Source organism: Lampetra planeri, chromosome 68, assembly GCF_965212315.1.
Source record: "Lampetra planeri chromosome 68, kcLamPlan1.2.h2, whole genome shotgun sequence".
Taxonomy (NCBI): Eukaryota; Metazoa; Chordata; class Hyperoartia; order Petromyzontiformes; family Petromyzontidae; genus Lampetra; species Lampetra planeri.
Genome location: NC_136173.1, coordinates 184,250 through 245,197, shown reverse-complemented (window position 1 = coordinate 245,197; position 60,948 = coordinate 184,250). Strand labels below are relative to the sequence as shown.

The following is a 60,948-nucleotide window of genomic DNA, read 5'->3' as shown; positions in this document are numbered from 1 at the left end:
CGGCCCCACCCGAAGGCTCCCCGCTTGAAGGCCCGCCACGTGGTTGTCCCGGCATCATCGCTGGCGCAACCAGGGTGACTAAATCCAGCAGAACGACCCGCAGTGAATCAAGCTGGACTGCCACGTGTCGCCAGCCGTCCTCGGCGCCCGTCGACGCAGACGGCCCAGCCGCCACGACGACATCTTGCACTCCTGTCGTGTCGCTCGCCGCCACTTCGCCCACGCCCTCCATGGTCGGGACCGCCACCGCCGGAGGAAGGTCCTCTTCGTCTTCTGAAGATGGTGCAGGTATATTATTTTTTTTTAGATGTTTTGACATCACGAAGCACTTCTGACCCCAGTGTAATAAAAGACTCCGTCAGGCACTGCTGGTCTCCGCTTGTCTTTTATTTAGGTTTTTCTCCGCACCCCGCTGATCTCCTCCTCGGACCAGCGTCATCTCCTTCCGCGTGCCGCGCACGCTCCCTCTTGCGTGCCACGCACGCGGATCTCTCTCACCACCCAACGTGGCTCAGACTCTTAACTTCCCCGACTGCCCCAATCTCTTCCGAGCTCCCACTTATATCCATTCCCCCCACGTGACCCTGACTCCTCCCCTTCCGGATCGTTAGATCCGGCCTTCCCATACTACCCCGCTGGCTCCGCCCCCATTCACCTCGCCTCCCATTGGAGCCGAGGTGAACGGTGGCCCCTCCCACACGCCCCGCAGACCAGGCTCCGCCCCCCAATACCCTGGGCCGTGTGATTGGACCAGAGCCCAGCAACAACCCCATTTACGCTCGCATTACAGAGGTAAGAGAGGGGGGAAGAGCCAGGGAGGAGAGACAAAGAGGGTGGGGGTAGGGGGAGTGGAGCGCTGCAAGCTCCGACACGATCTCGACAAAATGCCGCGGCTGGGAAGTGAGCGGGCCTGGGGGTAGGAGGCTGAAGAAACTGGAGATGCGGAAAATTAAGGCAACACCATGAAGCAGTTAAGGTTTTACCTGGTGAATAACATCCTTCCAATGATTGCTCAATCTGAATACATCTTCCCGGTTGAAGTTACGTCTGTGTTTATATATCTGGATGGCTTCATGAACAAACCTTTGAAAGTAGCCCAAAGGTTTGCAGAGCACCTTGGTCGGAGTGCTGCAAGTTTGAGCTTGTAGCACTCCACTCCCCCTACCCCCACCCTCTTTGTCTCTGCTCCCTGGCTCCTCCCCCCTCTCTTACTTATATAGCCTCTTGTTATACTGGTAAGAACCTCCTGGTTACACCAGCCCACAGGGGATTATTGTGGCCGTCCGTCCGTCGTGCAAGGAGGGGCTGTGTGGGGAGGAAGGGGATGCGTGGGAAGGGGCTGGTCACCCCGTGGTGCCCTTATAAAACTCAACGTTTAACCTACTCACGCCGGCTTGTGCCCGCCCTCACAGTCGGGCATATTTGCGGAATACACCACGACGCTGTTGACCCTGGCCATTGACCGAGCAACCCAACAACGTTCCTACCAGCTCCCTCCGCAGCAAGAATGTGTTTACTAGCAGCCCTTTCGCCCACTTCAGCAATTGTTTCTTGCTGTGGTTGTCCCACCTGATGACGGACGCTTGTGTTGCGCCCGAAACGTCGTGATTTAATTTAGTTTATTTTCTACCCACGTGACTTTACGAAAAGAACCAAAGAGTACGGATCCCTGCAGTCACGGAAACTTCAAATCTAGATTGAGTTTACGTGTCGTTGTGGCTGATGGGCGGGTTGTTAAAGGTGTCGATGTTGAGGTTTGTGATGTGGTTGATGGTGTGGATGTTGATGAGAGGGGTGTTGTCGTGGTTGTTGTTGATGCTGATGAGGGTGTTGGCGAGGGTGGCTCTCGTGATGATGCCACGGTCAGTTGTGCACTCGCATGAAGCAACGCTGACGGTGGTTGTGATGATGATGGTTGGTGATGATGATGTTGGTGATGGTGACGACGACGTTGATGATGAGTGGGATGATGATGTTGATGATGTTGATGATAATGGTTCGGATGACGATGTTGATGATGATGGTTGTGATGACGATGTTGATGATGATGGTTGGGGTGATGATGTTGATGATGAAGATGGTTGTGATGACGATGATGATGATAGTTTGGATGATGACGAAGTTGAAGATGACGATGTTGATGATGATGATGATGATTGAGATGACGACGTTGATGATGACGATGTTGATGATGATCGTTGGGATGATGTTGATGATGATGATGGTTCGGATGACGATGTTGATGATGATGGTTGTGATGACGATGTTGATGATGATGATCGTTGGGATGATGTTGATGATGATGTTGTTGATGACGGTTGGGATGACGATATTGATGATGATTGGGATGACGAAGTTGATGATGATGATGTTGATGATGATCGTTGGGATGATGTTGATGATGATGATGGTTCGGATGACGATGTTGATGCTGATGGTTGGGATGACGATGTTGATGATGTTGATGATGATGCTTGGGATGATGATGGTTGTGATGACGATGTTGATGATCGTTGGGATGATGTTGATGATGATGATGTTGATGACGGTTGAGATGACGATGTTGATGATGATTGAGATGATGAAGTTGATGATGATGACGATGTTGATGATGACTGAGATGACGATGTTGATGCAGACGGAGAAACGAGTGCGGTGGCGCGTGCCGCTGATGCAACCGTTGTATCACCTTGCGGCGAAGCTGTTGCCGTCTGTCCAGCTGTTGCGGGTGGTCCAGATGTTGTTGTCGATAGAGATGCTGTTGTTGCTGTTGTTGCTGTTGTTGTTGTTTCGTTGGCTCCAGCTCTGGCTGTCGATGCTCCGGTGACGGCGGCGGCTCTGGTCGTGCGGGCAACCGCTGTCGTGGTCGCAGCGAATGTTGGTGGGAGCGGAGCGGTCGGTGTCTGGGTCGTGTTCCAGACGGGGTATGATGGTGACGTTCTCGCTGAAGCAGTTTGGGGTTGGGGTGTTGATGGGAAGGGAGTCGTTGTTGGAGGTGATGATGGAGATGTTTGGGGTGATGTGGGTTGGGGTGTTGATGGTAAGAGAGTCGTTGTTGGAGGTGATGATGGAGATGTTTGGGGTGATGTGATTTGGGGTTGGGGTGTTGATGGGAAGGGAGTCGTCGTTAGAGGCGATGATGTAGATGTTTGGAGTGATGTGATTTGGGGTTGAGGTGTTGGTGGGAAGGGTGTCGTTGTTGCAGTTGATATTGTTGTAGGTGGTGGTGATGTTGTAGGTGGTGTTGTTGTAGGTGTTGTTGTAGGTGTTGATGTAGGTGGTGGTGATGTTGTAGGTGTTGTTGTTGTAGGTGGTGTTGATGTAGGTGGTGTTGTTGTAGGTATTGTTGTAGGGGGTGTTGTTGTAGGTGGTGTTGTTGTAGGTGGTGTTGTTGTAGGTGGTGTTGTTGTAGGTGTTGTTGAAGGTGTTGTTGTTGTAGGTGGTGTTGATGTAGGTGGTGTTGTTGTAGGTGTTGTTGAAGGTGTTGTTGTTGTAGGTGGTGTTGTTGTAGGTGGTGTTGTTGTAGGTGGTGTTGTTGTAGGTGTTGTTGAAGGTGTTGTTGTTGTAGGTGGTGTTGTTGTAGGTGGTGTTGATGTAGGTGGTGTTGTTGTAGGTGTTGTTGAAGGTGTTGTTGTTGTAGGTGGTGTTGATGTAGGTGGTGTTGTTGTAGGTGTTGTTGAAGGTGTTGTTGTTGTAGGTGGTGTTGATGTAGGTGGTGTTGTTGTAGGTGTTGTTGAAGGTGTTGTTGTTGTAGGTGGTGTTGTTGTAGGTGGTGTTGTTGTAGGTGTTGTTGAAGGTGTTGTTGTTGTAGGTGGTGTTGATGTAGGTGGTGTTGTTGTAGGTGTTGTTGAAGGTGTTGTTGTTGTAGGTGGTGTTGTTGTAGGTGTTGTTGTTGTAGGTGGTGTTGATGTAGGTGGTGTTGTTGTAGGTGGTGTTGTTGTAGGTGGTGTTGTTGTAGGTGGTGGTGTTGTAGGTGGTGTTGTTGTAGGTGTTGTTGTAGGTGGTGTTGATGTAGGTGGTGTTGTTGTAGGTGGTGGTGTTGTAGGTGGTGTTGTTGTAGGTGTTGTTGAAGGTGTTGTTGTTGTAGGTGGTGTTGATGTAGGTGGTGTTGTTGTAGGTGTTGTTGAAGGTGTTGTTGTTGTAGGTGGTGTTGTTGTAGGTGGTGTTGTTGTAGGTGTTGTTGTAGGTGGTGTTGATGTAGGTGGTGTTGTTGTAGGTGGTGTTGTTGTAGGTGGTGTTGTTGTAGGTGTTGTTGAAGGTGTTGTTGTTGTAGGTGGTGTTGTTGTAGGTGGTGTTGTTGTAGGTGGTGTTGTTGTAGGTGGTGTTGTTGTAGGTGGTGGTGTTGTAGGTGGTGGTGTTGTAGGTGGTGTTGTTGTAGGTGTTGTTGTAGGTGGTGTTAATGTAGGTGTTGTTGTTGTAGGTGGTGTTGTTGTAGGTGGTGTTGTTGTAGGTGGTGTTGTTGTAGGTGGTGTTGTTGTAGGTGGTATTGTTGTAGGTGGTGGTGTTGTAGGTGGTGTTGTTGTAGGTGTTGTTGTAGGTGGTGTTGATGTAGGTGTTGTTGTTGTAGGTGGTGTTGTTGTAGGTGGTATTGTTGTAGGTGGTGGTGTTGTAGGTGGTGTTGATGTAGGTGGTGTTGTTGTAGGTGGTGTTGATGTAGGTGGTGTTGATGTGGGTGGTGTTGTTGTAGGTGTTGTTGAAGGTGTTGTTGTTGTAGGTGGTGTTGATGTAGGTGGTGTTGTTGTAGGTGTTGTTGAAGGTGTTGTTGTTGTAGGTGGTGTTGATGTAGGTGGTGTTGTTGTAGGTGTTGTTGAAGGTGTTGTTGTTGTAGGTGGTGTTGTTGTAGGTGGTGTTGTTGTAGGTGTTGTTGAAGGTGTTGTTGAAGGTGTTGTTGTTGTAGGTGGTGTTGATGTAGGTGGTGTTGTTGTAGGTGTTGTTGAAGGTGTTGTTGTTGTAGGTGGTGTTGTTGTAGGTGGTGTTGTTGTAGGTGGTGTTGTTGTAGGTGTTGTTGAAGGTGTTGTTGTTGTAGGTGGTGTTGATGTAGGTGGTGTTGTTGTAGGTGTTGTTGAAGGTGTTGTTGTTGTAGGTGGTGTTGATGTAGGTGGTGTTGTTGTAGGTGGTGTTGATGTAGGTGGTGTTGTTGTAGGTGGTGTTGTTGTAGGTGGTGTTGTTGTAGGTGGTGGTGTTGTAGGTGGTGTTGTTGTAGGTGTTGTTGAAGGTGTTGTTGTTGTAGGTGGTGTTGATGTAGGTGGTGTTGTTGTAGGTGTTGTTGAAGGTGTTGTTGTTGTAGGTGGTGTTGTTGTAGGTGGTGTTGTTGTAGGTGTTGTTGTAGGTGGTGTTGATGTAGGTGGTGTTGTTGTAGGTAGTGTTGTTGTAGGTGGTGTTGTTGTAGGTGTTGTTGAAGGTGTTGTTGTTGTAGGTGGTGTTGTTGTAGGTAGTGTTGTTCTAGGTGGTGTTGTTGTAGGTGTTGTTGAAGGTGTTGTTGTTGAAGGTGTTGTTGTTGTAGGTGGTGTTGTTGTAGGTGGTGTTGTTGTAGGTGGTGTTGTTGTAGGTGGTGGTGTTGTAGGTGGTGTTGTTGTAGGTGTTGTTGTAGGTGGTGTTGATGTAGGTGTTGTTGTTGTAGGTGGTGTTGTTGTAGGTGGTATTGTTGTAGGTGGTGGTGTTGTAGGTGGTGTTGATGTAGGTGGTGTTGTTGTAGGTGGTGCTGATGTAGGTGGTGTTGTTGTAGGTGGTGTTGTTGTAGGTGTTGTTGTAGGTGGTATTGTTGTAGGTGGTATTGATGTAGGTGGTGTTGTTGTAGGTGGTGTTGATGTAGGTGGTGTTGATGTAGGTGGTGTTGTTGTAGGTGGTGTTGATGTAGGTGGTGTTGTTGTAGGTGGTGTTGTTGTAGGTGGTGTTGATGTAGGTGGTGTTGTTGTAGGTGGTGTTGTTGTAGGTGTTGTTGAAGGTGTTGTTGTTGTAGGTGGTGTTGATGTAGGTGGTGTTGTTGTAGGTGTTGTTGAAGGTGTTGTTGTTGTAGGTGGTGTTGATGTAGGTGGTGTTGTTGTAGGTGGTGTTGATGTAGGTGGTGTTGTTGTAGGTGGTGTTGTTGTAGGTGGTGTTGTTGTAGGTGGTGGTGTTGTAGGTGGTGTTGTTGTAGGTGTTGTTGAAGGTGTTGTTGTTGTAGGTGGTGTTGATGTAGGTGGTGTTGTTGTAGGTGTTGTTGAAGGTGTTGTTGTTGTAGGTGGTGTTGTTGTAGGTGGTGTTGTTGTAGGTGTTGTTGTAGGTGGTGTTGATGTAGGTGGTGTTGTTGTAGGTAGTGTTGTTGTAGGTGGTGTTGTTGTAGGTGTTGTTGAAGGTGTTGTTGTTGTAGGTGGTGTTGTTGTAGGTAGTGTTGTTCTAGGTGGTGTTGTTGTAGGTGTTGTTGAAGGTGTTGTTGTTGAAGGTGTTGTTGTTGTAGGTGGTGTTGTTGTAGGTGGTGTTGTTGTAGGTGGTGTTGTTGTAGGTGGTGTTGTTGTAGGTGGTGGTGTTGTAGGTGGTGTTGTTGTAGGTGTTGTTGTAGGTGGTGTTGATGTAGGTGTTGTTGTTGTAGGTGGTGTTGTTGTAGGTGGTATTGTTGTAGGTGGTGGTGTTGTAGGTGGTGTTGATGTAGGTGGTGTTGTTGTAGGTGGTGCTGATGTAGGTGGTGTTGTTGTAGGTGGTGTTGTTGTAGGTGTTGTTGTAGGTGGTATTGTTGTAGGTGGTATTGATGTAGGTGGTGTTGTTGTAGGTGGTGTTGATGTAGGTGGTGTTGATGTAGGTGGTGTTGTTGTAGGTGGTGTTGATGTAGGTGGTGTTGTTGTAGGTGGTGTTGTTGTAGGTGGTGTTGATGTAGGTGGTGTTGTTGTAGGTGGTGTTGTTGTAGGTGGTGTTGTTGTAGGTGGTGTTGTTGTAGGTGGTGTTGATGTAGGTGGTGTTGATGTAGGTGTTGTTGTAGGTGGTGTTGATGTAGGTGTTGTTGTAGGTGGTGTTGATTTAGGTGGTGTTGATGAAGGTGGTGTTGTTGTAGGTGGTGTTGTTGTAGGTGGTGTTGTTGTAGGTGGTGTTGTTGTAGGTGGTGTTGTTGTAGGTGTTGTTGTTGTAGGTGGTGTTGTTGTAGGTGTTGTTGTAGGTGGTGTTGTTGTAGGTGTTGTTGTAGGTGGTGTTGATGTAGGTGGTGTTGTTGTAGGTGGTGTTGTTGTAGGTGGTGTTGTTGTAGGTGGTGTTGTTGTAGGTGGTGTTGTTGTAGGTGGTGTTGTTGTTGTAGGTGGTGTTGTCGTTGGTGGTGTTGTTGTAGGTGGTGTTGTTGTAGGTGGTGTTGTTGTAGGTAGTGTTGTGGAAGGTGGTGTTGTTGTTGTAGGTGTTGTTGTTGTAGGTGTTGTTGTAGGTGGTGTTGTTGTAGGTAGTGTTGTGGAAGGTGGTGTTGTTGTTGTAGGTGGTGTTGATGTAGGTGTTGTTGTTGTTGTAGGTGATGGTGTTGTTGTAGGTGTTGTTGTTGTAGGTGTTGTTGTTGGTTGTGTTGTGGAAGGTGGTGGTGTTGTTGTAGGTGTTGTTGTTGTAGGTGTTGTTGTTGTAGGTGGTGTTGATGTAGGTGGTGTTGTGGAAGGTGGTGGTGTTGTTGTAGGTGTTGTTGTTGTAGGTGTTGTTGTTGTTGTAGGTGTTGTTGTTGTAGGTGTTGTTGTTGTTGTAGGTGGTGTTGTTGTAGGTGGTGTCGTGGAAGGTGGTGGTGTTGTAGGTGTTGTTGTAGGTGGTGTTGTTGTTGGTGTTGTTGATGTAGGTGGTGTTGTTGTAGGTGTTGTTGATGTAGGTGGTGTTGTTGTTGGTGGTGTTGTTGTAGGTGGTGTTATTGTAGGTGGTGTTGTGGAAGGTGGTGGTGTTGTAGGTGTTGTTGTAGGTGGTGTTGTTGTAGGTGTTGTTGATGTAGGTGGTGTTGTTGTAGGTGTTGTTGATGTAGGTGGTGTTGTTGTTGGTGGTGTTGATGTAGGTGGTGTTGTTGTAGGTGGTGTTGTGGAAGGTGGTGGTGTTGTAGGTGTTGTTGTAGGTGGTGTTGTTGTAGGTGTTGTTGATGTAGGTGGTGTTGTTGTAGGTGTTGTTGATGTAGGTGGTGTTGTTGTAGGTGTTGTTGATGTAGGTGGTGTTGTTGTTGGTGGTGTTGTTGTAGGTGGTGTTGTTGTAGGTGGTGTTGTGGAAGGTGGTGGTGTTGTAGGTGTTGTTGTAGGTGGTGTTGTTGTAGGTGTTGTTGATGTAGGTGGTGTTGTTGTAGGTGTTGTTGTTGTAGTTGGTGTTGATGTAGGTGTTGTTGTTGTAGGTGGTGTTGATGTAGGCGTTGTTGTTGTAGGTGGTGTTGATGTAGGTGGTGTTGTTGAAGGTGGTGTTGTTGTAGGTGTTGTTGTAGGTGGTGTTGATGTAGGTGGTGTTGTTGAAAGTGGTGTTGTTGTAGGTGTTGTTGTTGTAGGTGGTGTTGTTGTAGGTGGTGTTGTTGTAGGTGGTGTTGTTGTAGGTGGTGGTGTTGATGTAGGTGGTGTTGTTGTAGGTGTTGTTGTAGGTGGTGTTGATGTAGGTGGTGTTGTTGAAGGTGGTGTTGTTGCAGGTGGTGTTGATGTAGGTGGTGTTGATGTAGGTGTTGTTGTAGGTGGTGTTGATGTAGGTGGTGTTGTTGAAGGTGGTGTTGTTGTAGGTGGTGTTGTTGTAGGTGGTGTTGTTGTAGGTGGTGTTGTTGTAGGTGTTGTTGTAGGTGGTGTTGTTGTAGGTGTTGTTGTAGGTGGTGTTGATGTAGGTGGTGTTGTTGAAGGTGGTGTTGTTGTAGGTGGTGTTGTTGTAGGTGGTGTTGTTGTAGGTGGTGTTGTTGTAGGTGGTGTTGTTGTAGGTGGTGTTGTTGTAGGTGTTGTTGTAGGTGGTGTTGATGTAGGTGGTGTTGTTGAAGGTGGTGTTGTTGTAGGTGGTGTTGTTGTAGGTGGTGTTGTTGTAGGTGGTGTTGTGGAAGGTGGTGTTGCTGTAGGTGGTGGTGTTGTAGGTGGTGGTGTTGTTGTAGGTGGTGTTGATGTAGGTGGTGGAGATGTAGGTGGTGTTGTTGTAGGTGTTGTTGTAGGTGGTGTTGATGAAGGTGGTGTTGATGTAGGTGTTGTTGTAGGTGGTGTTGTTGTAGGTGCTGTTGTTGTAGGTGGTGTTGTTGTAGGTGGTGTTGTTGTAGGTGGTGTTGTTGTAGGTGGTGTTGTAGGTGGTGTTGATGTAGGTGGTGTTGTTGAAGGTGGTGTTGTTGTAGGTGGTGTTGTTGTAGGTGGTGTTGTTGTAGGTGGTGTTGTGGAAGGTGGTGTTGCTGTAGGTGGTGGTGTTGTAGGTGGTGGTGTTGTTGTAGGTGGTGTTGATGTAGGTGGTGGTGATGTAGGTGGTGTTGATGTAGGTGGTGTTGATGTAGGTGGTGTTGTTGTAGGTGGTGTTGATGTAGGTGGTGTTGTTGAAGGTGGTGTTGTTGTAGGTGTTGTTGTTGTAGGTGGTGTTGTTGTAGGTGTTGTTGTAGGTGGTGTTGATGTAGGTGTTGTTGTTGTAGGTGGTGTTGATGTAGGTGTTGTTGTTGTAGGTGGTGTTGTTGTAGGTGGTGTTGTTGTAGGTGGTGTTGTTGTAGGTGGTGTTGTTGTAGGTGGTGTTGTTGTAGGTGGTGTTGTTGTTGTAGGTGGTGTTGTCGTTGGTGGTGTTGTTGTAGGTGGTGTTGTTGTAGGTGGTGTTGTTGTAGGTGGTGTTGATGTAGGTGGTGTTGTGGAAGGTGGTGGTGTTGTTGTAGGTGTTGTTGTTGTAGGTGTTGTTGTAGGTGGTGTTGTTGTAGGTAGTGTTGTGGAAGGTGGTGTTGTTGTTGTAGGTGGTGTTGATGTAGGTGTTGTTGTTGTTGTAGGTGATGGTGTTGTTGTAGGTGTTGTTGTTGGTGGTGTTGTTGTTGGTGGTGTTGTGGAAGGTGGTGGTGTTGTTGTAGGTGTTGTTGTTGTAGGTGTTGTTGTTGTTGTTGTAGGTGGTGTTGATGTAGGTGGTGTTGTTGTTGGTGGTGTTGTTGTAGGTGGTGTTGTTGTAGGTGGTGTCGTGGAAGGTGGTGGTGTTGTAGGTGTTGTTGTAGGTGGTGTTGTTGTAGGTGTTGTTGATGTAGGTGGTGTTGTTGTAGGTGTTGTTGATGTAGGTGGTGTTGATGTAGGTGTTGTTGTTGTAGGTGGTGTTATTGTAGGTGGTGTTGTGGAAGGTGGTGGTGTTGTAGGTGTTGTTGATGTAGGTGGTGTTGTTGTAGGTGTTGTTGATGTAGGTGGTGTTGTTGTAGGTGTTGTTGATGTAGGTCGTGTTGTTGTAGTTGGTGTTGTTGTAGGTGTTGTTGATGTAGGTGGTGTTGTTGTTGGTGGTGTTGTTGTAGGTCGTGTTGTTGTAGTTGGTGTTGTTGTAGGTGGTGTTGTGGAAGGTGGTGGTGTTGTAGGTGTTGTTGTAGGTGGTGTTGTTGTAGGTGTTGTTGATAAAGGTGGTGTTGTTGTTGGTGGTGTTGTTGTAGGTGGTGTTGTTGTAGGTGTTGTTGATGTAGGTCGTGTTGTTGTAGTTGGTGTTGTTGTAGGTGTTGTTGATGTAGGTGGTGTTGTTGTAGGTGGTGTTGTTGTTGGTGGTGTTGTGGAAGGTGTTGTTGATGTAGGTGGTGTTGTGGAAGGTGGTGTTGCTGTAGGTGGTGGTGTTGTAGGTGGTGGTGTTGTTGTAGGTGGTGTTGATGTAGGTGGTGTTGATGTAGGTGGTGTTGTTGTAGGTGGTGTTGATGGAGGTGGTGTTGTTGTAGGTGGTGTTGATGTAGGTGTTGTTGTTGAAGGTGGTGTTGTTGTAGGTGTTGTTGTTGTAGGTGGTGTTGTTGTAGGTGTTGTTGTTGTAGGTGGTGTTGATGTAGGTGTTGTTGTTGTAGGTGGTGTTGATGTAGGTGTTGTTGTAGGTGGTGTTGATGTAGGTGGTGTTGTTGAAGGTGGTGTTGTTGTAGGTGGTGTTGTTGTAGGTGGTGTTGTTGTAGGTGGTGTTGTTGTAGGTGGTGGTGTTGATGTAGGTGGTGTTGTTGTAGGTGTTGTTGTAGGTGGTGTTGATGTAGGTGGTGTTGATGTAGGTGTTGTTGTTGTAGGTGGTGTTGATGTAGGTGTTGTTGTTGTAGGTGGTGTTGATGTAGGCGTTGCTGTTGTAGGTGGTGTTGTTGTAGGTGTTGTTGTTGTAGGTGGTGTTGTTGTAGGTGTTGTTGTAGGTGGTGTTGATGTAGGTGGTGTTGTTGAAGGTGGTGTTGTTTTAGGTGGTGTTGTTGTAGGTGGTGGTGTTGTAGGTGGTGTTGTTGTAGGTGGTGTTGATGAAGGTGGTGTTGATGTAGGTGTTGTTGTAGGTGGTGATGTTGTAGGTGCTGTTGTTGTAGGTGGTGTTGTTGTAGGTGGTGTTGTTGTAGGTGGTGTTGTTGTAGGTGTTGTTGTAGGTGGTGTTGATGTAGGTGGTGTTGTGGAAGGTGGTGTTGCTGTAGGTGGTGGTGTTGTAGGTGGTGGTGTTGTAGGTGGTGTTGTTGTAGGTGGTGTTGTGGAAGGTGGTGTTGCTGTAGGTGGTGGTGTTGTAGGTGGTGGTGTTGTTGTAGGTGGTGTTGATGTAGGTGGTGTTGATGTAGGTGGTGTTGTTGTAGGTGGTGTTGATGTAGGTGGTGTTGTTGAAGGTGGTGTTGTTGTAGGTGTTGTTGTTGTAGGTGGTGTTGTTGTAGGTGTTGTTGTTGTAGGTGGTGTTGATGTAGGTGGTGTTGTTGTAGGTGGTGTTGATGTAGGTGTTGTTGTTGTAGGTGGTGTTGATGTAGGTGGTGTTGATGTAGGTGGTGTTGTTGTAGGTGGTGTTGTTGTAGGTGGTGTTGATGTAGGTGGTGTTGATGTAGGTGGTGTTGTTGTAGGTGGTGTTGTTGTAGGTGTTGTTGTTGTAGGTGGTGTTGTTGTAGGTGGTGTTGATGTAGGTGGTGTTGTTGAAGGTGGTGTTGTTGTAGGTGTTGTTGTTGTAGGTGGTGTTGTTGTAGGTGGTGTTGTTGTAGGTGGTGTTGTTGTAGGTGGTGGTGTTGATGTAGGTGGTGTTGTTGTAGGTGTTGTTGTAGGTGGTGTTGATGTAGGTGGTGTTGATGTAGGTGTTGTAGGTGGTGTTGATGTAGGTGTTGTTGTTGTAGGTGGTGTTGTTGTAGGTGGTGTTGTTGTAGGTTGTGTTGTTGTAGGTGGTGTTGTTGTAGGTGGTGTTGTTGTAGGTGGTGTTGATGTAGGTGGTGTTGATGTAGGTGTTGTTGTAGGTGGTGTTGATGTAGGTGGTGTTGTTGAAGGTGGTGTTGTTGTAGGTGGTGTTGTTGTAGGTGGTGTTGTTGTAAGTGGTGTTGTTGTAGGTGTTGTTGTAGGTGGTGTTGTTGTAGGTGTTGTTGTAGGTGGTGTTGATGTAGGTGGTGTTGTTGAAGGTGGTGTTGTTGTAGGTGGTGTTGTTGTAGGTGTTGTTGATGTAGGTGGTGTTGTTGTTGGTGGTGTTGTGGAAGGTGTTGTTCTTGTAGGTGGTGTTGATGTAGGTGGTGTTGTTGAAGGTGGTGTTGTTGTAGGTGGTGTTGATGTAGGTGGTGTTGATGTAGGTGTTGTTGTAGGTGGTGTTGATGTAGGTGGTGTTGTTGAAGGTGGTGTTGTTGTAGGTGGTGTTGTTGAAGGTGGTGTTGTTGTAGGTGGTGTTGATGTAGGTGGTGTTGATGTAGGTGGTGTTGTTGAAGGTGGTGTTGTTGTAGGTGGTGTTGATGTAGGTGTTGATGTAGGTGGTGTTGTTGTAGGTGGTGTTGTTGTAGGTGGTGTTGTGGAAGGTGTTGTTGATGTTGGTGGTGTTGTTGTAGGTTGTGTTGTTGTAGGTGTTGTTGATGTAGGTGGTGTTGTTGTTGGTGGTGTTGTTGTAGGTGGTGTTGTTGTAGGTGGTGTTGTGGAAGGTGTTGTTGATGTAGGTGGTGTTGTTGTAGGTGGTGTTGTTGTAGGTGGTGTTGTTGTAAGTGGTGTTGTTGTAGGTGTTGTTGATGTAGGTGGTGTTGTTGTAGGTGTTGTTGATGTAGGTGGTGTTGTTGTAGGTGGTGTTGTTGTAGGTGGTGTTGATGTAGGTGGTGTTGTTGTAGGTGTTGTTGTTGTAGGTGTTGCTGTAGGTATTGTTGATGTAGGTGTTGTTGTTGTAGGTGGTGTTGTTGTAGGTGTTGTTGTCGGTGTTGTTGATGTAGGTGGTGTTGTGGTAGGTGGTGTTGTTGTAGGTGGTGGTGTTGATGTATTTTTTGTTGTTGGAGCAGCTGTTGTTGATGGAGAAGCTGTTGTTGTTGTTGCTGCTGCTGTTGTTGTTGGAGCTGATGTTGTTGTTGGAGCTGCTGTTGTTGATGGAGCTGCTGTTGTTGCTGCTGCTGTTGTTGTTGGAGCTGTTGTTGTTGGTGCTGCTGTTGTTGTTGGAGCTGTTGTTGTTGTTGCTTCTGTTGTTGTTGCTGCTGTTGTTGTTATTGGAGCTGCTGTTGTTGTTTTTGGAACTGCTGTCGGTGTTGGAGCTGCTGTTGTTGTTGGAGCTGCTGTTGTTGTTGGAGCTGCTGTTGTTGTTGCTTCTGTTGTTGTTGCTGCTGTTGTTGTTGTTGCTGATGTTGTTGTTGGAGCTGCTGTTGTTGTTGGAGCTGCTGTTGTTGTTGGAGCTGCTGTTGTTGTTGCTGATGTTGTTGTTGGAGCTGCTGTTGTTGTTGTTGCTTCTGTTGTTGTTGCTGCTGCTGTTGTTGTTGTTGTTGGAGCTGCTGTTGTTGTCGGAGCTGCTGTTGTTGTTGGAGCTGCTGTTGTTATTGGAGCTGATGTTGTTGTTGGAGCTGCTGTTGTTGTTGGAGCTGATGTTGTTGTTGGAGCTAATGTTGTTGTTGGAGCTGCTGTTGTTGTTGGAGCTGCTGTTGTTGTCGGAGCTGCTGTTGTTGTTGGAGCTGATGTTGTTGTTGGAGCTGATGTTGTTGTTGGAGCTGCTGTTGTTGTTGGAGCTGCTGTTGTTGTTGGAGTTGCTGTTGTTGCTGCTGCTGTTGTTGTTGGAGCTGTTGTTGTTGTTGGTGCTGCTGTTGTTGTTGGAGTTGCTGTTGTTGGAGCTGATGTTGTTGTTGTAGGTGTTGTTGTTGGAGCTGATGTTGTTGCTGCTGTTGTTGTTGGAGCTGCTGTTGTTGTTGGAGCTGATGTTGTTGTTGGAGCTGCTGTTGTTGTTGCTGTTGTTGTTGTTGGAGCTGATGTTTTTGTTGGTGCTGCTGTTGTTGTTGGAGCTGCTGTTGTTGTTGGAGCTGATGTTGTTGTTGGAGCTGCTGTTGTTGTTGCTGCTGCTGTTGTTGTTGGAGCTGTTGTTGTTGTTGGTGCTGCTGTTGTTGTTGCTTGTGTTGTTGAGGCTGCTGTTGTTGTTGCTGCTGTTGTTGTTGGAGCTGATGTTGTTGTTGGAGCTGCTGTTGTTGTTGTTGGAGCTGCTGTTGTTCTTGGAGCTGATGTTGTGGTTGGAGCTGCTGTTGTTGTTGTTGCTTCTGTTGTTGTTGCTGCTGTTGTTGTAGCTGATGTTGTTGTTGGAGCTGCTGTTGTTGGAGCTGCTGTTGTTGTTGGTGCTGGTGTTGTTGTTGGAGCTGCTGTTGTTGTTGCTTCTGTTGTTGTTGCTGCTGTTGTTGTTGGAGCTGCTGTTGTTGTTGGAGCTGCTGTTGTTGTTGGAGCTGCTGTTGTTGGTGCTGTTGTTGTTGGAGCTGCTGTTGTTGTTGGAGCTGATGTTGTTGTTGGAGCTGCTGTTGTTGTTGTTGCTTCTCTTGTGGTTGCTGCTGTTGTTGTTGGAGCTGATGTTGTTGTTGGTGCTGCTGTTGTTGTTGGAGCTGCTGTTGTTGTTGGAGCTGCTGTTGTTGTTGGAGCTGCTGTTGTTGTTGCTTCTGTTGCTGCTGCTGTTTTTGTTGCTGATGTTGTTGTTGGAGCTGCTGTTGTTGTTGTAGCTGCTGTTGTTGTTGGAGCTGCTGTTGTTGTTGGTGCTGCTGTTGTTGTTGGAGCTGCTGTTGTTGTTGGAGCTGATGTTGTTGTTGAAGCTGCTGTTGTTGTTGGAGCTGCTGTTGTTGTTGCTGCTGTTGTTGTTGCTGTCGATGTTGGAGCTGCTGTTGTTGTTGGAGCTTTTGTTGTTGTTGCAGCTGTTGTTGTTGTTGTTGTTGGAGCTGCTGTTGATGGAGCTGCTGTTGTTGTTGGAGCTGCTGTTGTTGTTGGAGCTGTTGTTGTTGTTGGAGCTGCTGTTGTTGTTGCAGCTGTTGTTGTTGTTGGAGCTGCTGTTGATGGAGCTGCTGTTGTTGTTGGAGCTGCTATTGTTGTTGGAACTGCTGTTGTTTTTGTTGTTGCTGCTATTGTTGTTGAAGCTGCTGTTGTTGTTAGAGCTGCTGTTGTTGTTGGAGCTGCTGTTGTTGTTGCTGTTGTTGGAGCTGCTGTTGTTGTTGGAGCTGCTGTTGTTGTTGTAGCTGCTGTTGTTGCTGCTGCTGTTGTTGTTGTTGCTGATGTTGTTGTTGGAGCTGCTGTTGTTGCTGCTGTTGTTGTTGTTGCTGATGTTGTTGTTGGAGCTGCTGTTGTTGCTGCTGTTGTTGTTGTTGCTGCTTCTGTTGTTGTTGCTGCTGTTGTTGTTGGAGCTGCTGTTTTTGTTGGAGCTTTTGTTGTTGTTGCAGCTGTTGTTGTTGTTGGAGCTGCTGTTGTTGTTGCTGTTGTTGTTGGAGCTGCTGTTGTTGTTGGAGCTGCTGTTGTTGTTGTAGCTGCTGTTGTTGTTGGAGCTGCTGTTATTGTTGGAGCTGCTGTTGTTGTTGCTGCTGTTGTTGTTGCTGTCGTTGTTGGAGCTGCTGTTGTTGTTGGAGCTTTTGTTGTTGTTGCAGCTGTTGTTGTTGTTGGAGCTGCTGTTGATGGAGCAGCTGTTGTTGGAGCTGCTGTTGTTGTTGGAGCTGCTGTTGTTGTTGGAGCTGCTGTTGTTGTTGGAGCTGCTGTTGTTGTTGGAGCTGCTGTTGTTGTTGGAGCTGCTGTCCTTGTTGGAATTGCTGTTGTTTTTGGAACTGCTGTTGTTGTTGGAGATGCTGTTGTTGTTGCTTCTGTTGCTGCTGCTGTTGTTGTTGATGATGTTGTTGTTGGAGCTGCTGTTGTTGTTGGAGCTGCTGTTGTTGTTGGAGCTGCTGTTGTTGTTGTTGTTGCTTCTGTTGTTGTTGCTGCTGTTGTTGTTGTTGGAGCTGCTGTTGTTGTTGGAGCTGCTGTCGTTGTTGGAGCTGCTGTTGTTGTTGGAGCTGCTGTTGTTGTTGGAGCTGCTGTTGTTGCTTCTGTTGTTGTTGTTGTTGCTGATGTTGTTGTTGGAGCTGATGTTGTTGTTGGAGCTGCTGTTGTTGTTGGAGCTGCTGTTGTTGCTGATGTTGTTGGAGCTGCTGTTGTTGTTGCTTCTGTTGTTGTTGTTGCTGCTGTTGTTGTTGTTGGAGCTGCTGTTGTTATTGGAGCTGCTGTTGTTGTTGGAGCTGCTGTTGTTGGACCTGCTGCTGTTGTTGTTGGATCTGATGTTTTTGTTGGAGCCGCTGCTGTTGTTGTTGGAGCTGATGTTGTTGTTGGAGCTGCTGTTGTTGCTGCTGATGTTGTTGTTGGAGCTGCTGCTGTTGTTGTTGGAGCTGCTGCTGTTGTTGTTGGAGCTGCTGTTGTTGCTGCTGCTGTTGTTGTTGGAGCTGCTGTTGTTGGTGCTGCTGTTGTTGTTGGACCTGCTGCTGTTGTTGTTGGATCTGATGTTGTTGTTGGAGCCGCTGCTGTTGTTGTTGGAGCTGATGTTGTTGTTGGAGCTGCTGTTGTTGTTGGAGTTGTTGTTGTTGTTGGAGCTGCTGTTGTTGTTGCAGCTGTTATTGTTGTTGGAGCTGCTGTTGATGGAGCTGCTGTTTTTGTTGGAGCTGCTGTTATTGTTGGAGCTGCTGTTGTTGTTGCTGCTGTTGTTGTTGCTGTCTTTGTTGGAGCTGCTGTTGTTGTTGTTGCTTCTGTTGTTGTCGGAGCTGCTGTTGTTACTGCTGATGTTGTTGTTGGAGCTGCTGCAGCTGTTGTTGGAGCTGCTGTTGTTGTTGGAGCTGCTGTTGTTGGAGCTGCTGTTGTTGTTGGAGCTGCTGTTGTTGTTGGAGCTGATGTTGTTGTTGGAGCTGCTGTCCTTGTTGGAATTGCTGTTGTTTTTGGAACTGCTGTTGTTGTTGGAGATGCTGTTGTTGTTGCTTCTGTTGCTGCTGCTGTTGTTGTTGATGATGTTGTTGTTGGAGCTGCTGTTGTTGTTGGAGCTGCTGTTGTTGTTGGAGCTGCTGTTGTTGTTGTTGTTGCTTCTGTTGTTGTTGCTGCTGTTGTTGTTGTTGGAGCTGCTGTTGTTGTTGGAGCTGCTGTCGTTGTTGGAGCTGCTGTTGTTGTTGGAGCTGCTGTTGTTGTTGGAGCTGCTGTTGTTGCTTCTGTTGTTGTTGTTGTTGCTGATGTTGTTGGAGCTGCTGTTGTTGTTGCTTCTGTTGTTGTTGTTGCTGCTGTTGTTGTTGTTGGAGCTGCTGTTGTTATTGGAGCTGCTGTTGTTGTTGGAGCTGCTGTTGTTGTTGGAGCTGCTGTCGTTGTTGGAGCTGCTGTTGTTGTTGGAGCTGCTGTTGTTGTTGGAGCTGCTGTTGTTGCTTCTGTTGTTGTTGTTGTTGCTGATGTTGTTGGAGCTGCTGTTGTTGTTGCTTCTGTTGTTGTTGTTGCTGCTGTTGTTGTTGTTGGAGCTGCTGTTGTTATTGGAGCTGCTGTTGTTGTTGGAGCTGCTGTTGTTGGACCTGCTGCTGTTGTTGTTGGATCTGATGTTTTTGTTGGAGCCGCTGCTGTTGTTGTTGGAGCTGATGTTGTTGTTGGAGCTGCTGTTGTTGCTGCTGATGTTGTTGTTGGAGCTGCTGCTGTTGTTGTTGGAGCTGCTGCTGTTGTTGTTGGAGCTGCTGTTGTTGCTGCTGCTGTTGTTGTTGGAGCTGCTGTTGTTGGTGCTGCTGTTGTTGTTGGACCTGCTGCTGTTGTTGTTGGATATGATGTTGTTGTTGGAGCCGCTGCTGTTGTTGTTGGAGCTGATGTTGTTGTTGGAGCTGCTGTTGTTGTTGGAGCTGTTGTTGTTGTAGGAGCTGCTGTTGTTGTTGCAGCTGTTATTGTTGTTGGAGCTGCTGTTGATGGAGCTGCTGTTTTTGTTGGAGCTGCTGTTATTGTTGGAGCTGCTGTTGTTGTTGCTGCTGTTGTTGTTGCTGTCTTTGTTGGAGCTGCTGTTGTTGTTGTTGCTTCTGTTGTTGTTGGAGCTGCTGTTGTTGTTGTTGCTTCTGTTGTTGTTGCTGCTGTTGTTGTTGGAGCTGCTGTTGTTGTTGGAGCTGCTGTCCTTGTTGGAATTGCTGTTGTTGTGGGAACTGCAGTTGTTGTTGGAGATGCTGTTGTTGTTGCTTCTGTTGCTGCTGCTGTTGTTGTTGATGATGTTGTTGTTGGAGCTGCTGTTGTTGTTGGAGCTGCTGTTGTTGCTGCTGCTGCTGTTGTTGTTGGAGCTGTTGTTGTTGTTGTTGGTGCTGCTGTTGTTGTTGGAGCTGCTGTTGTTGTTGCTTCTGTTGTTGTTGTTGCTGATGTTGTTGTTGGAGCTGCTGTTGTTGTTGGTGCTGCTGTTGTTGGAGCTGCTGTTGTTGTTGTTGCTGCTTCTGTTGTTGTTGCTGCTGTTGTTGTTGTTGGAGCTGCTGTTGTTGTTGGAGCTGCTGTCGTTGTTGGAGCTGCTGTTGTTGTTGGAGCTGCTGTTGTTTTTGTTGTTGATGCTGTTGTTGTTGTTGCTGCTGCTGTGGTTGGAGCTGCTGTTGTTGTTGTAGCTGCTGTTGTTGTTGGAGCTGCTGTTGTTGTTGGAGCTGCTGTTGTTGTTGTTGCTGCTGTTGTTGTTGCTGATGTTGTTGTTGGAGCTGCTGTTGTTTGAGCTGCTGTTGTTGTTGCTTCTGTTGTTGTTGCTGCTGTTGTTGTTGGAGCTGCTGTTGTTGTTGGAGCTGTTGTTGTTGTTGGAGCTGCTGTTGATGGAGCTGCTGTTGTTGTTGGAGATGCTGTTGTTGTTGCTTCTGTTGCTGCTGCTGTTGTTGTTGATGATGTTGTTGTTGATGATGTTGTTGTTGGAGCTGCTGTTGTTGTTGGAGCTGCTGTTGTTGCTGCTGCAGTTGTTGTTGGAGCTGTTGTTGTTGTTGTTGGTGCTGCTGTTGTTGTTGGAGCTGCTGTTGTTGTTGCTTCTGTTGTTGTTGTTGCTGATGTTGTTGTTGGAGCTGCTGTTGTTGTTGGTGCTGCTGTTGTTGTTGGAGCTGCTGTTGTTGTTGTTGTTGTTGCTTCTGTTGTTGTTGCTGCTGTTGTTGTTGTTGGAGCTGCTGTTGTTGTTGGAGCTGCTGTCGTTGTTGGAGCTGCTTTTGTTGTTGGAGCTGCTGTTGTTGTTGGAGCTGCTGTTGTTTTTGTTGTTGATGCTGTTGTTGCTGCTGCTGTGGTTGGAGCTGCTGTTGTTGTTGTAGCTGCTGTTGTTGTTGGAGCTCCTGTTATTGTTGGAGCTGCTGTTGTTGTTGCTGCTGTTGTTGTTGCTGTCGTTGTTGGAGCTGCTGTTGTTGTTGGAGCTTTTGTTGTTGTTGCAGCTGTTGTTGTTGTTGGAGCTGCTGTTGATGGAGCAGCTGTTGTTGTTGGAGCTGCTGTTGTTGTTGGAGCTGCTGTTGTTGTTGGAGCTGCTGTTGTTGTTGGAGCTGCTGTTGTTGCTGCTGCTGCTCTTGTTGTTGGAGCTGCTGTTGTTGTTGGAGCTGCTGTTGTTGTTGGAGCTTTTGTTGTTGTTGCAGCTGTTGTTGTTGTTGGAGCTGCTGTTGATGGAGCTGCTGTTGTTGTTGTTGCTGCTGTTGTTGTTGCTGATGTTGTTGTTGGAGCTGCTGTTGTTTGAGCTGCTGTTGTTGTTGCTTCTGTTGTTGTTGCTGCTGTTGTTGTTGGAGCTGCTGTTGTTGTTGGAGCTGCTGTCCTTGTTGGAGCTGCTGTTGTTGTGGGAACTGCTGTTGTTGTTGGAGCTGCTGTTGTTGTTGCTTCTGTTGCTGCTGCTGTTGTTGTTGCTGATATTGTTGTTGGAGCTGCTGTTGTTGTTGCTGTTGTTGTTGGAGCTGCTGTTGTTGTTGGAGCTGCTGTTGTTGTTGTAGCTGCTGTTGTTGTTGGAGCTGCTGTTATTGTTGGAGCTGCTGTTGTTGTTGCTGCTGTTGTTGTTGCTGTCGTTGTTGGAGCTGCTGTTGTTGTTGGAGCTTTTGTTGTTGTTGCAGCTGTTGTTGTTGTTGGAGCTGCTGTTGATGGAGCAGCTGTTGTTGTTGGAGCTGCTGTTGTTGTTGGAGCTGCTGTTGTTGTTGGAGCTGCTGTTGTTGTTGGAGCTGCTGTTGTTGCTGCTGCTGCTGTTGTTGTTGGAGCTGCTGTTGTTGTTGGAACTGCTGTTGTTGTTGGAGCTGCTGTTGTTGTTGGAGCTTTTGTTGTTGTTGCAGCTGTTGTTGTTGTTGGAGCTGCTGTTGATGGAGCTGCTGTTGTTGATGGAGCTGCTGTTGTTGTTGGAACTGCTGTTGTTTTTGTTGTTGATGCTGCTGTTATTGTTAGAGCTGCTGTTGTTGTTGTTGCTGCTATTGTTGTTGAAGCTGCTGTTGTTGTTGGAGCTGCTATCCTTGTTGGAATTGCTGTTGTTGTGGGAACTGCTGTTGTTGTTGGAGATGCTGTTGTTGTTGCTTCTGTTGCTGCTGCTGTTGTTGTTGATGATGTTGTTGTTGGAGCTGCTGTTGTTGTTGGAGCTGCTGTTGTTGTTGGAGCTGCTGTTGTTGCTGCTGCTGTTGTTGTTGGAGCTGTTGTTGTTGTTGCTGATGTTGTTGTTGGAGCTGCTGTTGTTGTTGGTGCTGCTGTTGTTGTTGGAGCTGCTGTTGTTGTTGTTGCTTCTGTTGTTGTTGCTGCTGTTGTTGTTGTTGGAGCTGCTGTTGTTGTTGGAGCTGCTGTCGTTGTTGGAGCTGATGTTGTTGTTGGAGCTGCTGTTGTTGTTGGAGCTGCTGTTGTTGCTTCTGTTGTTGTTGCTGCTGTTGTTGTTGTTGTTGCTGATGTTGTTGTTGGAGCTGATGTTTTTGTTGGAGCTGCTGTTGTTGTTGGAGCTGCTGTTGTTGCTGATGTTGTTGGAGCTGCTGTTGTTGTTGCTTCTGTTGTTGTTGCTGCTGTTGTTGTTGTTGGAGCTGCTGTTGTTATTGGAGCTGCTGTTGTTGTTGGAGCTGCTGTTGTTGGACCTGCTGCTGTTGTTGTTGGATCTGATGTTGTTGTTGGAGACGCTGCTGTTGTTGTTGGAGCTGATGTTGTTGTTGGAGCTGCTGTTGTTGCTGCTGATGTTGTTGTTGGAGCTGCTGCTGTTGTTGTTGGAGCTGCTGCTGTTGTTGTTGGAGCTGCTGTTGTTGCTGCTGCTGTTGTTGTTGGAGCTGCTGTTGTTGGTGCTGCTGTTGTTGTTGGACCTGCTGTTGTTGTTGGAGCTGATGTTGTTGTTGGAGCTACTGTTGTTGTTGGAACTGCTGTTGTTGTTGGAGCTGTTGTTGGAGCTGCTGCTGTTGTTGTTGGAGCTGCTGTTGTTGTTTTAGCTGCTGTTGTTTTTGGAGCTGTTGTTGTTGTTGGTGCTGCTGTTGTTGTTGGAGCTGCTGTTGTTGTTGGAGCTGATGTTGTTGTTGAAACTGCTGTTGTTGTTGGAGCTGCTGTTGTTGTTGGAGCTGCTGGTGTTGTTGCTATTGTTGTTGGAGCTGCTGTTGTTGTTGGAGCTGCTGTTGTTGTTGTAGCTGCTGTTGTTGTTGGAGCTGCTGTTATTGTTGGAGCTGCTGTTGTTGTTGCTGCTGTTGTTGTTGCTGTCGTTGTTGGAGCTGCTGTTGTTGTTGTTACTTCTGTTGTTGTTGGAGCTGCTGTTGTTGTTGTTGTTGTTGCTTCTGTTGTTGTTGCTGCTGTTGTTGTTGGAGCTGCTGTTGTTGTTGTTGCTTCTGTTGTTGTTGCTGCTGTTGTTGTTGGAGCTGCTGTTGTTGTGAGAACTGCTGTTGTTGTTGGAGATGCTGTTGTTGTTGCTTCTGTTGCTGCTGCTGTTGTTGTTGATGATGTTGTTGTTGGAGCTGCTGTTGTTGTTGGAGCTGCAGTTGTTGTTGGAGCTGCTGTTGTTGCTGCTGCTGCTGTTGTTGTTGGAGCTGTTGTTGTTGTTGTTGGTGCTGCTGTTGTTGTTGGAGCTGCTGTTGTTGTTGCTTCTGTTGTTGTTGCTGATGTTGTTGTTGGAGCTGCTGTTGTTGTTGGTGCTGCTGTTGTTGTTGGAGCTGCTGTTGTTGTTGTTGTTGTTGCTTCTGTTGTTGTTGCTGCTGTTGTTGTTGTTGGAGCTGCTGTTGTTGTTGGAGCTGCTGTCGTTGTTGGAGCTGCTGTTGTTGTTGGAGCTGCTGTTGTTGTTGGAGCTGCTGTTGTTTTTGTTGTTGATGCTGTTGTTGCTGCTGCTGTGGTTGGAGCTGCTGTTGTTGTTGTAGCTGCTGTTGTTGTTGGAGCTCCTGTTATTGTTGGAGCTGCTGTTGTTGTTGCTGCTGTTGTTGTTGCTGTCGTTGTTGGAGCTGCTGTTGTTGTTGGAGCTTTTGTTGTTGTTGCAGCTGTTGTTGTTGTTGGAGCTGCTGTTGATGGAGCAGCTGTTGTTGTTGGAGCTGCTGTTGTTGTTGGAGCTGCTGTTGTTGTTGGAGCTGCTGTTGTTGTTGGAGCTGCTGTTGTTGCTGCTGCTGCTCTTGTTGTTGGAGCTGCTGTTGTTGTTGGAGCTGCTGTTGTTGTTGGAGCTTTTGTTGTTGTTGCAGCTGTTGTTGTTGTTGGAGCTGCTGTTGATGGAGCTGCTGTTGTTGTTGTTGCTGCTGTTGTTGTTGCTGATGTTGTTGTTGGAGCTGCTGTTGTTTGAGCTGCTGTTGTTGTTGCTTCTGTTGTTGTTGCTGCTGTTGTTGTTGGAGCTGCTGTTGTTGTTGGAGCTGCTGTCCTTGTTGGAGCTGCTGTTGTTGTGGGAACTGCTGTTGTTGTTGGAGCTGCTGGTGTTGTTGCTTCTGTTGCTGCTGCTGTTGTTGTTGCTGATATTGTTGTTGGAGCTGCTGTTGTTGTTGCTGTTGTTGTTGGAGCTGCTGTTGTTGTTGGAGCTGCTGTTGTTGTTGTAGCTGCTGTTGTTGTTGGAGCTGCTGTTATTGTTGGAGCTGCTGTTGTTGTTGCTGCTGTTGTTGTTGCTGTCGTTGTTGGAGCTGCTGTTGTTGTTGGAGCTTTTGTTGTTGTTGCAGCTGTTGTTGTTGTTGGAGCTGCTGTTGATGGAGCAGCTGTTGTTGTTGGAGCTGCTGTTGTTGTTGGAGCTGCTGTTGTTGTTGGAGCTGCTGTTGTTGTTGGAGCTGCTGTTGTTGCTGCTGCTGCTGTTGTTGTTGGAGCTGCTGTTGTTGTTGGAACTGCTGTTGTTGTTGGAGCTGCTGTTGTTGTTGGAGCTTTTGTTGTTGTTGCAGCTGTTGTTGTTGTTGGAGCTGCTGTTGATGGAGCTGCTGTTGTTGATGGAGCTGCTGTTGTTGTTGGAACTGCTGTTGTTTTTGTTGTTGATGCTGCTGTTATTGTTAGAGCTGCTGTTGTTGTTGTTGCTGCTATTGTTGTTGAAGCTGCTGTTGTTGTTGGAGCTGCTATCCTTGTTGGAATTGCTGTTGTTGTGGGAACTGCTGTTGTTGTTGGAGATGCTGTTGTTGTTGCTTCTGTTGCTGCTGCTGTTGTTGTTGATGATGTTGTTGTTGGAGCTGCTGTTGTTGTTGGAGCTGCTGTTGTTGTTGGAGCTGCTGTTGTTGTTGCTTCTGTTGTTGTTGTTGCTGATGTTGTTGTTGGAGCTGCTGTTGTTGTTGGTGCTGCTGTTGTTGTTGGAGCTGCTGTTGTTGTTGTTGCTTCTGTTGTTGTTGCTGCTGTTGTTGTTGTTGGAGCTGCTGTTGTTGTTGGAGCTGCTGTCGTTGTTGGAGCTGATGTTGTTGTTGGAGCTGCTGTTGTTGTTGGAGCTGCTGTTGTTGCTTCTGTTGTTGTTGCTGCTGTTGTTGTTGTTGTTGCTGATGTTGTTGTTGGAGCTGATGTTTTTGTTGGAGCTGCTGTTGTTGTTGGAGCTGCTGTTGTTGCTGATGTTGTTGGAGCTGCTGTTGTTGTTGCTTCTGTTGTTGTTGCTGCTGTTGTTGTTGTTGGAGCTGCTGTTGTTATTGGAGCTGCTGTTGTTGTTGGAGCTGCTGTTGTTGGACCTGCTGCTGTTGTTGTTGGATCTGATGTTGTTGTTGGAGACGCTGCTGTTGTTGTTGGAGCTGATGTTGTTGTTGGAGCTGCTGTTGTTGCTGCTGATGTTGTTGTTGGAGCTGCTGCTGTTGTTGTTGGAGCTGCTGCTGTTGTTGTTGGAGCTGCTGTTGTTGCTGCTGCTGTTGTTGTTGGAGCTGCTGTTGTTGGTGCTGCTGTTGTTGTTGGACCTGCTGTTGTTGTTGGAGCTGATGTTGTTGTTGGAGCTACTGTTGTTGTTGGAGCTGCTGTTGTTGTTGGAGCTGTTGTTGGAGCTGCTGCTGTTGTTGTTGGAGCTGCTGTTGTTGTTTTAGCTGCTGTTGTTTTTGGAGCTGTTGTTGTTGTTGGTGCTGCTGTTGTTGTTGGAGCTGCTGTTGTTGTTGGAGCTGATGTTGTTGTTGAAGCTGCTGTTGTTGTTGGAGCTGCTGTTGTTGTTGGAGCTGCTGGTGTTGTTGCTATTGTTGTTGGAGCTGCTGTTGTTGTTGGAGCTGCTGTTGTTGTTGTAGCTGCTGTTGTTGTTGGAGCTGCTGTTATTGTTGGAGCTGCTGTTGTTGTTGCTGCTGTTGTTGTTGCTGTCGTTGTTGGAGCTGCTGTTGTTGTTGTTGCTTCTGTTGTTGTTGGAGCTGCTGTTGTTGTTGTTGTTGTTGCTTCTGTTGTTGTTGCTGCTGTTGTTGTTGGAGCTGCTGTTGTTGTTGTTGCTTCTGTTGTTGTTGCTGCAGTTGTTGTTGGAGCTGCTGTTGTTGTGAGAACTGCTGTTGTTGTTGGAGATGCTGTTGTTGTTGCTTCTGTTGCTGCTGCTGTTGTTGTTGATGATGTTGTTGTTGGAGCTGCTGTTGTTGTTGGAGCTGCGGTTGTTGTTGGAGCTGCTGTTGTTGCTGCTGCTGTTGTTGTTGGAGCTGTTGTTGTTGTAGGTGCTGCTGTTGTTGTTGGAGCTGCTGTTGTTGTTGCTTCTGTTGTTGTTATTGCAGATGTTGTTGTTGGAGCTGCTGTTGTTGTTGGTGCTGCTGTTGTTTTTGGAGCTGCTGTTGTTGTTGTTGCTTCTGTTGTTGTTGCTGCTGTTGTTGTTGTTGTTGTTGGAGCTGCTGTTGTTGTTGCTTCTGTTGTTGTTGCTGCTGCTGTTGTTGTTGGAGCTGCTGTTGTTGTTGGAGCTGCTGTTGTTGTTGGAGCTGCTGTTGTTGTTGCTTCTGTTGTTGTTGTTGCTGATGTTGTTGTTGCTGCTGCTGTTGTTGTTGGAGCTGCTGTTGTTGTTGGAGCTGCTGTTGTTGTTGGAGCTGCTGTTGTTGCTGATGTTGTTGGAGCTGCTGTTGTTGTTGCTTCTGTTGTTGTTGTTGCTGCTGTTGTTGTTGTTGGAGCTGCTGTTGTTGTTGGACCTGCTGCTGTTGTTGTTGGATCTGATGTTGTTGTTGGAGCCGCTGCTGTCGTTGTTGGAGCTGCTGTTGTTGGTGCTGCTGTTGTTGTTGGACCTGCTGTTGTTGTTGGAGCTGATGTTGTTGTTGGAGCTACTGTGGTTGTTGGAGCTGCTGTTGTTGATGGAGCTGTTGTTGGAGCTGCTGCTGTTGTTGTTGGAGCTGCTGTTGTTTTAGCTGCTGTTGTTGCTGCTGCTGTTGTTTTTGGAGCTGTTGTTGTTGTTGGTGCTGCTGTTGTTGTTGGAGCTGCTGTTGTTGTTGGAGCTGATGTTGTTGTTGAAGCTGCTGTTGTTGTTGGAGCTGCTGTTGTTGTTGGAGCTGCTGGTGTTGTTGCTATTGTTGTTGGAGCTGCTGTTGTTGTTGGAGCTGCTGTTGTTGTTGTAGCTGCTGTTGTTGTTGGAGCTGCTGTTATTGTTGGAGCTGCTGTTGTTGTTGCTGCTGTTGTTGTTGTTGGAGCTGCTGTTGATGGAGCTGCTGTTGTTGTTGGAGCTGCTGTTGTTGTTGGAGCTGTTGTTGTTGTTGGAGCTGCTGTTGTTGTTGCAGCTGTTGTTGTTGTTGGAGCTGCTGTTGATGGAGCTGCTATTGTTGTTGGAACTGCTGTTGTTTTTGTTGTTGATGCTGTTGTTGTTGTTGCTGCTGCTGTGGTTGGAGCTGCTGTTGTTGTTGTTGCTTCTATTGTTGTTGAAGCTGCTGTTGTTGTTGGAGCTGTTGTTGTTGGACCTGCTGCTGTTGTTGTTGGAGCTGATGTTGTTGTTGGAGCTGCTGTTGTTGCTGCTGTTGTTGTTGCTTCTGTTGTTGTTGCTGCTGTTGTTGTTGTTGCTGATGTTGTTGTTAGAGTTGCTGTTGTTGTTGAAGCTGCTGTTGTTGTTGGAGCTGCTGTTGTTGTTGTTGCTGATGTTGTTGTTGGAGCTGCTGTTGTTGTTGTTGCTTCTGTTGTTGTTGGAGCTGCTGTTGTTGTTGAAGCTGCTGTTGTTGTTGGAGCTGCTGTTGTTGTTGTTGCTTCTGTTGTTGTTGGAGCTGCTGTTGTTGTTGTTGCTGATGTTGTTGTTGGAGCTGCTGTTGTTGTTGCTGCTGCTGTTGTTGTTGGAGCTGCTGTTGATGTTGGAGCTGCTGTTGTTGTTGGAGCTGCTGTTGTTGTTGGACCTGCTGCTTTTGTTGTTGGAGCTGATGTTGTTGTTGGAGCTGCTGCTGTTGTTGTTGGAGCTGATGTTGTTGTTGGAGCTGCTGTTGTTGCTGCTGATGTTGTTGTTGGAGCTGCTGCTGTTGTTGTTGGAGCTGCTGCTGTTGTTGTTGGAGCTGCTGTTGTTGTTGGAGCTGCCGTTGTTGTTGGAGCTGCTGTTGTTGTTGGACCTGCTGCTTTTGTTTTTGGAGCTGATGTTGTTGTTGGAGCTGCTGTTGTTGTTGGAGCTGCTGTTGTTGTTGCTGCTGTTGTTGTTGCTGTCGTTGTTGGAGCTGCTGTTTTTGTTGGAGCTTTTGTTGTTGTTGCAGCTGTTGTTGTTGTTGGAGCAGCTGTTGATGGAGCTGCTGTTGTTGTTGGAGCTGCTGTTGTTGTTGGAGCTGTTGTTGTTGTTGGAGCTGCTGTTGTTGTTGCAGCTGTTGTTGTTGTTGGAGCTGCTGTTGATGGAGCTGCTGTTGTTGTTGGAGCTGCTATTGTTGTTGGAGCTGCTGTTGTTTTTGTTGTTGCTGCTGTTGTTGTTGTTGCTGCTGTGGTTGGAGCTGCTGTTGTTGTTGTTGCTGCTATTGTTGTTGAAGCTGCTGTTGTTGTTAGAGCTGCTGTTGTTGTTGGAGCTGCTGTTGTTGTTGCTGTTGTTGTTGGAGCTGCTGTTGTTGTTGGAGCTGCTGTTGTTGTTGTAGCTGCTGTTGTTGTTGGAGCTGCTGTTATTGTTGGAGCTGCTGTTGTTGTTGGACCTGCTGTTGTTGTTGGAGCTGCTGTTGTTGTTGAAGCTGCTGTTGTTGTAGCTGCTGTTGTTGTTGGAGCTGCTGTTGTTGTTGGAGCTGCTGTTGTTGTTGGACCTGCTGCTGTTGTTGTTGGAGCTGATGTTGTTGTTGGAGCTGCTGTTGTTGCTGCTGTTGTTGTTGCTTCTGTTGTTGTTGCTGCTGTTGTTGTTGTTGCTGATGTTGTTGTTAGATTTGCTGTTGTTGTTGAAGCTGCTGCTGTTGTTGTTGGAGCTGCTGTTGTTGTTGTTGCTGATGTTGTTGTTGGAGCTGCTGCTGTTGTTGTTGCTTCTGTTGTTGTTGTTGCTGCTGTTGTTGTTGTTGGAGCTGCTGTTGTTGTTGGAGCTGCTGTTGTTGTTGTTGGAGCTGATATTGTTGTTGGAGCTGCTGTTGTTGCTGCTGATGTTGTTGTTGGAGCTGCTGCTGTTGTTGTTGGAGCTGCTGCTGTTGTTGTTGGAGCTGCTGTTGTTGTTGTTGCTTCTGTTGTTGTTGTTGCTGCTGTTGTTGTTGCTGGAGCTGCTGTTGTTGTTGGAGCTGCCGTTGTTGTTGGAGCTGCTGTTGTTGTTGGACCTACTGCTTTTGTTGTTGGAGCTGATGTTGTTGTTTGAACTGCTGCTGTTGTTGTTGGAGCTGTTGTTGTTGTTGGAGCTGCTGTTGATGGAGCTGCTGTTGTTGTTGGAGCTGCTATTGTTGTTGGAGCTGCTGTTGTTTTTGTTGTTGCTGCTGTGGTTGGAGCTGCTGTTGTTGTTGAAGCTGCTGTTATTGTTAGAGCTGCTGTTGTTGTTGGAGCTGCTGTTGTTGTTGCTGTTGTTGTTGGAGTTGCTGTTGTTGTTGTAGCTGCTGTTGTTGTTGGAGCTGCTGTTATTGTTGGAGCTGCTGTTGTTGTTGGACCTGCTGTTGTTGTTGGAGCTGCTGTTGTTGTTGGAGCTGCTGTTGTTGGAGCTGCTGTTGTAGCTGCTGTTGTTGTTGGAGCTGCTGTTGTTGTTGGAGCTGCTGTTGTTGTTGGACCTGCTGCTGTTGTTGTTGGAGCTGATGTTGTTGTTGGAGCTGCTGTTGTTGCTGCTGTTGTTGTTGCTTCTGTTGTTGTTGCTGCTGTTGTTGTTGTTGCTGATGTTGTTGTTAGATTTGCTGTTGTTGTTGATGCTGCTGTTGTTGTTGGAGCTGCTGTTGTTGTTGTTGCTGATGTTGTTGTTGGAGCTGCTGTTGTTGTTGTTGCTTCTGTTGTTGTTGGTGCTGTTGTTGTTGTTGGAGCTGCTGTTGTTGTTGGAGCTGCTGTTGTTGTTGGAGCTGCTGTTGTTGTTGGACCTGCTGCTTTTGTTGTTGGAGCTGATGTTGTTGTTGGAGCTGATGTTGTTGTTGGAGCTGCTGTTGTTGCTGCTGATGTTGTTGTTGGAGCTGCTGCTGTTGTTGTTGGAGCTGCTGCTGTTGTTGTTGGAGCTACTGTTGTTGGTGGAGCTGCAGTTGTTGTTGGAGCTGCTGTTGTTGTTGGACCTGCTGCTTTTGTTGTTGGAGCTGATGTTGTTGTTGGAGCTGCTGCTGTTGTTGTTGGAGCTGATGTTGTTGTTGGAGCTGCTGTTGTTGCTGCTGATGTTGTTGTTGGAGCTGCTGCTGTTGTTGTTGGAGCTGCTGCTGTTGTTGTTGGAGCTGCTGTTGTTGTTGTTGCTTCTGTTGTTGTTGTTGTTGCTGTTGTTGTTGTTGGAGCTGCTGTTGTTGTTGGAGCTGCCGTTGTTGTTGGAGCTGCTGTTGTTGTTGGACCTGCTGCTTTTGTTGTTGGAGCTGATGTTGTTGTTTGAACTGCTGTTGTTGTTGTTGTTGGTGCTGTTGTTGTTGTTGGAGCTGCTGTTGTTGTTGTTGCTGCTATTGTTGTTGAAGCTGCTGTTGTTGTTAGAGCTGCTGTTGTTGTTGGAGCTGCTGTTGTTGTTGCTGTTGTTGTTGGAGCTGCTGTTGTTGTTGGAGCTGCTGTTGTTGTTGTAGCTGCTGTTGTTGTTGGAGCTGCTGTTATTGTTGGAGCTGCTGTTGTTGTTGGAGCTGCTGTTGTTGTTGGAGCTGCTGTTGTTGTTGGACCTGCTGCTGTTGTTGTTGGAGCTGATGTTGTTGTTGGAGCTGCTGTTGTTGCTGCTGTTGTTGTTGCTTCTGTTGTTGTTGCTGCTGTTGTTGTTGTTGCTGATGTTGTTGTTAGATTTGCTGTTGTTGTTGATGCTGCTGTTGTTGTTGGAGCTGCTGTTGTTGTTGTTGCTGATGTTGTTGTTGGAGCTGCTGTTGTTGTTGTTGCTTCTGTTGTTGTTGTTGGTGCTGTTGTTGTTGTTGGAGCTGCTGTTGTTGTTGGAGCTGCTGTTGTTGTTGGAGCTGCTGTTGTTGTTGGACCTGCTGATTTTGTTTTTGGAGCTGATGTTGTTGTTGGAGCTGCTGCTGTTGTTGTTGGAGCTGATGTTGTTGCTGCTGCTGTTGTTGTTGGGGCTGTTGTTGTTGTTGGAGCTGCTGTTGTTGTTGCTGATGTTGTTGTTGGAGCTGCTGTTGTTGTTGTTGCTTCTGTTGTTGTTGTTGTTGGTGCTGTTGTTGTTGTTGGAGCTGCTGTTGTTGTTGGAGCTGCTGTTGTTGTTGGAGCTGCTGTTGTTGTTGGACCTGCTGCTTTTGTTGTTGGAGCTGATGTTGTTGTTGGAGCTGATGTTGTTGTTGGAGCTGCTGTTGTTGCTGCTGATGTTGTTGTTGGAGCTGCTGCTGTTGTTGTTGGAGCTGCTGCTGTTGTTGTTGGAGCTACTGTTGTTGTTGGAGCTGCTGTTGTTGTTGGAGCTGCTGTTGTTGTTGGACCTGCTGCTTTTGTTGTTGGAGCTGATGTTGTTGTTGGAGCTGCTGCTGTTGTTGTTGGAGCTGATGTTGTTGTTGGAGCTGCTGTTGTTGCTGCTGATGTTGTTGTTGGAGCTGCTGCTGTTGTTGTTGGAGCTGCTGCTGTTGTTGTTGGAGCTGCTGTTGTTGTTGTTGCTTCTGTTGTTGTTGTTGCTGTTGTTGTTGTTGGAGCTGCTGTTGTTGTTGGAGCTGCCGTTGTTGTTGGAGCTGCTGTTGTTGTTTGAACTGCTGTTGTTGTTGTTGGTGCTGTTGTTGTTGTTGGAGCTGCTGTTGTTGTTGTTGCTGCTATTGTTGTTGAAGCTGCTGTTGTTGTTAGAGCTGCTGTTGTTGTTGGAGCTGCTGTTGTTGTTGCTGTTGTTGTTGGAGCTGCTGTTGTTGTTGGAGCTGCTGTTGTTGTTGGAGCTGCTGTTGTTGTTGGAGCTGCTGTTATTGTTGGAGCTGCTGTTGTTGTTGGACCTGCTGTTGTTGTTGGAGCTGCTGTTGTTGTTGGAGCTGCTGCTCTTGTTGTAGCTGCTGTTGTTGTTGGAGCTGCTGTTGTTGTTGGAGCTGCTGTTGTTGTTGGACCTGCTGCTGTTGTTGTTGGAGCTGATGTTGTTGTTGGAGCTGCTGTTGTTGCTGCTGTTGTTGTTGCTTCTGTTGTTGTTGCTGCTGTTGTTGTTGTTGCTGATGTTGTTGTTAGATTTGCTGTTGTTGTTGATGCTGCTGTTATTGTTGGAGCTGCTGTTGTTGTTGTTGCTGATGTTGTTGTTGGAGCTGCTGTTGTTGTTGTTGCTTCTGTTGTTGTTGTTGGTGCTGTTGTTGTTGTTGGAGCTGCTGTTGTTGTTGGAGCTGCTGTTGTTGTTGGAGCTGCTGTTGTTGTTGGACCTGCTGATTTTGTTTTTGGAGCTGATGTTGTTGTTGGAGCTGCTGCTGTTGTTGTTGGAGCTGATGTTGTTGCTGCTGCTGTTGTTGTTGGGGCTGTTGTTGTTGTTGGAGCTGCTGTTGTTTTTGTTGTTGCTGCTGTTGTTGTTGCTGCTGTGGTTGGAGCTGCTGTTGTTGTTGTTGCTGCAATTGTTGTTGAAGCTGCTGTTGTTGTTAGAGCTGCTGTTGTTGTTGGAGCTGCTGTTGTTGTTGCTGTTGTTGTTGGGGCTGCTGTTGTTGTTGGAGCTGCTGTTGTTGTTGTAGCTGCTGTTGTTGTTGGAGCTGCTGTTATTGTTGGAGCTGCTGTTGTTGTTGGACCTGCTGTTGTTGTTGGAGCTGCTGTTGTTGTTGGAGCTGCTGTTGTTGTTGGAGCTGCTGTTGTTGTTGGACCTGCTGCTGTTGTTGTTGGAGCTGCTGTTGTTGCTGCTGTTGTTGTTGCTTCTGTTGTTGTTGCTGCTGTTGTTGTTGTTGCTGATGTTGTTGTTAGATTTGTTGTTGTTGTTGATGCTGCTGTTGTTGTTGGAGCTGCTGTTGTTGTTGTTGCTGATGTTGTTGTTGGAGCTGCTGTTGTTGTTGTTGCTTCTGTTGTTGTTCTTGCTGCTGTTGTTGTTGTTGGAGCTGCTGTTGTTGTTGGAGCTGCTGTTGTTGTTGGAGCTGCTGTTGTTGTTGGACCTGCTGCTTTTGTTGTTGGAGCTGATGTTGTTGTTGGAGCTGCTGTTGTTGTTGGAGCTGCTGTTGTTGTTGTTGGAGCTGATGTTGTTGTTGGAGCTGCTGTTGTTGCTGCTGATGTTGTTGTTGGAGCTGCTGCTGTTGTTGTTGGAGCTGCTGCTGTTGTTGTTGGAGCTGCTGTTGTTGTTGTTGCTTCTGTTGTTGTTGTTGTTGTTGTTGCTGCTGTTGTTGTTGTTGGAGCTGCTGTTGTTGTTGGAGCTGCCGTTGTTGTTGGAGCTGCTGTTGTTGTTGGACCTACTGCTTTTGTTGTTGGAGCTGATGTTGTTGTTTGAACTGCTGCTGTTGTTGTTGGAGCTGTTGTTGTTGTTGGAGCTGCTGTAGATGGAGCTGCTGTTGTTGTTGGAGCTGCTATTGTTGTTGGAGCTGCTGTTGTTTTTGTTGTTGCTGCTGTTGTTGTTGCTGCTGTGGTTGGAGCTGCTGTTGTTGTTGTTCCTGTTATTGTTGTTGAAACTGCTGTTGTTGTTAGAGCTGCTGTTGTTGTTGGAGCTGCTGTTGTTGTTGCTGTTGTTGTTGGAGCTGCTGTTGTTGTTGTAGCTGCTGTTGTTGTTGGAGTTGCTGTTATTGTTGGAGCTGCTGTTGTTGTTGGACCTGCTGTTGTTGTTGGAGCTGCTGTTGTTGTTGTAGCTGCTGTTGTTGTTGGAGCTGCTGTTGTTGTTGGAGCTGCTGTTGTTGTTGGACCTGCTGCTGTTGTTGTTGGAGCTGATGTTGTTGTTGGAGCTGCTGTTGTTGCTGCTGTTGTTGTTGCTTCTGTTGTTGTTGCTGCTGTTGTTGTTGTTGCTGATGTTGTTGTTAGATTTGCTGTTGTTGTTGATGCTGCTGTTGTTGTTGGAGCTGCTGTTGTTGTTGTTGCTGATGTTGTTGTTGGAGCTGCTGTTGTTGTTGTTGCTTCTGTTGTTGTTGTTGTTGGTGCTGTTGTTGTTGTTGGAGCTGCTGTTGTTGTTGGAGCTGCTGTTGTTGTTGGAGCTGCTGTTGTTGTTGGACCTGCTGCTTTTGTTGTTGGAGCTGATGTTGTTGTTGGAGCTGCTGTTGTTGCTGCTGATGTTGTTGTTGGAGCTGCTGTTGTTGTTGTTGGAGCTGCTGCTGTTGTTGTTGGAGCTACCGTTGTTGTTGGAGCTGCTGTTGTTGTTGGAGCTGCTGTTGTTGTTGGACCTGCTGCTTTTGTTGTTGGAGCTGATGTTCTTGTTGGAGCTGATGTTGTTGTTGGAGCTGCTGCTGTTGTTGTTGGAGCTGCTGCTGTTGTTGTTGGAGATGCTGTTGTTGTTGGAGCTGCCGTTGTTGTTGGAGCTGCTGTTGTTGTTGGACCTGCTGCTTTTGTTGTTGGAGCTGATGTTGTTGTTTGAACTGCTGTTGTTGTTGTTGGTGCTGTTGTTGTTGTTGGAGCTGCTGTTGTTGTTGTTGCTGCTATTGTTGTTGAAGCTGCTGTTGTTGTTAGAGCTGCTGTTGTTGTTGGTGCTGCTGTTGTTGTTGCTGTTGTTGTTGGAGCTGCTGTTGTTGTTGGAGCTGCTGTTGTTGTTGTAGCTGCTGTTGTTGTTGGAGCTGCTGTTATTGTTGGAGCTGCTGTTGTTGTTGGACCTGCTGTTGTTGTTGTTGGAGCTGATGTTGTTGTTGGAGCTGATGTTGTTGTTGGAGCTGCTGCTGTTGTTGTTGGAGCTGCTGCTGTTGTTGTTGGAGCTGCTGTTGTTGTTGGAGCTGCCGTTGTTGTTGGAGCTGCTGTTGTTGTTGGACCTGCTGCTTTTGTTGTTGGAGCTGATGTTGTTGTTTGAACTGCTGTTGTTGTTGTTGGTGCTGTTGTTGTTGTTGGAGCTGCTGTTGTTGTTGTTGCTGCTATTGTTGTTGAAGCTGCTGTTGTTGTTAGAGCTGCTGTTGTTGTTGGTGCTGCTGTTGTTGTTGCTGTTGTTGTTGGAGCTGCTGTTGTTGTTGGAGCTGCTGTTGTTGTTGTAGCTGCTGTTGTTGTTGGAGCTGCTGTTATTGTTGGAGCTGCTGTTGTTGTTGGACCTGCTGTTGTTGTTGGAGCTGCTGTTGTTGTTGGAGCTGCTGCTGTTGTTGTAGCTGCTGTTGTTGTTGGAGCTGCTGTTGTTGTTGGAGCTGCTGTTGTTGTTGGACCTGCTGCTGTTGTTGTTGGAGCTGATGTTGTTGTTGGAGCTGCTGTTGTTGCTGCTGTTGTTGTTGCTTCTGTTGTTGTTGCTGCTGTTGTTGTTGTTGCTGATGTTGTTGTTAGATTTGCTGTTGTTGTTGATGCTGCTGTTGTTGTTGGAGCTGCTGTTGTTGTTGTTGCTGATGTTGTTGTTGGAGCTGCTGTTGTTGTTGTTGCTTCTGTTGTTGTTGTTGGTGCTGTTGTTGTTGTTGGAGCTGCTGTTGTTGTTGGAGCTGCTGTTGTTGTTGGAGCTGCTGTTGTTGTTGGATCTGCTGATTTTGTTTTTGGAGCTGATGTTGTTGTTGGAGCTGCTGCTGTTGTTGTTGGAGCTGATGTTGTTGCTGCTGCTGTTGTTGTTGGGGCTGTTGTTGTTGTTGGAGCTGCTGTTGTTTTTGTTGTTGCTGCTGTTGTTGTTGCTGCTGTGGTTGGAGCTGCTGTTGTTGTTGTTGCTGCTATTGTTGTTGAAGCTGCTGTTGTTGTTAGAGCTGCTGTTGTTGTTGGAGCTGCTGTTGTTGTTGCTGTTGTTGTTGGGGCTGCTGTTGTTGTTGGAGCTGCTGTTGTTGTTGTAGCTGCTGTTGTTGTTGGAGCTGCTGTTATTGTTGGAGCTGCTGTTGTTGTTGGACCTGCTGTTGTTGTTGGAGCTGCTGTTGTTGTTGGAGCTGCTGTTGTTGTTGGAGCTGCTATTGTTATTGAACCTGCTGCTGTTGTTGTTGGAGCTGCTGTTGTTGCTGCTGTTGTTGTTGCTTCTGTTGTTGTTGCTGCTGTTGTTGTTGTTGCTGATGTTGTTGTTAGATTTGCTGTTGTTGTTGATGCTGCTGTTGTTGTTGGAGCTGCTGTTGTTGTTGTTGCTGATGTTGTTGTTGGAGCTGCTGTTGTTGTTGTTGCTTCTGTTGTTGTTCTTGCTGCTGTTGTTGTTGTTGGAGCTGCTGTTGTTGTTGGAGCTGCTGTTGTTGTTGGAGCTGCTGTTGTTGTTGGACCTGCTGCTTTTGTTGTTGGAGCTGATGTTGTTGTTGGAGCTGATGTTGTTGTTGGAGCTGCTGTTGTTGCTGCTGATGTTGTTGTTGGAGCTGCTGCTGTTGTTGTTGGAGCTGCTGCTGTTGTTGTTGGAGCTGCTGTTGTTGTTGGAGCTGCTGTTGTTGTTGTTGTTGCTTCTGTTGTTGTTGTTGTTGTTGTTGCTGCTGTTGTTGTTGGAGCTGCTTTTGTTGTTGGAGCTGCCGTTGTTGTTGGAGCTGCTGTTGTTGTTGGACCTGCTGCTTTTGTTTTTGGAGCTGATGTTGTTGTTGGAGCTGCTGCTGTTGTTGTTGGAGCTGATGTTGTTGCTGCTGCTGTTGTTGTTGGGGCTGTTGTTGTTGTTGGTGCTGCTGTTGTTGTTGGAGCTGCTCCTGTTGTTGTTGGAGCTGCTGTTGTTGCTGCTGTTGTTGTTGGGGCTGTTGTTGTTGTTGGTGCTGTTGTTGTTGTTGGAGCTGCTCCTGTTGTTGTTGGAGCTGCTGTTGTTGCTGCTGCTGTTGTTGTTGGGGCTGTTGTTGTTGGTGCTGCTGCTGTTGTTGTTGGAGCTGCTGTTGTTGCTGCTGCTGTTGTTGTTGGGGCTGTTGTTGTTGGAGCTGCTGCTGTTGTTGTTGGAGCTGATGTTGTTGCTGCTGCTGTTGTTGTTGGGGCTGTTGTTGTTGGTGCTGCTGCTGTTGTTGTTGGAGCTGCTCCTGTTGTTGTTGGAGCTGCTGTTGTTGCTGCTGCTGTTGTTGTTGGGGCTGTTGTTGTTGTTGGTGCTGCTGTTGTTGTTGGAGCTGCTGTTGTTGTTGGAGCTGATGTTGTTGTTGAAGCTGCTGTTGTTGTTGGAGCTGCTGTTGTTGTTGGAGCTGCTGTTGTTGTTGCTGTTGTTGTTGTTGCTGTCGTTGTTGGAGCTGCTGTTTTTGTTGGAGCTTTTGTTGTTGTTGCAGCTGTTGTTGTTGTTGGAGCTGCTGTTGATGGAGCTGCTGTTGTTGTTGGAGCTGCTGTTGTTGTTGGAGCTGTTGTTGTTGTTGGAGCTGCTGTTGATGGAGCTGCTGTTGTTGTTGGAGCTGCTGTTGTTGTTGGAGCTGTTGTTGTTGTTGGAGCCGCTGTTGTTGTTGCAGCTGTTGTTGTTGTTGGAGCTGCTGTTGTTGTTGCAGCTGTTGTTCTTGTTGTTGGAGCTGCTGTTGATGGAGCTGCTGTTGTTGTTGGAGCTGCTATTGTTGTTGGAGCTGCTGTTGTTTTTGTTGTTGCTGCTGTTGTTGTTGTTGCTGCTGTGGTTGGAGCTGCTGTTGTTGTTGTTGCTGCTATTGTTGTTGAAGCTGCTGTTGTTGTTAGAGCTGTTGTTGTTGTTGGAGCTGCTGTTGTTGTTGCTGTTGTTGTTGGAGCTGCTGTTGTTGTTGGAGCTGCTGTTGTTGTTGGAGCTGCTGTTGTTGTTGGAGCTGCTGTTATTGTTGGAGCTGCTGTTGTTGTTGGACCTGCTGCTGTTGTTGGAGCTGCTGTTGTTGTTGGAGCTGCTGTTGTTGTTGTAGCTGCTGTTGTTGTTGGAGCTGCTGTTGTTGTTGGAGCTGCTGTTGTTGTTGGACCTGCTGCTGTTGTTGTTGGAGCTGATGTTGTTGTTGGAGCTGCTGTTGTTGCTGCTGCTATTGTTGCTTCTGTTGTTGTTTCTGCTGTTGTTGTTGTTGCTGATGTTGTTGTTAGATTTGCTGTTGTTGTTGAAGCTGCTGTTGTTGTTGGAGCTGCTGTTGTTGTTGTTGTTGCTGATGTTGTTGTTGGAGCTGCTGTTGTTGTTGTTGCTTCTGTTGTTGTTGTTGCTGCTGTTGTTGTTGTTGGAGCTGCTGTTGTTGTTGGAGCTGCTGTTGTTGTTGGACCTGCTGCTTTTGTTGTTGGAGCTGATGTTGTTGTTGGAGCTGCTGCTGTTGTTGTTGGAGCTGATGTTGTTGTTGGAGCTGCTGTTGTTGCTGCTGATGTTGTTGTTGGAGCTGCTGCTGTTGTTGTTGGAGCTGCTGCTGTTGTTGTTGGAGCTGCTGTTGTTGTTGTTGCTTCTGTTGTTGTTGTTGCTGCTGTTGTTGTTGTTGGAGCTGCTGTTGTTGTTGGAGCTGCCGTTGTTGTTGGAGCTGCTGCTTTTGTTGTTGGAGCTGATGTTGTTGTTTGAGCTGCTGCTGTTGTTGTTGGAGCTGATGTTGTTGTTGGAGCTGCTGTTGTTGCTGCTGATGTTGTTGTTGGAGCTGCTGCTGTTGTTGTTGGAGCTGCTGTTGTTGTTGTTGCTTCTGTTGTTGTTGTTGCTGCTGTTGTTGTTGTTGGAGCTGCTGTTGTTGTTGGAGCTGCCGTTGTTGTTGGAGCTGCTGTTGTTGTGGGAACTGCTGTTGTTGTTGGAGCTGCTGTTGTTGTTGATTCTGTTGCTGCTGCTGTTGTTGTTGCTGATGTTGTTGTTGGAGCTGCTGTTGTTGTTGGAGCTGCTGTTGTTGTTGGAGCTGCTGTTGTTGCTTCTGCTGGTGTTGTTGTTGGAGCTGTTGTTGTTGTTGGTGCTGCTGTTGTTGTTGGAGCTGCTGTTGTTGTTGCTTCTGTTGTTGTTGTTGCTGATGTTGTTGTTGGAGCTGCTGTTGTTGTTGGTGCTGCTGGTGTTGTTGGAGCTGCTGTTGTTGTTGTTGCTTCTGTTGTTGTTGCTGCTGTTGTTGTTGTTGGAGCTGTTTTTGGAGCTGCTGTCGTTGTTGGAGCTGCTGTTGTTGTTGGAGCTGCTGTTGTTGTTGGAGCTGCTGTTGTTGTTGGAGCTGCTGTTGTTGCTGATGTTGTTGGAGCTGCTGTTGTTGTTGTTGCTTCTGTTGTTGTTGTTGCTGCTGTTGTTGTTGTTGGAACTGCTGTTGTTGTTGGAGCTTCTGTTGTTGTTGGAGCTGCTGTTGTTGTTGGACCTGCTGCTTTTGTTGTTGGAGCTGATGTTGTTGGAGCTGCTGCTGTTGTTGTTGGAGCTGATGTTGTTGTTGGAGCTGCTGTTGTTGCTGCTGATATTGTTGTTGGAGCTGCTGCTGTTGTTGTTGGAGCTGCTGCTGTTGTTCTTGGAGCTGCTGTTGTTGCTGCTGCTGTTGTTGTTGGGGCTGTTGTTGTTGTTGGTGCTGCTGTTGTTGTTGGAGCTGATGTTGTTGTTGAAGCTGCTGTTGTTGTTGGAGCTGATGTTGTTGTTGGAGCTGCTGTTGTTGCTGCTGATGTTGTTGTTGGAGCTGCTGCTGTTGTTGTTGGAGCTGCTGCTGTTGTTGTTGGAGTTGCTGTTGTTGCTGCTGCTGTTGTTGTTGGGGCTGTTGTTGTTGTTGGAGCTGCTGTTGTTGTTGGAGCTGATGTTGTTGTTGAAGCTGCTGTTGTTGTTGGAGCTGCTGTTGTTGTTGGAGCTGCTGTTGTTGTTGCTGTTGTTGTTGCTGTCGTTGTTGGAGCTGCTGTTGTTGTTGGAGCTTTTGTTGTTGTTTCAGCTGTTGTTGTTGTTGGAGCTGCTGTTGATGGAGCTGCTGTTGTTGATGGAGCTGCTGTTGTTGTTGGAGCTGTTGTTGTTGTTGGAGCTGCTGTTGTTGTTGCAGCTGTTGTTGTTGTTGGAGCTGCTGTTGATGGAGCTGCTGTTGTTGTTGGAGCTGCTGTTGTTGTTGCTGTTGTTGTAGGAGCTGCTGTTGTTGTTGGAGCTGATGTTGTTGTTGTAGCTGCTGTTGTTGTTGGAGCTGCTGTTATTGTTGGAGCTGCTGTTGTTGTTGCTGCTGTTGTTGTTGGAGCTGCTGTTGTTGTTGTTGCTGCTGTTGTTGTTGCTGATGTTGATGTTGGAGCTGCTGTTGTTGTAGATGCTGTTGTTGTTGCTGATGTTGTTGTTGGAGCTGCTGTTGTTGTTGGAGCTGCTGTTGTTGTTGGAGCTGCTGTTGTTGCTGCTGTTGTTGTTTGAGCTGCTGTTGTTGTTGGAGCTGCTGTTGTTGTTGGAGCTGCTGTCCTTGTTGGAGCTGCTGTTGTTGTTGCATCTGTTGTTGTTGCAGCTGTTGTTGTTGGAGCTGCTGTTGTTGGAGCTGCTGTTGTTGTTGGAGCTGATGCTGTTGTTGGAGATGCTGTTGTTGTTGGAGCTGCTGTTGTTGTTGGAGCTGCTGTTGTTGGTGCTGTTGTTGTTGGAGCTGCTGTTGTTGTTGTTGCTTCTGTTGTTGTTGCTGCTGTTGTTGTTGCTGATGTTATTGTTGGAGCTGCAGTTGTTGGAGCTGCTGTTGTTGTTGGTGCTGCTGTTGTTGTTGGAGCTGCTGTTGTTGTTGTTGCTTCTGTTGTTGTTGCTGCTGTTGTTGTTGGAGCTGCTGTTGTTGTTGGAGCTGCTGTCTTTGTTGGAGCTGCTGTTGTTGTGGGAACTGCTGTTGTTGTTGGAGCTGCTGTTGTTGTTGATTCTGTTGCTGCTGCTGTTGTTGTTGCTGATGTTGTTGTTGGAGCTGCTGTTGTTGTTGGAGCTGCTGCTGTTGTTGGAGCTGCTGTTGTTGCTTCTGCTGGTGTTGTTGTTGGAGCTGTTGTTGTTGTTGGTGCTGCTGTTGTTGTTGGAGCTGCTGTTGTTGTTGCTTCTGTTGTTGTTGTTGCTGATGTTGTTGTTGGAGCTGCTGTTGTTGTTGGTGCTGCTGGTGTTGTTGGAGCTGCTGTTGTTGTTGTTGCTTCTGTTGTTGTTGCTGCTGTTGTTGTTGTTGGAGCTGTTTTTGGAGCTGCTGTCGTTGTTGGAGCTGCTGTTGTTGTTGGAGCTGCTGTTGTTGTTGGAGCTGCTGTTGTTGTTGGAGCTGCTGTTGTTGCTGATGTTGTTGGAGCTGCTGTTGTTGTTGCTTCTGTTGTTGTTGCTGCTGTTGTTGTTGTTGGAGCTGCTGTTGTTGTTGGAGCTGCTGTTGTTTTTGGAGCTGCTGTTGTTGGACCTGCTGTTGTTGTTGTTGGATCTGATGTTGTTGTTGGAGCCGCAGCTGTTGTTATTGGAGCTGATGTTGTTGTTGGATCTGCTGTTGTTGCTGCTGATGTTGTTGTTGGAGCTGCTGCTGTTGTTGTTGGAGCTGCTGCTGTTGTTGTTGGAGCTGCTGTTGTTGTTGGAGCTGCTGTTGTTGCTGCTGCTGTTGTTGTTGGAGCTGCTGTTGTTGGTGCTGCTGTTGTTGTTGGAGCTGCTGTTGTTGTTGGAGCTGATGTTGTTGTTGGAGCTACTGTTGTTGTTGGAGCTGCTGTTGTTGTTGGAGCTGTTGTTGGAGCTGCTGCTGTTGTTGTTGGAGCTGCTGTTGTTGTTTTAGCTGCTGTTGTTGCTGCTGCGGTTGTTGTTGGAGCTGTTGTTGTTGGTGCTGCTGTTGTTGTTGGAGCTGCTTTTGTTGTTGGAGCTGATGTTGTTGTAGAAGCGACGGTTGTTGTTGGAGCTGTTGTTGTTGGAGCTGCTGTTGTTGTTGGAGCTGTTGTTGTTGTTGCTGTTGTTGCTGGAGCTGCTGTTGTTGTTGCTGCTGTTGTTGTTGGAGCTGCTGTTGTTGTAGCTGCTGCTGTTGTTGCTGCTGTTGTTGTTGTTGTTGTTGCTGATGTTGTTGTTGGAGCTGCTGTTGTTGTTGGAGCTGCTGTTGTTGTTGGAGCTGCTGTTGTTGCTGATGTTGTTGGAGCTGCTGTTGTTGTTGCTTCTGTTGTTGTTGTTGTTGTTGCAGCTGTTGTTGTTGGAGCTGCTGTTGTTGTTGGAGCTGCTATTGTTGGAGCTGCTGTTGTTGGACCTGCTGATGTTGTTGTTGGATTTGATGTTGTTGTTGGAGCTGCTGCTGTTGTTATTGGAGCTGATGTTGTTGTTGGAGCTGCTGTTGTTGCTGCTGATGTTGTTGTTGGAGCTGCTGCTGTTGTTGTTGGAGCTGCTGCTGTTGTTGTTGGAGCTGCTGTTGTTGTTGGAGCTGCTGTTGTTGCTGCTGCTGTTGTTGTTGGAGCTGATGTTGTTGTTGGAACTACTGTTGTTGCTGGAGCTGCTGTTGTTGTTGGAGCTGTTGTTGGAGCTGCTGCTGTTGTTGTTGGAGCTGCTGTTGTTGTTTTAGCTGCTGTTGTTGCTGCTGCTGTTGTTGTTGGAGCTGTTGTTGTTGTTGGTGCTGCTGTTGTTGTTGGAGCTGCTGTTGTTGTTGGAGCTGATGTTGTTGTTGGAGCTACTGTTGTTGCTGGAGCTGCTGTTGTTGTTGGAGCTGTTGTTGGAGCTGCTGCTGTTGTTGTTGGAGCTGCTGTTGTTGTTTTAGCTGCTGTTGTTGCTGCTGCTGTTGTTGTTGGAGCTGTTGTTGTTGTTGGTGCTGCTGTTGTTGTTGGAGCTGCTTTTGTTGTTGGAGCTGATGTTGTTGTAGAAGCTGCTGTTGTTGTTGGAGCTGCTGTTGTTGTTGGAGCTGCTGTTGTTGTTGGAGCTGCTGTTGTTGTTGCTGTTGTTGTTGGAGCTGCTGTTGTTGTTGCTGCTGTTGTTGTTGCTGTTGTTGTTGTTGCTGCTGTTGTTATTGGAGCTGCTGTTGTTGTTGGAGCTGTTGTTGGAGCTGCTGCTGTTGTTGTTGGAGCTGCTGTTGTTGTTGGAGCTGCTGTTGTTGTTGAAGCTGCTGTTGTTGTTGGAGCTGTTGTTGTTGTTGAAGCTGCTGTTGATGGAGCTGCTGTTGTTGTTGGAGCTGCTGTTGTTGGAGCTGCTGTTGTTGTTGGAGCTGCTGCTGTTGTTGCAGCTGCTGTTGTTGTTGGAGCTGATGTTGATGAAGCTGCTGTTGTTGTTCGAGCTGCTGTTGTTGTTGGAGCTGTTGTTGTTGTTGGAGCTGCTGTTGTTGTTGGAGCTGCTGTTGTTGTTGGAGCTGCTGTTGTTGTTGGAGCTGTTGTTGTTGCTGTTTTTGTTGGAGCTGTTGTTCTTGGAGCTGCTGTTGTTGTTGGAGCTGCTGTTGTTTTTGTTGTTGCTGCTGTTGTTGTTGGAGCTGCTGTTGTTGTTGCTATTGTTGTTGGGGCTGCTGTTGTTGTTGAAGCTGCTGTTGTTGTTTGAGCTGCTGTTGTTATTGGAGCTGATGCTGTTGTTGCTGTTGTTGTTGGAGCTGCTGTTGTTGTTGGAGCTGCTGTTGGTGTTGCTTCTGTTGATGCTGCTGTTGTTGTTGCTGATGTTGTTGTTGGAGCTGCTGTTGTTGTTGCTATTGTTGTTGGGGCTGCTGTTGTTGTTGAAGCTGCTGTTGTTGTTTGAGCTGCTGTTGTTATTGGAGCTGATGCTGTTGTTGCTGTTGTTGTTGGAGCTGTTGTTGTTGTTGGTGCTGCTGTTGTTGTTGGAGCTGCTTTTGTTGTTGGAGCTGATGTTGTTGTAGAAGCTGCTGTTGTTGTTGGAGCTGCTGTTGTTGTTGGAGCTGCTGTTGTTGTTGGAGCTGCTGTTGTTGTTGCTGTTGTTGTTGGAGCTGCTGTTGTTGTTGCTGCTGTTGTTGTTGCTGTTGTTGTTGTTGCTGCTGTTGTTATTGGAGCTGCTGTTGTTGTTGGAGCTGTTGTTGGAGCTGCTGCTGTTGTTGTTGGAGCTGCTGTTGTTGTTGGAGCTGCTGTTGTTGTTGAAGCTGCTGTTGTTGTTGGAGCTGTTGTTGTTGTTGAAGCTGCTGTTGATGGAGCTGCTGTTGTTGTTGGAGCTGCTGTTGTTGGAGCTGCTGTTGTTGTTGGAGCTGCTGCTGTTGTTGCAGCTGCTGTTGTTGTTGGAGCTGCTGTTGATGAAGCTGCTGTTGTTGTTCGAGCTGCTGTTGTTGTTGGAGCTGTTGTTGTTGTTGGAGCTGCTGTTGTTGTTGGAGCTGCTGTTGTTGTTGGAGCTGCTGTTGTTGTTGGAGCTGTTGTTGTTGCTGTTTTTGTTGGAGCTGTTGTTCTTGGAGCTGCTGTTGTTGTTGGAGCTGCTGTTGTTTTTGTTGTTGCTGCTGTTGTTGTTGGAGCTGCTGTTGTTGTTGCTATTGTTGTTGGGGCTGCTGTTGTTGTTGAAGCTGCTGTTGTTGTTTGAGCTGCTGTTGTTATTGGAGCTGATGCTGTTGTTGCTGTTGTTGTTGGAGCTGCTGTTGTTGTTGGAGCTGCTGTTGGTGTTGCTTCTGTTGATGCTGCTGTTGTTGTTGCTGATGTTGTTGTTGGAGCTGCTGTTGTTGTTGGAGCTGCTGTTGTTGTTGGAGCTGCTGTTGTTGCTGCTGCTGCTGTTGTTGTTGGAGCTGCTGTTGTTGTTGGAGCTGCTGTTGTTGTTGGAGCTGCTGTCCTTGTTGGAGCTGATGTTGTTGTTGCTTCTGTTGTTGTTGCTGCTGTTGTTGTTGGAGCTGCTGTTGTTGGAGCTGCTGTTGTTGTTGGAGCTGATGGTGTTGTTGGAGCTGCTGTTGTTGTTGCAGCTGCTGTTGTTGTTGGAGCTGCTGTTATTGGTGCTGTTGTTGTTGGAGCTGCTGTTGTTGTTGGAGCTGCTGTTGTTGGAGCTGCTGTTGTTGTTGGAGCTGCTGTTGTGGTTGGAGCTGTTGTTGTTGGAGCTGCTGTTGTTGTTGGAGCTGCTGTTGTTGTTGGAGCTGATGTTGTTGCTGCTGCTGTTGTTGTTGGAGCTGTTGTTGTTGTTGGTGCTGCTGTTGTTGTTGGAGCTGCTGTTGTTGTTGCTGCTGTTGTTCTTGGAGCTGCTGTCGTTGCTGGAGCTGCTGTTGTTGTTGGAGCTGCTGTTGTTGTTGGAGCTGCTGTTGTTGTTGCTTCTGTTGTTGTTGCTGCTGTTGTTGTTGTTGCTGATGTTGTTGTTGGAGCTGCTGTTGTTGTTATAGCTGCTGTTGTTGTTGGAGCTGCTGTTGTTGCTGATGTTGTTGGAGCTGCTGTTGTTGTTGCTTCTGTTGTTGTTGTTGCTGCTGTTTTTGTTGTTGGAGCTGCTGCTGTTGTTGTTGGAGCTGCTGTTGTTTTTGGAGCTGCTGTTGTTGGACCTGCTGCTGTTGTTGTTGGAGCTGCTGCTGTTGTTGTTGGAGCTGCTGCTGTTGTTGTTGGAGCTGCTGTTGTTGTTGGAGCTGCTGTTGTTGCTGCTGCTGTTCTTGTTAGAGCTGCTGTTGTTGGTGCAGCTGTTGTTGTTGTAGCTGCTGTTGTTGTTGGAGCTGTTGTTGGAGCTGCTGCTGTTGTTGTTGGAGCTGCTGTTGTTGTTTTAGCTGCTGTTCTTGCTGCTGCTGTTGTTGTTGGAGCTGTTGTTGTTGTTAGTGCTGCTGTTGTTGTTGCTGTTGTTGTTGGAGCTGCTGTTGTTGTTGCTGCTGTTGTTGTTGCTGTTGTTGTTGCTGCTGCTGTTGTTGTTGGAGCTGCAGTTGTTGTAGCTGCTGCTGTTGTTGTTGCTGCTGTTGTTGTTGAAGCTGCTGTTGTTGTTGGAGCTGCTGTTGTTGTTGAAGCTGTTCTTGTTGTTGTTGGAGCTGTTGTTGTTGAAGCTGCTGTTGATGGAGCTGCTGTTGTTGTTGGAGCTGCTGTTGTTGTTGGAGCTGCTGTTGTTGTTGGAGCTGCTGTTGTTGTTGGAGCTGCTGTTGTTGCTGCTGCTGCTGTTGTTGTTGGAGCTGCTATTGTTGTTGGAGCTGCTGTTGTTGTTGGAGCTGCTGTCCTTGTTGGAGCTGCTGTTGTTGTTGCTTCTGTTGTTGGAGCTGCTGTTGTTGCTGCTGCTGTTGTTGTTGGAGCTGCTGTTGTTGTTGGAGCTGCTGTTGTTGTTGGAGCTGCTGTTGTTGGAGCTGCTGTTGTTGTTTGAGCTGATGCTGTTGTTGGAGCTGCTGTTGTTGTTGGAGCTGCTGTTGTTGGTGCTGTTGTTGTTGGAGCTGCTGTTGTTGTTGGAGCTGATGTTGTTGTTGGAGCTGCTGTTGTTGTTGTTGCTTCTGTTGTTGTTGCTGCTGTTGTTGTTGCTGATGTTGTTGTTGGAGCTGCTGTTGTTGGAGCTGCTGTTGTTGTTGGAGCTGATGCTGTTGTTGGAGCTGCTGTTGTTGTTGGAGCTGCTGTTGTTGGAGCTGTTGTTGTTGGAGCTGCTGTTGTTGTTGGAGCTGATGTTGTTGTTGGAGCTGCTGTTGTTGTTGTTGTTTCTGTTGTTGTTGCTGATGTTGTTGTTGGAGCTGCTGTTGTTGGAGCTGCTGTTGTTGTTGGTGCTGCTGTTGTTGTTGGAGCTGCTGTTGTTGTTTTTGCTTCTGTTGTTGTTGCTGCTGTTGTTGTTGGAGCTGCTGTTGTTGTTGGAGCTGCTGTCCTTGTTGGAGCTGCTGTTGTTGTGGGAACTGCTGTTGTTGTTGGAGCTGCTGTTGTTGTTGCTTCTGTTGCTGCTGCTGTTGTTGTTGCTGATGTTGTTGTTGGAGCTGCTGTTGTTGTTGGAGCTGCTGTTGTTGTTGGAGCTGCTGTTGTTGCTGCTGCTGTTGTTGTTGGAGCTGCTGTTGTTGTTGGAGCTGCTGTTGTTGCTTCTGTTGTTGTTGCTGCTGTTGTTGTTGTTGTTGCTGATGTTGTTGTTGGAGCTGCTGTTGTTGTTGGAGCTGCTGTTGTTGTTGGATCTGCTGTTGTTGCTGATGTTGTTGGAGCTGCTGTTGTTGTTGCTTCTGTTGTTGTTGTTGCTGTTGTTGTTGTTGTTGGAGCTGCTGTTGTTGTTGGAGCTGCTGTTGTTGTTGGAGCTGCTGTTGTTGGACCTGCTGCTGTTGTTGTTGGATCTGATGTTGTTGTTGGAGCCGCTGCTGTTGTTATTGGAGCTGATGTTGTTGTTGGAGCTGCTGTTGTTTCTGCTGATGTTGTTGTTGGAGCTGCTGCTGTTGTTGTTGGAGCTGCTGCTGTTGTTGTTGGAGCTGCTGTTGTTGTTGGAGCTGCTGTTGTTGCTGCTGCTGTTGTTGTTGGAGCTGCTGTTGTTGGTGCTGCTGTTGTTGGTTCTGCTGTTGTTGTTGGAGCTGCTGTTGTTGTTGGAGCTGATGTTGTTGTTGGAGCTACTGTTGTTGTTGGAGCTGCTGTTGTTGTTGGAGCTGCTGTTGTTGTTGAAGCTGCTGTTGTTGTTGGAGCTGTTGTTGTTGTTGCTGTTTTTGTTGGAGCTGTTGTTCTTGGAGCTGCTGTTGTTGTTGGAGCTGCTGTTGTTTTTGTTGTTGCTGCTGTTGTTGTTGGAGCTGCTGTTGTTGCTGAAGCTGCTGTTGTTGTTTGAGCTGCTGTTGTTATTGGAGCTGCTGCTGTTGTTGCTGTTGTTGTTGGAGCTGCTGTTGTTGTTGGAGCTTCTGTTGTTGGAGCTGCTGTTGTTGTTGGAGCTGATGCTGTTGTTGGAGCTGCTGTTGTTGTTGGAGCTGCTGTTGTTGGTGCTGTTGTTGTTGGAGCTGCTGTTGGTGTTGGAGCTGATGTTGTTGTTGGAGCTGCTGTTGTTGTTGTTGCTTCTGTTGTTGTTGCTGCTGTTGTTGTTGCTGATGTTGTTGTTGGAGCTGCTGTTGTTGGAGCTGCTGTTGTTGTTGGAGCTGATGCTGTTGTTGGAGCTGCTGCTGTTGTTGGAGCTGCTGTTGTTGGTGCTGTTGTTGTTGGAGCTGCTGTTGTTGTTGGAGCTGATGTTGTTGTTGGAGCTGCTGTTGTTGTTGCTTCTGTTGTTGTTGCTGCTGTTGTTGTTGCTGATGTTGTTGTTGGAGCTGCTGTTGTTGGAGCTGCTGTTGTTGTTGGTGCTGCTGTTGTTGTTGGAGCTGCTGTTGTTGTTTTTGCTTCTGTTGTTGTTGCTTCTGTTGTTGTTGCTGCTGTTTTTGTTGCTGATGTTGTTGTTGGAGCTGCTGTTGTTGGAGCTGCTGTTGTTGTTGGTGCTGCTGTTGTTGGAGCTGCTGTTGTTGTTTTTGCTTCTGTTGTTGTTGCTGCTGTTGTTGTTGGAGCTGCTGTTGTTGTTGGAGCTGCTGTCCTTGTTGGAGCTGCTGTTGTTGTGGGAACTGCTGTTGTTGTTGGAGCTGCTGTTGTTGTTGCTTCTGTTGCTGCTGCTGTTGTTGTTGCTGATGTTGTTGTTGGAGCTGCTGTTGTTGTTGGAGCTGCTGTTGTTGTTGGAGCTGCTGTTGTTGCTGCTGCTGTTGTTGTTGGAGCTGCTGTTGTTGTTGGAGCTGCTGTTGTTGCTTCTGTTGTTGTTGCTGCTGTTGTTGTTGTTGTTGCTGATGTTGTTGTTGGAGCTGCTGTTGTTGTTGGAGCTGCTGTTGTTGTTGGAGCTGCTGTTGTTGCTGATGTTGTTGGAGCTGCTGTTGTTGTTGCTTCTGTTGTTGTTGTTGCTGCTGTTGTTGTTGTTGGAGCTGCTGTTGTTGTTGGAGCTGCTGTTGTTGTTGGAGCTGCTGTTGTTGGACCTGCTGCTGTTGTTGTTGGATCTGATGTTGTTGTTAAAGCCGCTGCTGTTGTTGTTGGAACTGATGTTGTTGTTGGAGCTGCTGTTGTTGCTGCTGATGTTGTTGTTGGAGCTGCTGCTGTTGTTGTTGGAGCTGCTGCTGTTGTTGTTGGAGCTGCTGTTGTTGTTGGAGCTGCTGTTGTTGCTGCTGCTGTTGTTGTTGGAGCTGCTGTTGTTGGTGCTGCTGTTGTTGGTTCTGCTGTTGTTGTTGGAGCTGCTGTTGTTGTTGGAGCTGATGTTGTTGTTGGAGCTACTGTTGTTGTTGGAGCTGCTGTTGTTGTTGGAGCTGCTGTTGTTGTTGGAGCTGCTGTTGTTGTTGGAGCTGTTGTTGTTGTTGTTGCTGTTTTTGTTGGAGCTGTTGTTCTTGGAGCTGCTGTTGTTGTTGGAGCTGCTGTTGTTTTTGTTGTTGCTGCTGTTGTTGTTGGAGCTGCTGTTGTTGTTGCTATTGTTGTTGGAGCTGCTGTTGTTGCTGAAGCTGCTGTTGTTGTTTGAGCTGCTGTTGTTATTGGAGCTGCTGCTGTTGTTGCTGTTGTTGTTGGAGCTGCTGTTGTTGTTGGAGCTGCTGTTGGTGTTGTATTTGCTGTTGTTGGAGTTGCTGTTGCTGCTGTTGTTGTTGGAGCTGCTGTTGTTGGAGCTGCTGTTGTTGGAGCTGCTGTTGTTGTTGGAGCTGCTGCTGTTGTTGTTGGTGCTGCTGTTGTTGTTGCTTCTGTTGTTCTTCCTGCTGTTGTTGTTGTTGGAGCTGTTGTTGTTGTTGGAGCTTCTGCTGTTGTTGTTGGGGCTGTTGTTGTTGTTGGTGCTGCTGTTGTTGTTGGAGCTGCTGTTGTTGTTGGAGCTGATGTTGTTGTTGAAGCTGCTGTTGTTGTTGGAGCTGCTGTTGTTGTTGGAGCTGCTGTTGTTGTTGCTGTTGTTGTTGGAGCTTCTGTTGTTGTTGGAGCTGCTGTTGTTGTTGTAGCTGCTGTTGTTGTTGGAGCTGCTGTTATTGTTGGAGCTGCTGTTGTTGTTGCTGCTGTTGTTGTTGCTGTCGTTGTTGGAGATGCTGTTGTTGTTGGAGCTTTTGTTGTTGTTGCAGCTGTTGTTGTTGTTTGAGCTGCTGTTGATGGAGCTGCTGTTGTTGTTGGAGCTGCTGTTGTTGTTGGAGCTGCTGTTGTTGTTGGAGCTGCTGTTGTTGGTGCTGCTGTTGTTGGTTCTGCTGTTGTTGTTGGAGCTGCTGTTGTTGTTGGAGCTGATGTTGTTGTTGTAGCTACTGTTGTTGTTGGAGCTGCTGTTGTTGTTGGAGCTGCTGTTGTTGTTGGAGCTGCTGTTGTTGTTGGAGCTGTTGTTGTTGTTGTTGCTGTTTTTGTTGGAGCTCTTGTTCTTGGAGCTGCTGTTGTTGTTGGAGCTGCTGTTGTTTTTGTTGTTGCTGCTGTTGTTGTTGGAGCTGCTGTTGTTGTTGCTATTGTTGTTGGAGCTGCTGTTGTTGCTGAAGCTGCTGTTGTTGTTTGAGCTGCTGTTGTTATTGGAGCTGCTGCTGTTGTTGCTGTTGTTGTTGGAGCTGCTGTTGTTGGAGCTGCTGTTGTTGTTGGTGCTGCTGTTGTTGTTGGAGCTGCTGTTGTTGTTTTTGCTTCTGTTGTTGTTGCTTCTGTTGTTGTTGCTGCTGTTTTTGTTGCTGATGTTGTTGTTGGAGCTGCTGTTGTTGGAGCTGCTGTTGTTGTTGGTGCTGCTGTTGTTGGAGCTGCTGTTGTTGTTTTTGCTTCTGTTGTTGTTGCTGCTGTTGTTGTTGGAGCTGCTGTTGTTGTTGGAGCTGCTGTCCTTGTTGGAGCTGCTGTTGTTGTGGGAACTGCTGTTGTTGTTGGAGCTGCTGTTGTTGCTTCTGTTGCTGCTGCTGTTGTTGTTGCTGATGTTGTTGTTGGAGCTGCTGTTGTTGTTGGAGCTGCTGTTGTTGTTGGAGCTGCTGTTGTTGCTGCTGCTGTTGTTGTTGGAGCTGCTGTTGTTGTTGGAGCTGCTGTTGTTGCTTCTGTTGTTGTTGCTGCTGTTGTTGTTGTTGTTGCTGATGTTGTTGTTGGAGCTGCTGTTGTTGTTGGAGCTGCTGTTGTTGTTGGAGCTGCTGTTGTTGCTGATGTTGTTGGAGCTGCTGTTGTTGTTGCTTCTGTTGTTGTTGTTGCTGCTGTTGTTGTTGTTGGAGCTGCTGTTGTTGTTGGAGCTGCTGTTGTTGTTGGAGCTGCTGTTGTTGGACCTGCTGCTGTTGTTGTTGGATCTGATGTTGTTGTTAAAGCCGCTGCTGTTGTTGTTGGAACTGATGTTGTTGTTGGAGCTGCTGTTGTTGCTGCTGATGTTGTTGTTGGAGCTGCTGCTGTTGTTGTTGGAGCTGCTGCTGTTGGAGCTGCTGTTGTTGTTGGAGCTGCTGTTGTTGCTGCTGCTGTTGTTGTTGGAGCTGCTGTTGTTGGTGCTGCTGTTGTTGGTTCTGCTGTTGTTGTTGGAGCTGCTGTTGTTGTTGGAGCTGATGTTGTTGTTGGAGCTACTGTTGTTGTTGGAGCTGCTGTTGTTGTTGGAGCTGCTGTTGTTGTTGGAGCTGCTGTTGTTGTTGGAGCTGTTGTTGTTGTTGTTGCTGTTTTTGTTGGAGCTGTTGTTCTTGGAGCTGCTGTTGTTGTTGGAGCTGCTGTTGTTTTTGTTGTTGCTGCTGTTGTTGTTGGAGCTGCTGTTGTTGTTGCTATTGTTGTTGGAGCTGCTGTTGTTGCTGAAGCTGCTGTTGTTGTTTGAGCTGCTGTTGTTATTGGAGCTGCTGCTGTTGTTGCTGTTGTTGTTGGAGCTGCTGTTGTTGTTGGAGCTGCTGTTGGTGTTGTATTTGCTGTTGTTGGAGTTGCTGTTGCTGCTGTTGTTGTTGGAGCTGCTGTTGTTGGAGCTGCTGTTGTTGGAGCTGCTGTTGTTGTTGGAGCTGCTGCTGTTGTTGTTGGTGCTGCTGTTGTTGTTGCTTCTGTTGTTCTTCCTGCTGTTGTTGTTGTTGGAGCTGTTGTTGTTGTTGGAGCTTCTGCTGTTGTTGTTGGGGCTGTTGTTGTTGTTGGTGCTGCTGTTGTTGTTGGAGCTGCTGTTGTTGTTGGAGCTGATGTTGTTGTTGAAGCTGCTGTTGTTGTTGGAGCTGCTGTTGTTGTTGGAGCTGCTGTTGTTGTTGCTGTTGTTGTTGGAGCTTCTGTTGTTGTTGGAGCTGCTGTTATTGTTGGAGCTGCTTTTGTTGTTGCTGCTGTTGTTGTTGCTGTCGTTGTTGGAGCTGCTGTTGTTGTTGGAGCTTTTGTTGTTGTTGCAGCTGTTGTTGTTGTTTGAGCTGCTGTTGATGGAGCTGCTGTTGTTGTTGGAGCTGCTGTTGTTGTTGGAGCTGCTGTTGTTGTTGGAGCTGCTGTTGTTGGTGCTGCTGTTGTTGGTTCTGCTGTTGTTGTTGGAGCTGCTGTTGTTGTTGGAGCTGATGTTGTTGTTGGAGCTACTGTTGTTGTTGGAGCTGCTGTTGTTGTTGGAGCTGCTGTTGTTGTTGGAGCTGCTGTTGTTGTTGGAGCTGTTGTTGTTGTTGTTGCTGTTTTTGTTGGAGCTCTTGTTCTTGGAGCTGCTGTTGTTGTTGGAGCTGCTGTTATTTTTGTTGTTGCTGCTGTTGTTGTTGGAGCTGCTGTTGTTGTTGCTATTGTTGTTGGAGCTGCTGTTGTTGCTGAAGCTGCTGTTGTTGTTTGAGCTGCTGTTGTTATTGGAGCTGCTGCTGTTGTTGCTGTTGTTGTTGGAGCTGCTGTTGTTGTTGGAGCTGCTGTTGGTGTTGTATTTGCTGTTGTTGGAGTTGCTGTTGTTGTTGCTGCTGTTGTTGTTGGAGCTGCTGTTGTTGGAGCTGCTGTTGTTGGAGCTGCTTCTGTTGTTCTTCCTGCTGTTGTTGTTGTTGGAGCTGTTGTTGTTGTTGGAGCTTCTGCTGTTGTTGTTGGGGCTGTTGTTGTTGTTGGTGCTGCTGTTGTTGTTGGAGCTGCTGTTGTTGTTGGAGCTGATGTTGTTGTTGAAGCTGCTGTTGTTGTTGGAGCTGCTGTTGTTGTTGGAGCTGCTGTTGTTGTTGCTGTTGTTGTTGGAGCTTCTGTTGTTGTTGGAGCTGCTGTTGTTGTTGTAGCTGCTGTTGTTGTTGGAGCTGCTGTTATTGTTGGAGCTGCTGTTGTTGTTGTTGCTGTTGTTGTTGCTGTCGTTGTTGGAGCTGCTGTTGTTGTTGGAGCTTTTGTTGTTGTTGCAGCTGTTGTTGTTGTTTGAGCTGCTGTTGATGGAGCTGCTGTTGTTGTTGGAGCTGCTGTTGTTGTTGGAGCTGCTGTTGTTGTTGGAGCTGCTGTTGTTGTTGGAGCTGCTGTTGTTGCTGCTGCTGCTGCTGTTGTTGTTGGAGCTGCTGTTGTTGTTGGAGCTGCTGTTGTTGTTGGAGCTGCTGTCCTTGTTGGAGCTGCTGTTGTTGTTGCTTCTGGTGTTGTTGCTGCTGTTGTTGTTGGAGCTGCTGTTGTTGGAGCTGCTGTTGTTGTTGGAGCTGCTGTTGTTGTTGGAGCTGCTGTTGTTGGTGCTGTTGTTGTTGGAGCTGCTGTTGTTGTTGGAGCTGATGTTGTTGTTGGAGCTGCTGGTGTTGTTGTTGCTTCTGTTGTTGTTGCTGCTGTTGTTGTTGCTGCTGTTGTTGTTTCTGATGTTGTTGTTGGAGCTGCTGTTGTTGGAGCTGCTGTTGTTGTTGGTGCTGCTGTTGTTGTTGGAGCTGCTGTTGTTGTTGCTTTTGTTGTTGTTGCTGCTGTTGTTGTTGGAGCTGCTGTTGTTGTTGGAGCTGCTGTCCTTGTTGGAGCTGCTGTTGTTGTGGGAACTGCTGTTGTTGTTGGAGCTGCTGTTGTTGTTGCTTCTGTTGCTGCTGCTGTTGTTGTTGCTGATGTTGTTGTTGGATCTGCTATTGTTGTTGGAGCTGCTGTTGTTGATGGAGCTACTGTTGTTGTTGGAGATGCTGTTGTTGTTGGAGCTGCAGTTGTTTTTGTTGTTGCTGCTGTTGTTGTTGGAGCTGCTGTTGTTGTTGCTATTGTTGTTGGAGCTGCTGTTGTTGTTGAAGCTGCTGTTGTTGTTTGAGCTGCTGTTGTTATTGGAGCTGCTGCTGTTGTTGCTGTTGTTGTTGGAGCTGCTGTTGTTGGAGCTGCTGTTGTTGGGGCTGCTGTTGTAGTTGCTGCTGTTGTTGTTGGAGCTGCTGTTGTTGTTGGAGCTGCTGTTGTTGGTGCTGCTGTTGTTGTTGTTGGAGCTGCTGTTGTTGTTGCTTCTGTTGTTCTTCCTGCTGTTGTTGTTGTTGTTGGAGCTGCTGTTGTTGTTGGAGCTGCTGCTGTTGTTGTTGGGGCTGTTGGTGTTGTTGTTGGAGCTGATGTTGTTGTTGAAGCTGCTGTTGTTGTTGGAGCTGCTGTTGTTGTTGCTGTTGTTGTTGGAGCTGCTGTTGCTGTTGCAGCTGCTGTTGTTGTTGGAGCTGCTGTTATTGTTGGAGCTGCTGTTGTTGTTGGAGCTGTTGTTGTTGTTGGAGCTGCTGTTGTTGTTGCTGTCGTTGTTGGAGCTGCTGTTGTTGTTGGAGCTTTTGTTGTTGTTGCAGCTGTTGTTGTTGTTGGAGCTGCTGTTGATGGAGCTGCTGTTGTTGTTGGAGCTGCTGTTGTTGTTGGAGCTGCTGTTGTTGTTGGAGCTGCTGTTGTTGTTGGAGCTGCTGTTGTTGTTGTTGGAGCTGCTGCTGTTGTTGTTGGAGCTGCTGTTGTTGTTGGAGCTGCTGTTGTTGCTGCTGCTGTTGTTGTTGGATCTGATGTTGTTATTGGAGCTGATGTTGTTGTTGGAGCTGCTGTTGTTGCTGCTGATGTTGTTGTTAGAGCTGCTGCTGTTGTTGTTGGAGCTGCTGCTGTTGTTGTTGGAGCTGCTGTTGTTGTTGGAGCTGCTGTTGTTGCTGCTGCTGTTGTTGTTGGAGCTGCTGTTGTTGGTGCTGCTGTTGTTGTTGGAGCTGCTGTTGTTGTTGGAGCTGATGTTGTTGTTGGAGGTACTGTTGTTGTTGGAGCTGCTGTTGTTGTTGGAGCTGTTGTTGGAGCTGCTGCTGTTGTTGTTGGAGCTGCTGTTGTTGTTTTAGCTGCTGTTGATGCTGCTGCTGTTGTTGTTGGAGCTGTTGTTGTTGTTGGTGCTGCTGTTGTTGTTGGAGCTGCTTTTGTTGTTGGAGCTGATGTTGTTGTAGAAGCTACTGTTGTTGTTGGAGCTGCTGTTGTTGTTGCTTCTGTTGCTGCTGCTGTTGCTGTTGCTGATGTTGTTGTTGGAGCTGCTGTTGTTGTTGGAGCTGCTGTTGTTGTTGGAGCTGCTGTTGTTAGTGCTGCTGCTGTTGTTGTTGGAGCTGTTGTTGTTGTTGTTGCTTCTGTTGTTCTTCCTGCTGTTGTTGTTGTTGTTGGAGCTGCTGTTGTTGTTGGAGCTGCTGCTGTTGTTGTTGGGGCTGTTGTTGTTGTTGTTGTTGTTGGAGCTGATGTTGTTGTTGAAGCTGCTGTTGTTGTTGGAGCTGCTGTTGTTGTTGGAGTTGCTGTTGTTGTTGCTGTTGTTGTTGGAGCTGCTGTTGTTGTTGGAGCTGCTGTTGTTGTTGTAGCTGCTGTTGTTGTTGGAGCTGCTGTTATTGTTGGAGCTGCTGTTGTTGTTGCTGCTGTTGTTGTTGCTGTCGTTGTTGGAGCTGCTGTTGTTGTTGGAGCTTTTGTTGTTGTTGCAGCTGTTGTTGTTGTTGGAGCTGCTGTTGATGGAGCTGCTGTTGTTGTTGGAGCTGCTGTTGTTGTTGGAGCTGCTGTTGTTGTTGGAGCTGCTGTTGTTGTTGGAGCTGCTGTTGTTGCTGCTGCTGCTGTTGTTGTTGGAGCTGCTGTTGTTGTTGGAGCTGCTGTTGTTGTTGGAGCTGCTGTCCTTGTTGGAGCTGCTGTTGTTGTTGCTTCTGTTGTTGTTGCTGCTGTTGTTGTTGGAGCTGCTGTTGTTGGAGCTGCTGTTGTTGTTGGTGCTGCTGTTGTTGTTGGAGCTGCTGTCCTTGTTGGAGCTGCTGTTGTTGTGGGAACTGCTGTTGTTGTTGTAGATGCTGTTGTTGTTGCTTCTGTTGCTGCTGCTGTTGTTGTTGCTGCTGTTGTTGTTGGAGCTGCTGTTGTTGGAGCTGCTGTTGTTGTTGGAGCTGCTGTTGTTGTTGGAGCTGCTGTTGTTGCTGCTGATGCTGTTGTTGTTGGAGCTGTTGTTGTTGTTGGTGCTGCTGTTGTTGTTGGAGCTGCTGTTGTTGTTGCTTCTGTTGTTGTTGCTGATGTTGTTGTTGGAGCTGCTGTTGTTGTTGGAGCTGATGTTGTTGTTGAAGCTGCTGTTGTTGTTGGAGCTGCTGTTGTTGTTGGAGCTGCTGTTGTTGTTGCTGTTGTTGTTGGAGCTTCTGTTGTTGTTGGAGCTGCTGTTGTTGTTGTAGCTGCTGTTGTTGTTGGAGCTGCTGTTATTGTTGGAGCTGCTGTTGTTGTTGTTGCTGTTGTTGTTGCTGTCGTTGTTGGAGCTGCTGTTGTTGTTGGAGCTTTTGTTGTTGTTGCAGCTGTTGTTGTTGTTTGAGCTGCTGTTGATGGAGCTGCTGTTGTTGTTGGAGCTGCTGTTGTTGTTGGAGCTGCTGTTGTTGTTGGAGCTGCTGTTGTTGTTGGAGCTGCTGTTGTTGCTGCTGCTGCTGTTGTTGTTGGAGCTGCTGTTGTTGTTGGAGCTGCTGTTGTTGTTGGAGCTGCTGTCCTTGTTGGAGCTGCTGTTGTTGTTGCTTCTGGTGTTGTTGCTGCTGTTGTTGTTGGAGCTGCTGTTGTTGGAGCTGCTGTTGTTGTTGGAGCTGCTGTTGTTGTTGGAGCTGCTGTTGTTGGTGCTGTTGTTGTTGGAGCTGCTGTTGTTGTTGGAGCTGATGTTGTTGTTGGAGCTGCTGGTGTTGTTGTTGCTTCTGTTGTTGTTGCTGCTGTTGTTGTTGCTGCTGTTGTTGTTTCTGATGTTGTTGTTGGAGCTGCTGTTGTTGGAGCTGCTGTTGTTGTTGGTGCTGCTGTTGTTGTTGGAGCTGCTGTTGTTGTTGCTTTTGTTGTTGTTGCTGCTGTTGTTGTTGGAGCTGCTGTTGTTGTTGGAGCTGCTGTCCTTGTTGGAGCTGCTGTTGTTGTGGGAACTGCTGTTGTTGTTGGAGCTGCTGTTGTTGTTGCTTCTGTTGCTGCTGCTGTTGTTGTTGCTGATGTTGTTGTTGGATCTGCTATTGTTGTTGGAGCTGCTGTTGTTGATGGAGCTACTGTTGTTGTTGGAGATGCTGTTGTTGTTGGAGCTGCAGTTGTTTTTGTTGTTGCTGCTGTTGTTGTTGGAGCTGCTGTTGTTGTTGCTATTGTTGTTGGAGCTGCTGTTGTTGTTGAAGCTGCTGTTGTTGTTTGAGCTGCTGTTGTTATTGGAGCTGCTGCTGTTGTTGCTGTTGTTGTTGGAGCTGCTGTTGTTGGAGCTGCTGTTGTTGGGGCTGCTGTTGTAGTTGCTGCTGTTGTTGTTGGAGCTGCTGTTGTTGTTGGAGCTGCTGTTGTTGGTGCTGCTGTTGTTGTTGTTGGAGCTGCTGTTGTTGTTGCTTCTGTTGTTCTTCCTGCTGTTGTTGTTGTTGGAGCTGCTGTTGTTGTTGGAGCTGCTGCTGTTGTTGTTGGGGCTGTTGTTGTTGTTGTTGGAGCTGATGTTGTTGTTGAAGCTGCTGTTGTTGTTGGAGCTGCTGTTGTTGTTGCTGTTGTTGTTGGAGCTGCTGTTGTTGTTGCAGCTGCTGTTGTTGTTGGAGCTGCTGTTATTGTTGGAGCTGCTGTTGTTGTTGGAGCTGCTGTTGTTGTTGCTGTTGTTGTTGGAGCTGCTGTTGTTGTTGCAGATGCTGTTGTTGTTGGAGCTGCTGTTATTGTTGGAGCTGCTGTTGTTGTTGGAGCTGTTGTTGTTGTTGGAGCTGCTGTTGTTGTTGCTGTCGTTGTTGGAGCTGCTGTTGTTGTTGGAGCTTTTGTTGTTGTTGCAGCTGTTGTTGTTGTTGGAGCTGCTGTTGATGGAGCTGCTGTTGTTGTTGGAGCTGCTGTTGTTGTTGGAGCTGCTGTTGTTGTCGGAGCTGCTGTTGTTGTTGGAGCTGCTGTTGTTGTTGTTGGAGCTGCTGCTGTTGTTGTTGGAGCTGCTGTTGTTGTTGGAGCTGCTGTTGTTGCTGCTGCTGTTGTTGTTGGATCTGATGTTGTTATTGGAGCTGATGTTGTTGTTGGAGCTGCTGTTGTTGCTGCTGATGTTGTTGTTAGAGCTGCTGCTGTTGTTGTTGGAGCTGCTGCTGTTGTTGTTGGAGCTGCTGTTGTTGTTGGAGCTGCTGTTGTTGCTGCTGCTGTTGTTGTTGGAGCTGCTGTTGTTGGTGCTGCTGTTGTTGTTGGAGCTGCTGTTGTTGTTGGAGCTGATGTTGTTGTTGGAGCTACTGTTGTTGTTGGAGCTGCTGTTGTTGTTGGAGCTGTTGTTGGAGCTGCTGCTGTTGTTGTTGGAGCTGCTGTTGTTGTTTTAGCTGCTGTTGATGCTGCTGCTGTTGTTGTTGGAGCTGTTGTTGTTGTTGGTGCTGCTGTTGTTGTTGGAGCTGCTTTTGTTGTTGGAGCTGATGTTGTTGTAGAAGCTACTGTTGTTGTTGGAGCTGCTGTTGTTGTTGCTTCTGTTGCTGCTGCTGTTGCTGTTGCTGATGTTGTTGTTGGAGCTGCTGTTGTTGTTGGAGCTGCTGTTGTTGTTGGAGCTGCTGTTGTTGGTGCTGCTGCTGTTGTTGTTGGAGCTGTTGTTGTTGTTGCTTCTGTTGTTCTTCCTGCTGTTGTTGTTGTTGTTGGAGCTGCTGTTGTTGTTGGAGCTGCTGCTGTTGTTGTTGGGGCTGTTGTTGTTGTTGTTGTTGTTGGAGCTGATGTTGTTGTTGAAGCTGCTGTTGTTGTTGGAGCTGCTGTTGTTGTTGGAGTTGCTGTTGTTGTTGCTGTTGTTGTTGGAGCTGCTGTTGTTGTTGGAGCTGCTGTTGTTGTTGTAGCTGCTGTTGTTGTTGGAGCTGCTGTTATTGTTGGAGCTGCTGTTGTTGTTGCTGCTGTTGTTGTTGCTGTCGTTGTTGGAGCTGCTGTTGTTGTTGGAGCTTTTGTTGTTGTTGCAGCTGTTGTTGTTGTTGGAGCTGCTGTTGATGGAGCTGCTGTTGTTGTTGGAGCTGCTGTTGTTGTTGGAGCTGCTGTTGTTGTTGGAGCTGCTGTTGTTGTTGGAGCTGCTGTTGTTGCTGCTGCTGCTGTTGTTGTTGGAGCTGCTGTTGTTGTTGGAGCTGCTGTTGTTGTTGGAGCTGCTGTCCTTGTTGGAGCTGCTGTTGTTGTTGCTTCTGTTGTTGTTGCTGCTGTTGTTGTTGGAGCTGCTGTTGTTGGAGCTGCTGTTGTTGTTGGTGCTGCTGTTGTTGTTGGAGCTGCTGTCCTTGTTGGAGCTGCTGTTGTTGTGGGAACTGCTGTTGTTGTTGGAGATGCTGTTGTTGTTGCTTCTGTTGCTGCTGCTGTTGTTGTTGCTGCTGTTGTTGTTGGAGCTGCTGTTGTTGGAGCTGCTGTTGTTGTTGGAGCTGCTGTTGTTGTTGGAGCTGCTGTTGTTGCTGCTGCTGCTGTTGTTGTTGGAGCTGTTGTTGTTGTTGGTGCTGCTGTTGTTGTTGGAGCTGCTGTTGTTGTTGCTTCTGTTGTTGTTGCTGATGTTGTTGTTGGAGCTGCTGTTGTTGTTGGTGCTGCTGTTGTTGTTGGAGCTGCTGTTGTTGTTGTTGCTTCTGTTGTTGCTGCTGTTCTTGTTGTTGGAGCTGCTGTTGTTGTTGGAGCTGCTGTTGTTGTTGGAGCTGCTGTTGTTGTTGGAGCTGCTGTTGTTGCTGATGTTGTTGGAGCTGCTGTTGTTGTTGCTTCTGTTGTTGTTGTTGCTGATGTTGTTGTTGGAGCTGCTGTTGTTGTTGGTGCTGCTGTTGTTGTTGGAGCTGCTGTTGTTGTTGTTGTTGCTTCTGTTGTTGTTGCTTCTGTTGTTGTTGCTGCTGTTGTTGTTGTTGTTGCTGATGTTGTTGTTGGAGCTGCTGTTGTTGTTGGAGCTGCTGTTGTTGTTGGAGCTGCTGTTGTTGCTGATGTTGTTGGAGATGCTGTTGTTGTTGCTTCTGTTGTTGTTGTTGCAGCTGTTGTTGTTGTTGGAGCTGCTGTTGTTGTTGGAGCTGCTGTTGTTGTTGGAGCTGCTGTTGTTGGACCCGCTGCTGTTGTTGTTGGAGCTGATGTTGTTGTTGGAGCTGCTGTTGTCGCTGCTGATGTTGTTGTTGGAGCTGATGCTGTTGTTGTTGGAGCTGCTGCTGTTGTTGTTGGAGCTGCTGTTGTTGTTGGAGCTGCTGTTGTTGCTGCTGCTGTTGTTGTTGGAGCTGCTGTTGTTGGTGCTGCTGTTGTTGTTGGAGCTGCTGTTGTTGTTGGAGCTGATGTTGTTGTTGGAGCTGATGTTGTTGTTGGAGCTACTGTTGTTGGACCCGCTGCTGTTGTTGTTGGATCTGATGTTGTTGTTGGAGCCGCTGCTGTTGTTATTGGAGCTGATGTTGTTATTGGAGCTGCTGTTGTCGCTGCTGATGTTGTTGTTGGAGCTGATGCTGTTGTTGTTGGAGCTGCTGCTGTTGGAGCTGCTGTTGTTGTTGGAGCTGCTGTTGCTGCTGCTGCTGCTGTTGTTGTTGGAGCTGCTGTTGTTGGTGCTGCTGTTGTTGTTGGAGCTGCTGTTGTTGTTGCTTCTGTTGTTGTTGCTGATGTTGTTGTTGGAGCTGCTGTTGTTGTTGGTGCTGCTGTTGTTGTTGGAGCTGCTGTTGTTGTTGTAGCTGCTGTTGTTGCTGCTGCTGTTGTTGTTGGAGCTGCTGTTGTTGGTGCTGCTGTTGTTGTTGGAGCTGCTGTTGTTGTTGGAGCTGATGTTGTTGTTGGAGCTACTGTTGTTGTTGGAGCTGCTGTTGTTGTTGGAACTGTTGTTGGAGCTGCTGCTGTTGTTGTTGGAGCTGCTGTTGTTGTTTTAGCTGCTGTTGATGCTGATGCTGTTGTTGTTGGAGCTGTTGTTGTTGTTGTTGGTGCTGCTGTTGTTGTTGGAGCTGCTTTTGTTGTTGGAGCTGATGTTGTTGTAGAAGCTACTGTTGTTGTTGGAGCTGCTGTAGTTGTTGCTTCTGTTGCTGCTGCTGTTGCTGTTGCTGATGTTGTTGTTGGAGCTGCTATTGTTGTTGGAGCTACTGTTGTGGTTGGAGCTGCTGTTGTTGTTGGAGCTGTTGTTGGAGCTGCTGCTGTTGTTTTTGGAGCTGCTGTTGTTGTTTTAGCTGCTGTTGTTGCTGCTGCTGTTGTTGTTGGACCTGTTGTTGTTGTTGGTGCTGCTGTTGTTGTTGGACCTGTTGTTGTTGTTGGTGCTGCTGTTGTTGTTGGAGCTGCTTTTGTTGTTGGAGCTGATGTTGTTGTAGAAGCTGCTGTTGTTGTTGGAGCTGCTGTTGTTGTTGGAGCTGCTGTTGTTGTTGCTGTTGTTGTTGCTGTTGTTGTTGCTGCTGTTGTTGTTGGAGCTCCTGTTGTTGTAGCTGCTGCTGTTGTTGTTGCTGCTGTTGTTGTTGGAACTGCTGTTGTTGGAGCTGCTGTTGTTGTTGGAGCTGCTGCTGTTGTTGCAGCTGCTGTTGTTGTTGGAGCTGCTGTTGATAGAGCTGCTGTTGTTGTTCGAGCTGCTGTTGTTGTTGGAGCTGTTGTTGTTGGAGCTGCTGTTGTTGTTGGAGCTGCTGTTGTTGTTGGAGCTGCTGTTGTTGTTGGAGCTGCTGTTGTTGTTGGAGCTGTTGTTGTTGTTGCTGCTGTTTTTGTTGGAGCTGTTGTTTTTGGAGCTGCTGTTTTTGTTGGAGCTGCTGTTGTCTTTGTTGTTGCTGCTGTTGTTGTTGTTGGAGCTGCTGTTGTTGTTGCTATTTTTGTTGGAGCTGCTGTTGTTGTTGAAGCTGCTGTTGTTGTTTGAGCTGCTGTTGTTATTGGAGCTGCTGTTGGTGTTGTATTTGCTGTTGTTGGCGTTGCTGTTGTTGTTGTTGCTGCTGTTGTTGTTGGAGCTGCTGTTGTTGTTGGAGCTGCTGTTGTTGATGCTGCTGTTGTTGTTGTTGTTGGAGCTGCTGTTGTTGTTGCTTCTGTTGTTCTTCCTGCTGTTGTTGTTGTTGGAGCTGCTGTTGTTGTTGGAGCTGCTGTTGTTGTTGGAGCATTTGTTGTTGTTGCTTCTGTTGTTGTTGCTGCTGTTGTTGTTGTTGCTGTTGTTGTTGGAGCTGTTGTTGTTGTTGGAGCTGCTGTTGTTGTTTTTGCTGCTGTTGTTGTTGTTGCTGCTGTTGGTGTTGCTGTTGTTGCTGGAGCTGCTGATTTTGTTGGAGCTGATGTTGTTGCTGTTGTTGTTGGAGCTGCTGTTGTTGTTGCTGTTGTTGTTGTTGCTGTTGTTGCTGCTGTTGTTTTTGGAGCTGCTGTTCTT

General features: G+C 47.4%; 3 pseudogenes; all 3 read right to left on the bottom strand.

The window, feature by feature from the left end:
* Positions 1-1,703: 1,703 nt before the first annotated feature.
* LOC144737345 (uncharacterized) lies at positions 1,704-19,363 on the bottom strand (annotated as a pseudogene).
* A 1,308-nt stretch (positions 19,364-20,671) lies between these two features.
* LOC144737343 (uncharacterized) lies at positions 20,672-30,991 on the bottom strand (annotated as a pseudogene).
* A 3,090-nt stretch (positions 30,992-34,081) lies between these two features.
* LOC144737342 (uncharacterized) lies at positions 34,082-45,553 on the bottom strand (annotated as a pseudogene).
* Between the last annotated feature and the right edge of the window lie 15,395 nt (positions 45,554-60,948).